A 70,035-nucleotide genomic window follows, 5' to 3' on the forward strand; every position below is an offset into this window, starting at 1 on the left:
TGTTACCCCCTTTCGAATGCTCCCAAGGATGTTGTCAACAGGGTGATCCCGTTGTATAGTTTGACGTAGCCTTAGATGCTCAACACCTCCTTGTTCTTCTTCTGGACCTTCAGCCTCTTCTTGTTCAAAGATAGGCTCCAGGTTGAGTCCTTGAGGTGGTGGAGCAGGAGTTGAAGGAGCTACTGCTGAGGTGGATGGGGCGGCACTGCCGCCCTGCTAATGTTCAGTAGGTGAGTGTTGCCCTTGTCGATGGAGTACGTCAGCGGAAATTTATGCAGCAACATCCTAGGGATCCTCATCATCAGTGGCTTGATCTTCTTGTGGCCTAATGTCGCCTATAGCCATTTGCTTGATTGCCTCACATGGTGGATCCTCCTTCCCTACAATACTTGAATCAACTTGCTTCAATTGAGAGCCATTAGATTCATCAAATGTCACATCTACCGTGACTTCAACTCTACCCATGGTTTTGTTGAAGACACGATAGGTATGCTTATTTGATCCATAACCAAGAAGAATGCCTTCATCAACTTTAGGTGCAAATTTAGAGGTTTTGGGTCTTTTGTTAAGTATAAAACACTTGCACCCAAATACTCTAAAGTATGACACCTTTGGTTTGTTACCGGTTAGAAGCTCATATGAAGTCTTCTTGAGTTTCTTGTGTAAGTAGAGACGGTTGATGGCATGGCAAGCGGTGTTGACGGTGTCACTCCAAAAGAGGTCCGACATCTTGTATTCATCTAGCATTGTCCTTGCCATATCAAGAAGTGTACAGTTTTTCCTCTCTATCACACCATTTTGTTGAGGGGTGTAAGGAGTTGAAAACTCATGTTTGATGCCCTCATCATCAAGAAACTCTTCAACTAGAGTGTTCTTGAATTCGGTCCTATTGTCACTTCTTATCTTTTTTATAGGAAGACCGAACTCTCTTTGTGCCCTTCTCACAAATATCTTGACTTTCTCTTGTACCTGGGACTTATCATAAACAAAGAACACCCAAGTAAAATGGGAATAATCATCAACAATAACTAGACCATATTTGTTACCTCCGATGCTTATGTAGGCGACCGGTCCAAAGAGATCCATGTGAATCAACTCCAACGGTTGTGTGGTGGTCATGATGCTCTTTGGTGGGTGAGGTACACCTACTTGCTTTCTGGCTTGGCAAGCACTACAAATCCTATCTTTCTCAAATTGAATATTGGTTAGTCCAAGTATGTGGTTGTCTTTTAGGAGTTTGGCCAAGTTCCTCATCCCAACATGAGCTAGTCGGCGATGCCATAGCCAACTCATGCTAGATTTTGCCACTAAATAGGTCTCAAGCTTAGCTTTACTTTTGCTGAAATCAACTAAGTAAAGCTTGTTCTTGAGGTGATCCGTAAAGACAATAGAGGAATCCTCCCTCTTAGAGACTTCCACACCCTTATCCATGAAGAGACAATTATAGCCCATCTCACATAATTGAGAAACGGACAACAGATTGTACTTCAAGGAATCAACATATAAGACATTTGTAATTGAATGATCAAGTGTAATAGCTACTTTACCAAGTCCAATCACACCCCCTTTTGAATTGTCACCAAATATAATATTCTCATCTAAATTTATAGTTGGGGAGTATGATGAAAACATACTCCTTTCTCTGGTCATATGATTTGTACAGCCGCTGTCAAGCACCCAACTTGACCCATCGGAGGAGTATGCCTGCAACACAAGTTTAGTTCCTAGTCTTAGGTCCCCAAATATTCTTGGGGCCTTGCATGTTAGTCACAAGAACTTTAGGAACCCAAATGAAAGTATTATGATAAACATTTTGACCATTTCCAACAAACTTGGCAAACACCTCCCCCTTGCTGTTGTGCTGCAAAACAAAGTTAGAATCCAAACATTGAGGATGTGTTTTTGCCTTTGGTTGATAAGCATGTCTATTTAGAGTGACCCAGATAGATTTCTTTGGTTTATGAACAACCTGCTCTAGAAGTGACACCTTCTTCTTGGGCTTGACATGAGCAGAGGAGTAGGAGGTGGTCTTCCCTTTTCTGTGGGGGCAGCACTGCCGTCCTTCACAGCGGCACTGCCACCCATAGGCCGCGGTGCTGCTTTGGGCTGGCCTTGTGCCACCTTCTGTGCAGACCTATCTGTACCTTCCTGCCCTTTGCTCATGAACTAAACACACTCATATTCATTTATTACTTTTCTCCCATTGGTTTTACCTCCATGAGTGTGCCCAAGCCCATCTTTGATGTGTGGATTCCTTCCATCTTTGTATTGTGGCCTCTTTGATTTTTCACCTTTGCCACCAGCAGGTTTCTTACCTTCCATACCCCTTTTTCCTAACATAGCATTGAGCCTAGCAATCTCCTTTTTCATGACCTCCAAGTTTTCAAGGTTAGTGGAATAAACATTTAAGTCAAGATTATAGCATTTTCCACATCCTTAGCTAGTGGAGGGAATAGAAATGTCATTTGTGTTGGAGGGAAGTGGGGTGCTCTCGCATAGAAGGTTATATTGTTTCTCAAGTTTGTTGTGCTTTTCAACTAAGACACAATACTTGTCATTGAGTGCAATATTTGCCTTCTTTGTGAGAGCATGTTCTCTTTGTTCTTCGACCAAGGCCTTGTTCAAAGAGTCCACCTCACTTCTCTCTAACTCAAGAGCTTCCTTGCAGCCAATATATATCTTTTCAGTTTCCTCAAGATAATCATCTCTATCGGCTAGCTCGGCTTTGACACTTTCTAGTTCCTCCATTAGATTCATGATGAAGAGCTTGGTTTTAGAATCTAACTTTTGTCAATTTAGCATATTTCTCAACATCACTAGTATCATCATCACTAGAATCACTAAGTTTACTACTAGAGATGTCACTAGGAGGTGGAGGAGATTTAGCTCTTCGTTTTACCTTCTCACCCTTTGCCATAAGACAAACGTGAGTGGAGCGGTGGTCATCATCATCGGACATGTTGTTGAAGAGCCTTGATGTAGAGGATGACTTTTGAATGGCCACGGATGCAATCTTCACATCCTCTTCACTTGACTCTTTAGTTGAGTCCCACTCATGCCCAATGTGTGCCTCTCCCATTTGCTTGTATCTCTTTTTGTGTTCATGCTTGCCTTCATTGTTGTCCCTCTTGTATTTGTTTTCTTTCTTATCATAGGGACACTTAGCAATAAAGTGCTCTGTGCTGCCACAATTGTAGCATGTCCTCTTCTTCTTGTTTGGAAACCTTCTTTGCACTATTTTATACCCATTCTTTTTCAACCCCTTGTGATAGCTCTTCATGAACAAAGCCATGTCATCGATCTTCATGTAATCAGCCCCATCATCTTCATCTTCACTTGAGGATGAACTTGGATCATCATTTTGTGGAGTTGACTTGATTTCTTTGGGTTGACTTGTTGATGCTTGCTTGCTGCCCTTTGCCTTGTTGGAGGTGCCTTGATTGCTTGATTTATTTGCCTTGAGAGCTACTTCCTTAATTTTCATGCCTTCTAGCTTGGCTTGCAACTCACCAAGTCTTCTCCTCTCATTTGCCTCTTCTCTTTGCATGTCAAATGTCAACAATCTTCCAAGCACATCATTAGGTGTGAAGTGCTCAAACTTCTTATCTCTAATCAAGGTAACTACGGTCTCATTTCTTGGTGAGTAGGCTTCCAACATAACCTTCACCACTTTGTGATCATCAAGCTCACCACATCCATAGCCTCTAATCTTGCCCACCAAGGTCATCAATCTATCAAACATCTCTTGTGGCCCCCTCTCCATCAACAATCACGAACCTATTTAGCTTGGCCATCAACAAATCAATCTTTGCTTTCCTCACTTTATCTACACCTTCATGTGCTAGATGCAAAGTGTCCCAAATCTATTTTGCAACATTGACATTCATCACTCGGTTGTACTCATTTCCATCCAAGGCACTAAGAAGAATACTTGTGGCTTGGCCATTGAGATGGACAGCGGCTAGCTCTTCATTTGTTGGCGCTTTGGGATCTTCCGGTGGCTGCAATCCATTCACCACAATCTTCCAAAGACCAGGGTGAAGACCTACAAGATAGGCACTCATCAAGTGCTTCCACTTGGCAAAGTTTGTCCCATCAAAATGAGGCAACTTTCCTGCGGGTATATTGACAAAGGACCTTTTGTTATGGTTAGACAAAAAAGAATAATTAAAGGATACGGCGGCATATTTGTTCTTGTTGTTGTTGCTGCCCTTGTCCTTGCTATCCTTCTATTTGTCCATGCTCTTCACCTCCTTGCCATCTTTTGAAGCATGGTATGACACATCATCATCTCCATCACTCGAGCTACTAGAGAGCTCACTAGATGATGCATCATACTCATTCTTCTCTTGCTCTTGAGCTCTTCCTGCTCTTCTCTTAGCTCTTGCCTCTCTTGTGATTCTTCTAACTTCTTTTCTCTTTTTCTTGTCTTTGAGCCGCTGCTCTTCTTTCTTCTTTTCTCTAGCTTCTCTTGTTGCAATCTTTGCGGCTTTTCTTTCTTTTTTTGCCTTTCTTCTTTCAGCATCGGTGGTCTTGGGTTCTTTGATGGTGGCATCACTTGCTATGGACATGGATAGCTTGCTGTTGCTGCCGACATCCTCAACGTGCACACCACTTGCGTCCGCAACGCAAACATTCTTCGAACCTTCTCCTTCTTCCATACTTCACGCGGTGAAGCATATACGAAGCAACCTTGCTTTGATACCACTTGTAGGATCTACAGGAAGATAAAAAAGGCCTAGAGGGGGGTGAATAGGCCTGTAAAAATTCAACTCAAAACTTTGTTAGAACAGAGGGCGGCCCTGCTAGCCTTATAGGGCGGCACTGCCGTTCTATGAAAAATGATCTAACATAGTTGAGATTTAACAGATATAAACCTGACCCCACTAGTTGCTTAATCCTGCAATATAAAGCCAAGATCTAGTTCGAAGACTCGATACCACAAAAACTTCACACAACAATGAATCGAGCAACTAAACCCTAGCAACCGCTAGCACTAAGATGAACTGCAAGTATAGTAAAGATGAAGCACATGAGACACAAGATTTATCCCGTGGTTCAGCTCACCACTAAGGTTTGCCTAAGTCCACATTGTTGAGGAAGCCACAAAAGGCTTGAGCTTGCCACCAAGGCTTGCCTTACCCTCATTCTCAAATCAAGAGAATGAACTCTTGAAGTGAGGGATGATTTCTTAGCTTTTGAATGAGGTTACAAACCTCCCAAGGCTGCCACATAAGTTGGCAAGCACAAAGGGCGACGCCTAGCCGGCTAGGAGCAAGCTCCAAGAGTAACAAACCCTAGAACCGCCAACCAAATGTGAGCCAAATGCTCTTAGACTTTGGGAATCAGTGGATCTTCTCTTCAATCGAGTTTTGCTGTCTTTTCTCTCAAGTTTTGATGGTTGGAATCAAGGATTAGCTTGAGGGATGGAGGAGCAACAATGTAGGAGAGAGGTGAGTTTTGGTTCTGTCTTGTTTCGAGCTGAATGACTCAGTGGAGAAGATGACCGTTGTGGGTCGGGCCTAAAGGGTATAAATACCCTCCGAGCCCAACGGTCAGTTAAGGGCGGTACTGCCGCTCTTAACAGGGCGGCACTGCCGCCCTAGCCAAAACAGGTAATATGATATCAAATTTGGCTGGCTGTTTTGACTAGGTGGGAGGATGTAGATCTGTGAATTTGAGCATCTGATTTAACAGTTGACCAACTGTCCTAAAATCCCTCTTAATAGTACGGCTTTCCCTAAACTCAAATTCAAAACACAAAAGAATTTAAACCTCCTTTGAGCTAGGTCTGGCCACCTTTTGTAATTAGGACACCTGCAACCTGTACATCATCCTCATTCTTTGATTCCCTGCTTGTCATTTTGATAAATCTTATTAGTCCTCTAATTTGGTGGTCATCAATACCAAAACCCACAATAGGACTTGATTGCACTTACATTTTTTTATGTGGGGCCACATAAAAGGAAGGTACATCAAACTAAGTTTAAAGTTTAGGGAGGTTAATTGGACTAAAAAATTGTTTAAAAAATATAAAAATAAAATAAAATAATTTTTTAAAATCTATATGAATACTTTTACATGAAAAATAATGTAATTAAAAATCCTAAAATACGGTTTAATCTTATAAAATTGGTTTTACCTCAAAAAATTGTGAAACTAGTTTCAGAATTTGTTTTCTAAAATAATGCTCTATTTTACTGTGTTTAGCTTGAAATTGCTTGAATCCTAGACTCATTTTGGTGCTTATTTGCTAGTAGAAGCTCTCATTCTCCATTATAATTAGTCAATGTTGATCAACATCAACAAGTAAACATTAGGGCCTGCGGAGGTCATAGAGCTGCGCATGTGCGCTAGATTGGCTCAACCAAGAGACATTGAAGAAGACGAAGAAGTAATAAATGATGAAGAAATAAAGTTTGAGTCTCATCAAGATGAAGTTGTCATAGTTGGTTATAAGCAGGAGCAAGAAACAGAGATTGATGATTGATCTTGATGCCTTGAGGCACTCCATTCTCATGATATCAATTTATCATTTATTAGTTTATCGATTTATTGTGCACGCAACATGCTTAAGAACTTTAGCCTTTCACATTTTGTTGTTAGGATGTGACCTTTGACTCTTTGAGCCTTTGACTTTGAGAACCATTTATTTGTGCTATGTTGACGGTGATATGTGTATATGACTCTTATTTGTGTTGGGCTTGTTTGGATGTACTCAAATCCATGTTAATCCACATGTGTATTAGAGTAGATTGGGGTACAACTTAAAACTATTTTCCACCTCGAACTACTCCAATACACATAGACTGAGGTGGATACGAGTACATCTAAACAACGCCTAAAGTGTGAACTAAAACACTGAATTATGATGTGCTTGTGGTATGTCTTGTGAGAATTATGTGTCAAGTGTGAACTATGCATGGTCTAGTTATCTACTTATTATCGATATTTGTTATTTTATTTGGACTAGCAAATTTGCCCATGCATTGCTACGGGTCAAAGAAATCCATGATATGTTTTTTTTTATCTGGAGTCGTACCCATACGTTACAACGAAAACCGATACATCTTGGAGTCGGACTCTGCGCCATTGCTCCTAGACACGATTTATTTTAATTTTTATTAGCACACGTCTTGAGTAAGAGTCATGTCGAGGATTGCATTTATATAGATATACAATTTCAGTTTATATTTGATTCGATAACAAACTGCTCACGTTTTCTGTTTTTGCAATGGTCATTTAGCACTTTTGCTAGTCAAGTTTGAACTGTAGCTATTTTTCGAATTAAACAAGTACAAAAATGAAAATGGTATATATAAACATTTTGACATAGTACAAAAATAGTCTAGCTTCTTCCAATTGTCGGTTCAATCAAATTGATGGCTACTTGACTTGACAATAATGACCCTATTCGACTTATCTCATATCTGGCTTGTTCGGTTTTTTAGCTAGAACAGTATTTTTCTCTCACAACATTTTAGTTAGAACAACGGAGCCCACGGTATTTCAGCTTTCTTGGCTTTGCCGCAACTTCTATTTTGCACGTCTCTTCTGCAGTTCCGTTTCCGTGCATAAACCCAAAACTATCGTTTCAGCCAGATACGACTCTTTTCGTTCTCCAGTTATCCAGGTCATAAATGATAAATATCCGTGTCTTGAGAAACAGTTGAGATGTACGTACACGTCATCGTGCAAATCCAATCCTCCCCGACCCGAGCAATCGAGCCACCAGCGTCCAAGAAATCGAGAATCCTCGTTTCCAGTTCCATTTTGTGGCTGGCGCGAGCGGCGAGCGTGCAGCGTCAGACATTTCCGGACGGACGCTTTTCTACCCCAAGGCCCAAGCCTATCTATCTATCGACTCGACCGCCGCACTACGCTTCCACTCCACCGCTGCGCTGTGATAGCTGCTGCTACTAGCCTACTACTACTGCAGCTCGCCTCTCTTTACTCCCGCCGCCGCCCCCGATCCGAGAGCGAGCATGGCGCACTCCCTCGCCGCCTCCTTCTCGCCGGCCGCCGCCCGGCGCCAGGTCCGCACTTCTTGGACTTCTTCTTGGCTTGACCTCGTAGCTCGTAGCTTGGCCTATAAGGCTGTGTCACTGTTTCTTGAATCTTGATGCGAGGAGCGTACGGCGCCTTCAGTCCATTCGTGCCGTCTGGTTTGTGATTTGTGGGGTTCTTGGGTTGGTTCGCTTAGATGGATGGGTGGATTGATGCCGTAGCCGTAGTTTCCGGTGATGCTGGGGGTGCTTTGTTGGTTTCGATTCGGTTGCATGGTTGCGATTAGATTCGAGCTTAACGAACAAAGTTCCCTTGATCTTTAATGGCAAATTTGCCTCTGAATAGTACTTGTTGAGCGCACAATGCTATGGATGCATGACTCACTCTGGTTTTCCTTCAAATCGCTGCAGTAACTTAGAATCATAGTAGTAATTTTGTGACAGATTGACTTTATTAAAGCTTAGATTAGTGTAGAAAACTTGCATGTATTAACTTCTGGGGTAGCACTGAGAGTTTATTACCATCTGTCACGATGGATGATGAACAGATGGTGACAATTTTGCATATTTTAGTGCAACCTGCAAAGATTCCAAAATTGTTGTGACTAAAGAAACCAGCACCGTGCCAGCTCGGTGGTTCATATGGCTTATTTTAAAATGAACCTCTGCTAGTGAAATGTTGCAGGATCCCACAAGGTGCAGGAAAGGTCCAGGGGTGACCCTAGCACAGCAAGTGACAACACATGCCTCAGATCTTGCTCAAGTTAATTAAGGAGCATTTCTTTACCAGTGCTTTACTTCTGCACATCGATGTTGCTGTGCTAGGCCAATAGAAAATGCCAGCTTTCTTGATAAAGTGTATGCTGCCATGTGTTTTCTTGCTTGATCTGAAGTGTCCTGCATCATGGTCATGGGATCTCAAAACATATAGTTGGGTTCCACACATTTATATCTGGATTTAGACATGGCTTGAAAAACTTTGTTACATCTTGATCCTTGTCTATTACTGGACTGATCTCCTAGTTTAGGCATTTCAAAATCCCTGGACCAGATCAGTTCCTCAAAAGTTCTGGTCCTAGTTCCTTGCCAGGAAGCAAGGCAGTTGACTTTTTAGAAGTTCCCCCCCCCCCCCCCCCCCCCCCCCCCCCCGCTCTATATCTTGTCTACATATATCTATATTTTTCTGAAAAAAAAACTGGTACAGGCATGTGCAAATAAATATAAAAAACATAATGTTTGAATACCTGAAATAGCAACCAGCTGTCTCTCAGTTTAGGTGAACATACTTCATAGACATCACAGGCTTAAATCATGCTACTAATATAATATGTGTGATGTGTTAGCTTCACTATATTCTCTTGATGTACACATTTTAGTATTTATTTCCGATTTCTAAGGACTTCCCATTCCAAATCTGCTGTTTGGTTTTAATTTCATTGAACATCCAGTACGAGAGTAGGAGCAGGTTGTAACTTTTTTAGAAAAGGGTATTTGCACTACATGCACTATGTCAATCTTGTTTCAGTGTCAATTGCCATTCTCTCATTATTGTACTCTATGCTGTTCTGTGCATATGAACAATCCACTTATGGGGACAATTCTTGGTCCATTTCAGGTGACAAATGTGATTTCCAGCCGGAGCTCGGTTTCCTTCCAGAGCTACAGGATGACTTCTGTATCCATCCGTTCAAGACCAAGTTCTCTTCGGTTTAAGATTTGCTGTTCGGTATGCATCATTTTATTCTTTGTTGCTAGCAACACTTGTTCTGGTTCTAAAAGTGTTTGGTGGATAAAGAAACAACCTATTTGTAGTAGCTGTTCATATTTCTCATGGTTACCTTCATTCACTAACATCATACAAGATACTATAAGTAAATTAAATTCTTTGTATAGTTAGCAAAAAAAAAAGGAATTATTTAGTTATTTGTTATAGAAAGTACAAGAAGGGCGGGCCTGGTGCAAGCAGTAGAGTCTTACCGTCTGTGACCGGAAGGTCCCGGGTTCGAGTCACGGTCTCCTTGCATTGCATAGGCGAGGGTAAGGCTTGCCACTGGCACCCTTCCCCAGACCCCGCATAGAGCGGGAGCTCTCTGCACTGGGTACGCCCTTTTATAGAAAGTACAAACTACTAGATAGTGTGAAGAGTGTGACCTGGTTCTTGACAGCTATATGCCTGTTTCTGAGATTGTCGGCATGCGCTTACTGTACTGTCGTACGGTTGTGAAGTAGTAACATCTTTTTGAAGAGCGATCTGAAATATCATCATTCTCTGGTTTATTGATTAGGCTAAGAAAGAGACAGTTGACAAGGTTTGTAGTATAGTGAAGCAGCAGCTGGCTCTTCCCGATGGGACTGCTCTCACTGGCGAATCAAAATTCGCTGAACTTGGTGCTGATTCACTGGATACGGTAATCCCTCTGTATCAAAATTGACTGTAGCTCCCAAAAAAAATAGCAGCATTTTAACATCGCCAACTTTCTCCTGCAGGTTGAGATTGTGATGGGCCTGGAGGAGGCATTCAACATAACTGTCGACGAAACAAGTGCACAGGACATTGCAACGGTGCAGGATGCCGCGGACCTTATTGAGAAGCTTATGCTGGAGGCACCTCCGAAGGTCGTCTAGATCCGTCAACCTTGTGATCGACGACTTTGCATTCGATCTCTGTTCTATGTTAAATTGTTCATGTTACCTTCTTTCTTGTTGATTCAAGATGAGATTTTGTATTGATGTTGCTGAGGTAAATTAGATGCTCCGTCAACATGATGCAGATGAAGACAAATGTATTCCACTTTCCATTTGTATGTTGTACTATTATAGAGAAACCAATGAACTGTTATGAAGAGTCACTGCTACTATTGCTTTTGATTTTTGGGAAGTCACACACATGAAAGTCTGTATCAGATGCAGTAATTGTTGAGCTTGGGATGCAGATTTGCAAATACCAGGTTGTCAGGTGCTTCCCCATGATATTGTTAACTGCAACCACAAGCTTTAATGAATTTTCAGCTTTGTGGTTGCTCGATAACAACTTGAGTTATAAATCAGATTAAAGACAGGATTAAGAACAAAGTTTCCAATGAGAGAAAACTAGGGCTAATGGAATACATTAAAAATAATTTAACCCATCTGGGAAATTTTACTGTTACCTATAAAATCATCATGATATCATTACAAAATTTCAACTTCCAGCGAAGAACTGTAGCATCGGGCGCAAATTGTCACGGGAGAACAGTGTCACTCAACTTCCGAAGGATCCAGCACGGAAGGAAGCTTGGAAGGTGACAGTCTGGATTTGAAACAAATGAAATCCACAATTTTCCCCTGAAGAACGCAAACCACTGAAAAGTATAGACAATATTTTAAAAAAAAAAGAAAAAGAAAAGAGAGAAAAATGTCATCTTCTACCTCCTTGGCTGCCCTTCTCCTCCATGGCCGCCCCCATTCCCCTTCCCCTCCAAAAGCGCAACTTTTCGTAGCTCTCCCCAACAACCCTACCCGATTCCCGGCCTCCGCCTCCGTCCGGGCCGCCTATCCTCCCCGGTGGCCTCTCCGAGCCGCCGGCGGGGAGCAGGACAGACGCGTGCAGGAGCTGAGGGTGCCCGATTCTTGGCTGACGCCTGCAGGAGCAGCGCAGGTTCGGTCCCAATTTGGTCTTTTCTCTGAATTTTTCCACCGATTCTTTTCGCAGCCTCGTGGTGGTTGCTATAGCTCCCCCTCCAGTTCTTAGGTACTGGTATTCTGGTAAACAATCTAGGGTAGTAGTGTTGAACAGACTACGCTCAAGGGGCAGATTGATGCCTCTCACTTCAAATGAAATTTGCAGGGGTTATGTTGTAGGATGATAGTATACCGTCACATCAAACCATCGTGCACGGCTCAGTTCGTGCTGTTCATGTGTCTAGACTCCAGACTTCATATACCTGTGTGTATGTGTCACTGTGTCTTGGGTTTCTGGCTGCTCACATTTGCCCCCTTATCAGGCCATGTCAATGTCTCTTGGGATGTCTCAATTCACGGTGTGGATGGGGAAAGTCGAAGCTAGAAACCATATGGCCACATTGCATTAGAATCAGTTGACAGAACTTACTATTTCATTGCACATGCACAATATAACTTTCAGTAACTGAACTCAAGTAGAATGTTGCAGTGCTCATAAGTGAAGGCGTTTATGTGCTTTTCTTTGAATGATGATGCTTCAAAGTTCAAATCCTTGTTCTGGAGAGGCGCTTATACAACAAAACTCGATTTTTTCTTAACTAAAAGCCTATCGTGCAGTCATGAAACTAACATCCTTTGTGTTTTTTTCTCAAACACACGGAACTAACATGCTTTGTAATAGCACACAAAGGAGAAAAAAAAGGACTATGAATTCCTGTCTGCCTGATCATGGATTATATGGAACTTAAGCAGCAAAACTTGGACTTTTTTTTCTGAACTAAAAGCCTACCGTGCAGTACCGAAACTAACATGCTTTGTTTTTTTACTCGAACACACAGAACTGACGTGCTTTGTAATAGCACACAAAGGAAAAAAGGAAACAAAAAAAAAAAAGATTACCTATTCCCGTCTGCCTGGTCATCATGGGTTATATGGAACTTAGGCACTGCTACGAATTCAGAATCCCTGAGGAACTTACCTCCATTTTGTGATGATCATCACCAGGAATCTGAATGGCTGAGGGAGACACTACACAAGTGGCTCGACGACGAGTACTGCCCAGAGCCGTCCAACGTGAACATCAGCAGCACCGCCGCAGGGTCGTACCGTGAGTCCCTGATAGCGGGGCAGTCTGACCTGGGAGAGATCTTGCTGAAGATGGTGGGCGACCTGGATAAGCTGTCGTACAAGGAGAGCTTCCATGGCCCCTTCTCGGCCGCCAACGCTGCAGTTCGTTTGATCACTCAGAGGATGGAGGAGTCACTGCCTGATGAATGATGGTGGTGTGTGAGCTGCAGTTTTATATGACACGACTGATCCAGTGCGACTGTTCATGGGTGTTGTCGACAGGAAATGGTGAAAATAGGCTCGAGACTTCGTTTTTTCTCTGTTGAAATTCAACAATGTACCATTCTGCTATCAGCTTGTGTATTTGCAGATGAAACGAGCGATGAAACGTGAACGAGATGGGTGGACAGTGGACTTAAGGGAGTGTGTAGCCTGTTCTGAAGTTGTTTTGGGTGTGAATTGGCAGTTGATGCGCAATTCTGGTCTAAAATAAAAAAGGGTTCAAATCTCTGGTTCTTTTCTTTATGGTGGGGCGATATTTACTAATTTCCATGGGTTCTAACAATTCTTCAGTCTGTGATGGATCTATGCCATAGTCACATAAAAGGGGTTGAAGTTTTATAGTATTATGCGTTGCATCTCCAAAACAACTCAAATATTTAAAACTACAATTTTTTTTGCAAAAATAAGTCTATGAACCCATATTAAGGGTGTGTTTGGGACTGCTCCACGAACTCTGTTTCACAAACTCCACCGTGGAGCGGCTTCACAAAAACCTGAAGTTTGTGAAGCATCATTTAGGTGCTCTCATAACTCTACTTTTTTTTTTCTTGGAGCGGAGCTGCATGGAGTTGGACCTGTTTGGCTAAAATGTGTAGCGAAACTGAAAAACATAGAGTGGAACAGTCCCAAACATTATCTTAAAAACTACAAGAATTATCTCCCCCAAGAGAGCCGCTGGCGTTGGTGGCCATTGGTGGTGTCCATGCTAGTAAAAATTGTTTGGCTCCATCCGATCCCTATCGTCTGGCTAGAAATGTCATGCGGCCTGTTCGTTTCGTCGTAAACGATAGTGGATTATTTACTGCTGGCTGGTTTGGTGTGAAAGAAAAATACCGTTTTAGCTTATAATCTACGATCGTATACGAACAAACGAACATACTGATGGAGTGGGTACAACTCATGTTATCGACTGGCTCCATCCGATCTCTATCGTGTGTCTAGGAATGCCATGAAGTGGGTACAACTCATGTTATCGACCAGTAGTTGGCTAGGAGCTTCCAGGGTACTTTCGTACATCCACGCATCAAAACAGTACGGATATTTTCCGACCGTATTCGAAACCGAATCCGTTTAGAGGGGTTGAGATCTGTCCGTATCCGAGTCCGGATATCCAACATCCGATACCGTATCCGTATCCGTATCCGAATACTCAAATCGCATATTTATGATGTCGATATCCAATCGTATTCTATCCGACATAGTTGACACTATTCGTATTCGAATCCGAATTCGGACAGAAATATAAAAACAAATGTAATATCGGTGATATCCGTCCGTATCCGATTCGTTTTCATCCCTACAATTTAGCATGCCCCAGTGGCAAGAATGGCTACGCTAGGAGCTTTCAGGGTACATCTGCGTGCCACCGTCCTAGCAATTTAGCATGGTCCAATGGCAAGAGTGGCCATCTCCTTGGTGAAGTGTCCATGTGCCACTATCTCATTGGCGCGGGCTCTATACCATGCTAGGAGTGTGCTGTGTGCAGCCTCTTGGTAAAAGGGTGGATTTTGCCTTTCCACTGCTATCTGTTCTGTTTTACTGCTCTAATCACATTGGCCTCGTTTGCTTCGCTGAAAAAACAAGTCAAAATACTGTTTCGACTGATTTATTATGAGAAAAACACTATTTCAACTAAAAAAACAAGCTGAAAAATACGGATTATAACAAGCGAACAGAGCCATTATGTTTTCTTTTCCTCCTCTCCTGGGTTTCAGATTTGGCTGAGGCCCTGTTTAGTTGTACCCCAAAATGCCAAATTTTTCAAGATTCTCCGTCACATCGAATCTTTGGACGCATGCATGAAGCATTAAATATAAATAAAAAATAAAACTAATTACACAGTTTAGACGAAATTCACGAAACAAATCTTTTAAGCCTAATTAGACTATGATTAAACACTAATTGCCAAATAACAACGAAAACGCTACAGTAGCATTTTGCCAAAAAATTTTGGCATCCAAACTGACCCTGAGCTTTCTTTTGTTTTTTATGTGCCTAAACTTTCTTTTGATTTTGATGGGCAACCTCCATTCTACGGGCCTGTTTGGTTCCTTCCCTTACTCTAAAATTTTTGTCACATCGAATGTTTGGATACATGTATAAAATATTAAATATAGACTAATTACAAAACTAATTGTACAATTTGCAACTAATTTGCGAGACAAATCTTTTAAACCTAATTAGTTCATGATTTGACAACGTGGTGCTACAGTAACCATGTGCTAATGATAGATTAATTAGGCTTAAAAAATTCGTCTCGAAAATTATTCTCCATCTATGTAATTGGTTTTATAATTAATTTATATTTAATATTCCTTATTAGCTTCTAAACATTTAATATAACATAAATTTTAGGAGCAACTAAAAAACCAAACGCCCCCTACTTCCTTTTGATGAGCAACAATCTCGTTGCCCGTCTAGTCGTGACAGTCCCACTTCAGCACGTCAGTCCTCTTAAAAACAAAAATGAGGTCCCACCTCCAGCCAAAAGAGCCGGCGGGGGCCGGCAGCCAAAACCCACGTCGGACTTCGCCGCCGCCGCCAGGCGCTAGGGGAAAAGGCAACGCCGGCCGGCACATTTATATATGGTGTACCAGGCAGCCCAGCCCGCCACGTGTACTCTTCTGCCGCAGAGCTAAGCGCGCTCCTCCGCGGCAAGCTGCTCCTACCAGCCACCGCTCCGGGTGCCAATGGCGACTGCAGCAACCTCGACGCCGGCGGCGTGGCAGCCGACGCTGGTCTGCGCGTCACTGACCGCGGCGGCCGCGCTCGGTGCCGACGTGGCGGAGCTCCAGGTTGGCTGCCTCGACGGCTTCGAGCCGCGCAGGGACCTGCCCGTGCTTCTCGTCCAGCCCCGTCCGCTCCCCGTCATCGTCTCCTACAGGTTCTTGCATCGCATCTTCTTTCCTGAGACACACCTCCTTGGCGCATTCTGTGAGAACTGGCTGGTTTCAGTAGAATTGAATGGGGGGAAATGTTTGTTCTTTGTAAATTTCAGATTGTGTTTCTATTGTACCATCAGAGGAACAATATGTGTTTGCCCAGTTAATCTCGTATGAAAGTAATGTATATTTCTTGGTTTTGGTTGCGCAGGCCGAAATGGGAGGGCGGTCAGTACGCAGGCGAAGATGAACCACGGTTTGAGGCGCTTCTACTGGCAATGGAGCTGGGAGCTGAATATGTTGATATCGAGTTCAAGGTTGGCTCCTGGGAGCTGAATATGTTGATATCGAGTTCAAGGTTGGCTCCGTCCTCACTCCTTTTAATTTCATTTCAGACTATCACAATTCACAAGACTAGCTTGCAGGGCAAAGAATTTCTCCTTATCCAGTTGATTTCAGAACCATTTTGTGAGGCTTGGTGAATTCATAGCTTTATGTGTGCAGTACTACTGAATTGGATATCTGAGAGTTCAGAGTTGGATTACATTTCGATGCAGTTTGCTTCTTGTGCTTAAATACATGTCTTCAGGACAAGTGAATCTGTTCCCTTTTGGTCACTATTACGATGCTGCTCTGCAGGTTGCCGACAAATTTATGAATTTTTTGTCAGGGAAGAAACCTCAAAACTGTAAGCTCATCGTTTCAACATACGACTACGAGAGCACTCCATCGGTACATGAACTTCTGAATTTGGTGACTCAGATACAAGCAACATTGTGAAAATTGCAACCACTGCTGTTGACATTGTAGACACATCAGGAATGTTTCAAGTACTTGCACATTGCCAAGTGAGTTTCAGTGTATCCAAGTTTTTTTCCATAGCATGCCATCTAGTGCTGACCCTTAGCTTAGGTTCATAAAGATTATGTGTCCTTAAAAATCTGCTTGACTCAGATATGAACTTTTGCTAAATTATCCGTGGCACTCCCAGGTTTGTGCTAATTCTAAAACAATCTAGTGCACTTCCAATCTCCAGCAAGTACGTTGTTGTAAATATAGCTGGTTTGCTGGTGACTAAACACGGATTATAATTGGAGAGCTAGGGGCTAGGCTGCTACACTTTCGGATTTCCTCAGATCCAATGCTCACATTTCAAGACTGCAGTAATGAAATCTCTGACCTGTTATGACTAAGACCAAAAAAGATTATGTTTTAGGAGAAACCATTCAGGGAGGCCCCTAGTGTGGTATACATGAATAAGATAAAAAATATGAAGTCATATACAAAATGGACAAATAAAGCCATAAAGGATATACATTTAGCAATTCACATGATGACTGTAGGCCTGTAGCCATTGAACTATTTATTTTCTGAGGGAATATTTCACCCGAGGGAAATTTCTTTTTCAAAGCCTCCTTCCATGAATCATATATCTGATGTTAAGATTGCACTAGGGATATGCACAAATGATGGTGTAGTGGTTTCCACACAAAAAGATATTATCCTATGTGTTAGTTTCAATGCTTCATTTTTCAGTTTCTATGATTCCCAGTTCACATTATCTTTTTATTTGAATAATGAGCAGGAAAAGCAGGTGCCTATCATTGGGCTGGTGATGAAAGAACGGGGTTTTATTTCTCGGATTCTTTGCGCAAAATATGGCGGATACCTTACTTTTGCATCTCTTGAGAAAGGAAAAGAATCTGCCCCCGGGCAGCCGACGGTATCAGACTTGATAAATAAGTACAAAATTACGCAGATAGGCCCAGATACTAAGGTCTCTGGTATTATTGGAAATCCAGTTAGCCATAGTAAAAGCCCAATTGTGCAAAATCAAGCTTTCAGATCAGTGGGTTTCGATGCTGTATTTTTGCCATTTTTGTCAGATGACTTGGTTAAGTTTCTTTCTACCTTCTCAGCACCAGATTATGCCGGCTTCAGGTAAAATCATAATTTGTTGCAATGATTTTTTGCTATATCCTTATTTACTCAATTTTATAGTCTATCCCCTATGTCTGATCATCCAATACTTTCTTCGATCCAGTTAATTGAACTGTAGTTGCACAATGCCCCATAAGGAAACAGCACTTAGGTGCTGTGACGATGTCGACCCTATTGCCAGGGTAATTTCATTCCCATTTCTTCCCCTATGAATTCTATGAGAAAAATACACACACCAAGAGTAACATTTGTAAGATGGCCTGATGGAAAACTTGTAGGATACAATACGGACTATTCTGGTGCTATTTCTGCTATTGAGGATGGAATAAGAGGTTTCCACATGCCACCACTTACAATATTGTATTTTGCTGATCTATATATGGTTCGTGTAACTGCCTTTTAACCCCATTTGCAGCATCACAGCCAACAGATTCGACCACTTCGCTACTGGCTGGAAGGCTTTTTGTTGTTATTGGGGCTGGTGGTGCAGGGAAAGCACTAGCATATGGTGCAAAAGAGAAGGGAGCAAGAGTTGTGATTGCAAACCATACATTTGGTATTTACTTCTTCAGGATGATTCTACTCAACAAATTTAAAGCTAAGCATTCACATTAGATATAACTCCTCTATGACTATGACAACTTGTGCATTTGATTTTTAAAATGAGGCCACGATTTGTAAGTTAGGCCTTGCAGACCTTAACCTATTTTGGGTCCAAAATCCAAACTCCAAAGTTAGCGATTATTCCCAGTTTATAGACTAGATGCTTATTCAATGTGCACTTATTAGCCTTTGGAATTTCCATTATGTTCTAGTCATGTTTTCTAGCATTTTATTTGCTCTGAAACTTTTCTTGGCCGCCTAATATCCTTTTGTAAGATAAAAATGTGATTGATTGCATTGAGATTTCAAACTTTTCAGCACGAGCTCAAGAACTTGCCAACATAATTGGTGGGACTGCATTGACCCTGTCAGAGTTGGAAAACTACCATCCCGAGGAAGGGATGATTCTTGCAAACGCAACATCTGTGGGGATGCATCCAAATGTCGATGAAAATTTTCTATCTAAGGTCTCAGACTCGCTTGCCTAATTGAACCGTCAACTGTTACCAGTATATTCTGGCTTTTTCTAATTTCGTGTAACAACGTATGATAATCCTGCAGGAAGCACTAAAATCCTATGCCGTTGTCTTTGATGCGGTCTTCGTGCCAAGAGAGACTAGACTTCTCCGAGAAGCTGTAGCGTGTGGAGCCACGGTTATTGACGGCCTGGAGATGCTAATCAGGCTAGTGATGGTTCAGTTTAAGCTTTTCACAGGGGGCATGACAGGTACTTCTCACTCCACTTATCGTTGTCCAGAAAGATAATATTAGTTCATCTTATGAAAATTTCCCAATTAACTCACCCTACAGCTCCAGAAAGGTTGATGCGTGAGGCTATCCTGACAAAGACACATTGAGGTTTGTCCAAATAACAAGGTCTCTGCAGCTATCATGGTTTCTGCAAAAATGGTTCCAGTTGGACATATGTCCTCCTTCCTGCTTCTTCCTCGACGTTTGGGAAGCACCGTATTTGATTGATGATTCTTCAACACAAGCGGAGGAGATGCAGGTTTCGGTCTCATCGACGTTTTTCTCCTACTGCCTGCAATGGTGCAGTGTCGTTTTCATCACATCACATTCCTCCAGGGTTTTGGACTCGCCTGTTGTTCAGTAAACAATATGCTCTAGTTGAACAATGTAAAGATGTTTTGGTTTTCAGGTTGATGAATTGGTCGAGAAAATTGCTATTATAGGATGCGAAACAATGGGCTTCGCTATTATAGGACTCCAATCGTCGACTTCGCTAAAATAACACTTGAAACGTTGGCACTTTGTTTTATATGACATTTGGTGTATTTCTTGACTTTGGTAATCAAAATACATGTATTTTGCTTCTTAATTGACTCTTTTACCCTTCTGGCCTTACGTATCCTTTTGCATGAGTCCGACGTTTCGTCTAACTGCCGCCGCCCGCCCAATCCTCCTCGACGCGCCGCCCATGGAGGAGATGAACTCGCCCCCACCGGATCCAGAAGGGCCGCCGGCCGCCTCTGCCCTTACCGCGCTGCCCTCAGGCGTGGCCACGTTGGCCGGCCCTGGCCTGGCCGCCTGTGCCTCGGTCTGTCCGCCGTTGCGTGCGTTTGCACTTGGCTCCGCGATTCAGTCGTTCCCTTCTCTCTCTTATGTCTTACGTGCAAAGATTCCTTGATCTCATCGCCTAAACATTTTGTTGCAGATACAAATCCGTTAGGACAAGCTGCTGGGGATCTGTTGGATTACAGAGCTGATGTGGATATTCCTAACCACACGTGTACAGGTATGTGTCTTCCGTTATGTTTTTGTTTTCACACTGAGCATTGGTACCCCCAACATCATGTACAAAAGTAAGCATCGAGTAAACAGTTTTGACTTTGATCTGATTGAGCCATGTTTGCAATTGCAGCCCTCCATGATTTTGGGAGAACAATTAATTTGTTAATAAATCAGTTACATCTAAATGGCTTCTCATTGTAATACAAGGTAATAGTACTCGTCGCCTTTTGCCAATCAGGTGTTAGAACTTTATTCTTTTAGCAAACATCACTCACAGTGGAGCATTACCAACGGTAATAAATTAGAACTATGAGGGAATGATAAATTCATGTTCTGAAAAGATTCTTGATGACATCATTTTGCATATTCAGTTGATACACAGGTAGAGATGATGTCTTATGTTGCACGCTCTCCAAATTAAGTCTGTGATTTTTGCATGCACTGTTTTCTTCATATTTCTATCTGGTGGGTTATATTAATGTTGTTTCCAAGTTGGAATAAAAAGTTGTTAGCTATGTGGATGCATTACTCTAGGATGGTTTGCTACAATTGCTCAAAACACCTGCGTTTGGTGCTTCTGCATTTGCCTCCTGATAAATAAAAATATGCACATGCTGCTACTATCTAGTTAATTTATGCCTCATTTTTGCAAGTAGAAGGTCCAGCAAAAGGTCTGGACGAGCCGGTAAAAGGCATGCCCACTGCTCTAGCCCTAGCGAGATCGCTGCTTCCAATTGCTCCTCTTCCGACAGTAGAGTGCAACCTTCCTATTCTTGAAGTGCAAAGGTATATATGCTTGTATGCTTTCTGTTTGTTTTTTACCACGATAGTAGTACACATTAGTTACAGTTGATTTCACTTGTTTAGGTCCCAAGTAGATCATATGGAAAATATGGAAAGAGTTGATTGGGATACGATACAAATAGTGGAGACACATGATGACGAAGGTCGTATTGCACTTATGAGTGAGTCGTAGATTTGTGAGCTTTTAGGCTTGACAGAGAAGGGCACAACAAATATACCTGCACAAGGCTTTGATTGCCGAATGGATGAAGAGGGGAATGATAATGAGATTGGGCAAGATACTGATGGTGCTGCCATTCCTACTAGTGATGCCATACCAGGTGAGATGGTCATTTCATATGATAAGAACAACCCATCCATGGAGGTAGGAACACTGTACCCAACAATGGAGGAGTTCAAGCTGGCAGTGCGGCAATTTGCCATCAATAAGGAGTTCAATTTAGGAGTAGAGAAGTCATGTAAGACGAGATATAGGGCTTTTTGCAAGTCCGGTGATGAAGATTGCCCTTGCAAGTGGGTAGCTAGCAAGGTTGTAAGTATCTTTAGAGTTGATCCAAATATTGGTGCTAAGGAATTGCAAAAGAAGTTGGAGACAGATCACAAGTGTCAAATTGCATATGACACTGTATGGCGGGGTAAACAAAGAGCTCTTGAAGAGGTTTATGGCAAATGGGAAGAGAGTTTTGAGCTGTTAAATGGGAAGAGAGTTTTGAGCTGTTAAATGGGAAGAGAGTTTTGAGCTGTTATTTAGGTGGAAGGCCGAGGTAATGAAGCGGTGCTCCGGGAGTGTCGTTGAGATTGAGGTACTTGAGGTGGATGGTCAAATATATTTCCACCGTTTTTCTGTGCTCTTAAACCATGCATTGATGGATTTTTAGAAGGTTGCAGGCTTCATTTGAGCATAGATGCTACAACACTTAATGGAAGGTGGAATGGTCACTTGGCCGCAGCTGTAGCAGTTGATGGTCACAATTGGATGTATCCAGTCGCTTATGGCTTCATAGCTTCTAAAAACACAGACAACTGGACTTGGTTCATGGAACAATTAAAGAAGGCAATAGGTGATCCTCCACTGCTTGCTGTTTGTTCTGATGCTTGCAAGGGCTTGGAGAATGCAGTGAAGAATGTATTCCTAAATGCAGATCAAAGAGAATGCTTTTATCATATTGTCAGAAATTTCAAGAAGAGATTTAGAGGGTTTGGCCAGATATATCCTGCGGCAAGGGCTTACAGAGAGGACATAGTCTATGACAATATAGCAAAAATGGTAAGTGAATCAGCACAAGCAGTGAAATGGTTACAGACCAATCATAAGTTATTATGATATAAGTGTGGTTTTAATCCAGAAATTAAGTGTGACTACATAACTAGTAATATTGTTGAGTCATTTAATAACTGGATTAGAGACCATAAAGACTTACCTGTTGCTGATATTGCTGATAAGATCAGAGAAATGATCATGGTACTTTGAAACAAGAGAAAAAATATTGCATACAGGCTACCTGAAGGTAGGATACTTCCAGCTATTATGGTTCAGCTAAAGGCAAATACTAGAGGCTTGGGACACTTGAAAATTGTACCATGTTCTAATTAGAGTGCAGAGGTGTGGGACCATAGCAGCCGAGCTGAGAGGCATATTATCAAGTTACACCAAAGGACCTATATTTGTTTTGAATGGCAGCACACTGGTAAGCCATGTCAACATACATTGACCTATGTAACCCACCATCGGGGAGTTGACCTAGAACAGTTTGTGCATGACTACTACTCGGTCAATAGATTAAGGGCTGCTTATGGATACCTACAGCGGCAGCACAAAAAAGATGACTTCAAAGAGAAAACTACACATTGGATGAATTATTTTAGCTGTGACGAGATGTAAACTCATGTTTTATTTGATATGACTTTAATCTTGTTTGGAATAATATTATGATGTGAGATGAATTCATGTGTATTTAATATTGTGTTATATGTCCAGAATTTTACTCTAATTTTCTTAGAATTTTTACTGTATTTTTGTGAATTTTAATAATGTGTGACATACCTCGGCGACGGCGGCAAGCGTGCCGCCGTCTGTGGCAAGCCAGCCAGCCCAGGCGGCGGCGGCTGCCGCCAGGCAGCCCACGCACCGATCAGACGAAACGTCGGAAGATGACAATGAAACGAAACGTGGTGACGAGCATTGGCCGTGGTGGCGAGTATGAGTAAAGGTATTTATGTATTTTTGGTTTTATATTTCAAGAGGAAAAATGAAGTATATGACATAGGCATGATGTCATGATGCCGTCATTAAGCGAACAGTAGGGCAGGGCACGAAGCACGCGGCGGCCGCGGCTCAGCCGCGCTCAGGCTCTCAGCCAGAGCTTGTCGGCGCTGTGCGGCGAGCTGCACCGCCACCTCCTCATCGGAGTCACCATCTAAAGCATCGTCGTCAGAGTCAAGCGAGATGAGCTTGTGGCCACGGCGAGGAGGAAGAGTGGCAGCGAGCGCGTACCGCCGCGAGTGCTCGTTGCGCTCTCCAGCATGGCGCGTTCGGCGCCACTCGCTAGCGCACAGGGCGCCGCGGGTGCTCGTCGCGCGCTGGGCAGCAGCCAGGCAGCCCACGCACAAGGGCAATACGGTCCTCCATGGCAAAATATATGTATTTGAAATGAGAAAAGTGATTAAAAGGATCAAATGTCATATAAAACAAAGTGCCAACGTTTCAAATGTCGTTTTAGTGAAGTCAACGCTTGAAGTCCTATAATAACAAAGCCCATTGTTTCACGTTCTATAATAGTAATTTTCTCGAACTGGTCATGTTCAATAAGGAATGTGTTTTGAATCGACATTGCTAAGAATTTATCTGTCATATCCACGGGTTGGAGATAAAATTGGTTGGCAACCCAACATGTGCAGACGTGCACCAGTTCTATATTGGCCCCGTTCGCTTCGCTGAAAAAATAAATTGAAATACTGTTCGACTGATTTGTTGTGAGAGAAAAACACTATTTTAACTAAAAAAACAAATTGAAAAAAACGAATTATAAGAAAAGCGAACAAGCCGTTCCCTTCCAGATTTGGATTCAGAGAATCGTTTCCTGAATAAACATTTTTTTTTACTTTTGATTTGAGTATAATTTGATCGCGCACTTCGACGGGCGTGCCCATGTGTTCCATGCACCTACAATTCAAACCAAGGCCTTGTTTAGATTGCAAACTTTTGCAATCTGGATACTGTAGCACGTTTTGTTTGTATTTGACAAACTTTGTTCGATCATGGACTATCTAGGCTCAAAAGATTCGTCTCGTGATTTACAACAAAACTGTGTAATTAATTATTTTTTTACCTACATTTAATGCTCTATGCATGCGTCCAAAAATTAATGTGACGAAGAGAGAGTGAAAAAACTTGAAATTTTGAGGCAATCTAAACAAGGCCCAATCGTGACGCGCCACGCCTGATTCCGCCGGCCCCACGACGCCAACGAAGCGGCGCCGGCGGTTCCCACAAGTCCTGCTAGACCATCCAGTCCACCTCCGGCACCAACCAAACGTGCAGCTAAACCCCCCTATTCCTCCCTTCCTCCTCGCACCAACCCCGACGCAAAGCCGCCTGCTTCCCCCGATGGCGACGGCGATGTCGGTTTCGGCAGTGACCCCGGCCGCCGCGGCGGTCGCGGGGCCGCGGACGATGGTCTGCGTGCCGGCGACGGCGCGGGCGCCGCGGGAGATGGCGGAGGAGCTGGCCGCCGCCGCCGCGCTCGGCGCCGACGTGGCGGAGCTCCGCCTCGACTGCCTCATCGGGTTCGCGCCGCGGAGGGACCTGCCCGTCATCCTCGCCAAACCCCGCCCGCTCCCCGCCCTCGTCACCTACAGGTGGGTTCATTGGCGGATCCAGAAACGGACCAAGGGGGGGGCTAAACAACATAGGCCAAAAAAAATTTGCTCGTTGGACACAGTACACTAATAAGCATAGAATTAGATAATTGATTCAAAGTGCTCAAAGTCAAAGATACATAGAATTATGATAATAAGCATAGAAAAGTACCAAATACAAGGAGTCTTCCATCTTCAAGAATTCACACCACTTGAACCGCCACGCTCAATGCTACATAATTTTTAAATGTCAAACACTTCTTCAATAACCAAGATAACAAATACAAAGAAAAGCTCTAAAACAATACGCACCTTGGGACCTTAGGTGGCAAGTTTATCTTACGGTTTCTTAAGCCTTGAAAGCGCTTTAAAATTTTATCATCTTCAATGGATGCAAACAAATCCCGCTCAATATAGCATATCATGCTATTATTCATCCAATCATCATTCATTTTATTCCTCCTGTCGGTCTTGATAATATTCATAGCAGAGAAGGCTCTTTCAACTGTTGCTGTTGCCACGGGCAATATCAATGCAAGCTCAATGAGGCGATACACCAAAGGAAAATATGTATGTCTATCAGTTTTAACCATCTTCTCAGCAAGGCCACCAAGATCAATACAAGAGCAAAATTCTTCATCATGTTTGACTTCATCCATGAAATTTTCAAGCTCAGTTCTTAGCTTTTCACATTCATAATCACTAAAGTCAGCATAATAAATCTTAGCAAGCTCAACTAATTTCTCTATCTCAAAGTTGGCAAACTCATTTGTCGGATCAAGACAAGCAACACATCTCAATAGTTGAGTTGATCTTTCTGGAAATCGATTGTTCAACTCACAAATTATTTGATCAAGGACAACATTGAAAATCCCATGATGAATATGATGGTAGTAGGTCACATATTTGGCTCCACGACATTTTGAACGACCTCTCATTGGTATCATATCTTCCATATTAGGAATGTCTATATTGTGTTTGGCAGCAAAGGCTTTTGTCTTCTCTAAAAGATCATCCCAACCATTTTCCCTCATGGCATTTATATTTCTCATCACAGAACCAATCAATCCTATTGCACGAACAATGTTTTGATTTTTCTTTTGCAAACATTGTGATAGGTCTTGAGTTATCCCCAATACTCTAATCATCAGATGCAATATGAACATAAATTGAAATGACTCCATTTTTTCTATCAATCCAGATGCTATAGTTTTTTTTCCCCATCAGTACCATCATCACTAATATTCTCTAACACCTCAAGCACAGGTTCCCACATGAGCATAAGACGTACTAATGTTTTGTGATGTGTACCCCATCGTGTATCACCAGGCCTAGCAAGACTAGTTTCTTGGTTTTTTCCCTCTCCCAGGAGATATTTCACCACTATCTAATTGCTGAACAAGAGTATCATGGTGTTTTTGGAGAAGTTGATCTTTTCTCTTGCAAGAAGCACTAACAGTATTGACAACTGAAGTGACATAATTGAAGAAATCATCAGTTGAAGCACAACATCTGGCTACAGCAACTACCACAAGCTGCAATTGATGAGCAAAACAGTGGATGTAAAAAGCAAAAGGGTTTTCATTCAATACCAGCCTTTGTAACCCATGAAACTGCCCTCTCATGTTTGAAGCTCCATCGTATCCCTGTCCTCTAACCTTGGCTATAGATAACCCGTATCTTGCAAGCATAGAAACCAATGCTTCCTTCAGTGAAGATGATGTGGTGTCAGAAACATGTTGTAGGCCAAGGAACCTCTCAATCACACTTCCTTTATCATTGACAAACCTATAAAACAAAAGGAAACATAGTGTTAATTGGAAGCCACAAAACAAAAGAAATGAAATACACGAATAGATGATATATACCTCACAACCACGGCCATTTGTTCCTTAATTGATGCATCACGAGCCTCATCAACAAGCACCGCAAACCAACGATCTCCAATTTCACTCTTAATTAATTCACTTGTCTCCTCTGCACAAGCCCTTACCAAATCTTTTTGAATTGTTGGACAATTCATTTGATTATTCCCTGGAGCATTCTCAGCTATCACAAGTGCAGCCTTAGAATCCTTCTTTCTATACCAATCAAGCATCTCCAAAAAGTTCCCTTTATTTTTAGATGTTTTAGACTCATCATGCCCACGAAATGCCAGAGCTTGCAAAAGAAGAAATCTAGCAATGCCTAACATTATAGTTAAACGAGCTTTATATGCCTCCTCTTCTGCTGCAGTTGTTACTGTCCACACATGTTCTACACTTTGCCTTTGATTTTTGAAATCATTTGCTCGTTTTCTTGCTGCACTATGGTAGCCATCAATTGATTGAGTATGCTTCAGCAAAGAAGCCTTTCCCTTTTTCCAATTTTTGAACCCTACTCTGGTGAATGTCTCATTATCAACAAAATTGCTTGCTGGTGGTGGCTTAAAGAGGTAGCAATAAAAGCAATAGGCTGCATCCTTGGCAGGACTGTACTCTAACCAATCAAATTGAGTAAACCATGATTTAACAAAACCTCTAGTTTGAGTTTTACCCGCTGTTCTTTCATACTCACAATTTGGTTGATATGGACTCATCTGTAAATATGCTCTCCTAGCATCATCCCTAATATCATGGTGGAATTCATCAATTGGCTTTCTAAGACCTGGATCAGCAACTATATCATTCATATCAAGCTCAATGCGGGGTCTTTTTTGCACAACCCGACTCTCTTGAGTAGAAGTAGAAGCATCTTTCTTAGCAAAAATTTTTTCCATTCTACAACTGCAAAGTAAAACCAATCGGATCACTGACTGAAAAAAATTCTCAACCTGTCAGCCTGTCTACCACAAGCTGCAATCGGATCCTGCGTCAGTCTACCACAACATCTGGCTACGAAGCAGTAGTTGAGCTTATTACCTGAAGCGAGCTGGGAGCCGCCACCCAACTGTGTCGTCCCCGTGAGACGGCTGACGATGAAGCAGACTAGCAGAGGGAGACGACGAGGGCAACCACCACCACTGCGACGCCGACGCCCGTCCTCGCTGGCTGCAGGCTGCCGGCTGCACGCTGCTGGCTCCGGCCGCCCGGCGCGGCGGTGCCCGTCCTCGCTGTCGCTGGGCGCTGGGCCGCTGGCCGATGCGCAGAGCAGAGGGGGCGGGAGGGGGGCGAGGCCGCGAGGGGGCGAGGAGCGAGGGGAGGCGCGACGCGCGAGCAGGCGAGCCGCGATCCCGCGAGGAGGCGCGGCGGGCGGCGGCGGGGCGCGATGCTGCGCCTGCGCGAGGAGAAGCCAGAAGCGGTCTGCTCTGCGCCTCTGCTGGCCGTGAGCTTTGGGCTGGGCTAAAGCCTGTTAAAAAAATTTTGCAGCCCACGGGGGGGGCTGCAGCCCCCCCAGCCCCCCCCGTACGTCCGCCAATGGGTGGGTTCGTCAGGGCCTGGCCTCCCTTTCTCACGGTTGGTGGGCGCGCGGGGGTTAGGTTCCGCCTTCTCCTCGAAGACAGCTTTTTGGCGCATTCCGATTCCGGATTCGATTGGGGAATCGTAGGCAGTTACAGAGGTTTCAGCTGGTTTAGTTTAGACGTTTAGTGTAATTGAGTGGAGCAAAATGGGGGTTAATTTTGTATCAACATTTCAATTATTGCAGTGTTACTAAGCAAAGTGAGTGTGTTGCTTGATTTTGCTTGCACAGGCCCAAGTGGGAAGGAGGTGAATACGAAGGCGATGACGAATCACGCTTCGAGGCTCTGCTATTGGCAATGGAGCTGGGCGCTGAATATGTGGATGTTGAGCTTAAGGTTGGCTCCTCCCCTATTTTTCTTTCACTTCATGAAGTCAATAAAAAATTTTATTTCTATATTTTACTGCACTGGTGCAAGCAGTAGAGTCTTACCGTCTGTGACCGGAAGGTCCCGGGTTTGAGTCGCGGTCTCCTCGCATTGCACAGGCGAGGGTAAGGCTTGCCACTAACACCCTTCCCCCAGACCCCGCACAGAGCGGGAGCTCTCTGCACTGGATACGTCCTTTTTTTTTACTGCACTGTTTTTTTCTTGGTGGCTCAGTGCCGACAAATATAATCTTGTAACTTGGGTGTAGTGCAATTCTAGTTGATTATTAGGTATTTGAGATTTCGATATTCTCATGACTTTCAACCCTATGAGACAGGCACTGATCTGAATCCCTGTCCACAGCTGGTCAGTTGTTAAGCTTGTTTGGTTATCATGTGTCATTAAAAATACTTGTCATTAAAAATAATAGTCTTCTGATAACCAAGTTAGCGTAGGCTAGAGATGAAAGCCAACAAGAGCCACTTGAAAAAAAAAAGATAGTAATGATATGAAACAGGTACTAAAATATTAGTAACAGATGCTCGATATTCATGTACTGATAATGTCAATTAGCCCTGCTATCCTTTAAACCAGTGAGGGTGAGTCTGGAGTTGATCATTACATTGTGTTGTGCAGGTGGCTGACAAATTTATGAAACTTATTTCTGGGAGGAAACCTGATAACTGTAAACTTATAGTTTCATCCCACAACTATGAGAGCACTCCATCATCTGAAGAACTTGCAAATTTGGTGGCTCAGATTCAAGCAACGGGGGCTGATATCGTGAAAATAGCTACAACTGCTACTGAAATTGTTGATGTGGCAAAAATGTTTCAAATACTTGTTCATTGCCAGGTGATTTAGCATCTGACTATTTTTCACTTCTGCATATATGAATTTTGTTCATGGAATTTCAGTTTGCATTTCCTAGGAGTTTAGTCTATCTCACTATTGTTTATTGCTCTGTGACGTGCAATTTGCTGCTGATACTTTGTTGTCATATTATAGTGTTGTGTCAACAAATACGTACTGTTCGTAGCCTCCCAGCAATCTGCTACTTTGAGAAAAAGCTTCTTAGCTACCATTTTATCAAGTGAGTTGTACTATGATAAAACCATTGTTACTGCTGCCCAATGAACTTGAATTTCAATGGGAACTAGACTGAAATTACACTCTGTATTTAACTTAGCTAAAATTTCAATTTCTACCCTTTGGTGCAAATATCTGATTTGTCACCTAAAAAATTAAAGATATCTGCTTGGTGCTTTGTTTCTACTGTAACGGCTGTTAAAAGCAATTGCATATTTTGATATCATAATCTTTAGCACAGCAGCACAAGACGATTGGTGAACTTCTTAATTAAGAACACACTTATGATGCACAAATATCGGTTTAGAGCTTTTCTCTTGACAAAGGTTTTGTGCTGTGTGTTGATTTCCATGCTTCTTTTCTCAGTTGCCTTTACATAACTCATAGCTCATGTTATCTTGTATCTGAATAATGAATTAGGAAAAGCAGGTGCCAATCATTGGGCTGGTGATGAATGACAGAGGTTTTATTTCTCGGGTTCTTTGCCCAAAATATGGTGGATTGCTTACTTTTGGGTCTCTCAAGAAAGGAAAAGAGTCTGCACCTGCACAGCCAACGGCTGCAGAATTGATAAATCTGTACAATATTAGGCAGATAGGCCCAGACACTAAGGTCTTTGGTATCATTGGGAAGCCAGTTGGTCATAGCAAAAGCCCAATTTTGCATAATGAAGCTTTCAGATCAGTGGGTTTCAACGCTGTGTATGTGCCGTTTTTGGTGGATGACTTGGCTAAATTTCTTAATACATACTCTTCACCAGATTTTGCTGGCTTCAGGTAGTTAATTTTTTGGTGAGCCAAATCATATGTTGCAATGATGTTTGTTTTAGCCAAATGTACCTCATATCTGATCAGACCTTTTTCTTTTCTTTCCGTCCAATCAACTGGACCACAGTTGCACAATTCCCCACAAAGAAGCTGCTGTTAGGTGCTGTGATGAGGTTGATCCCATTGCCAGGGTAATTTTCTTTTGCTTGTCACATAAAGAATTGCTGAACATTTTAGCACACCTAGGGTTACATTCAAAAGTATGATGCTTTATCCAGGCCATCGGAGCTGTTAACACAATCATTAGAAGACCTGATGGAAAGCTTGTTGGTTATAATACTGACTATGTTGGAGCTATATCTGCTATCGAGGATGGAATAAGAGGTTTCTACACGTGACTATAGTATTGGTAAATTATTGCTGGTCGATGTTGAGTTCTAATTGGCCGATTTGCAGCATCTGAACAAACGGATCCAGACACATCACCACTGGCTGGAAGGCTTTTTGTTGTCATCGGGGCTGGCGGTGCGGGAAAAGCACTGGCATATGGAGCAAAGGAGAAGGGAGCAAGAGTTGTAATCGCAAACCGTACTTTTGGTATGGGACTCTTGTGGACACTTCTGCTTCATCGATGTTTATCATTAATTTGTACATACTTATTGCTGTGTTGTGAAAATGTGATTTGTGAAAATGTGATTGAGAAACATGTATACATTGAGAACTGAGTCAACTCTTCCACTTTCCAGCACGTGCACAAGAACTTGCCAACTTAATTGGTGGGCCTGCGTTGACTCTGGCGGATTTGGAAAACTACCATCCAGAGGAAGGGATGATTCTTGCAAATACAACAGCCATTGGAATGCATCCAAATGTGAATGAAACTCCTTTATCTAAGGTCTTAATCTAGGTTACCTGTTTTTCTTTTGCCAATTTTAATCGAGATATTCTGTCTTTTTTCTGCTAGTCTAATGACTAAATATTATCTTGCAGCAAGCACTCAAATCTTATGCTGTTGTGTTTGATGCGGTCTACACACCAAAAGAGACCAGACTTCTCCGAGAAGCTGCAGAATGTGGAGCTACAGTTGTTAGTGGTCTGGAGATGTTTATACGGCAAGCTATGGGTCAGTTTGAGCATTTCACGGGCATGCCAGGTACTTTGATTGGCCTTTTCATATTTCATTTCATTATTAAGCAATTAATAGTAGTTAGTACATCTTACACCATTTCTCACGTGGCTCGCCATACAGCTCCAGATAGCTTGATGCGTGATATTGTTCTGACAAAGACATAGTAAGGTTTGTCCAAAGAGCAAGCTTCCCTTCAATCGTAGTTTCTGCACAATTGATTCCAGTTGCGTCCCCTCGTCCTTCCAGCTTCTTCCTCAACCTGTAGAAACCACCCCTTTTTATCTCAGGTGTGGACATAGGTTTCATCTTATGACATTTTTCTTATTACTTACCAAGATTCAGTTCCATTATCTTTGAAAGTTTGAAGTATTTCAGTTCTGTTGTTTATTCAACAAACAATAAACTGTTTTAACATTTTTAAGAGTTGTTCCTCGGTTCCTCCTCTCATCAAGGCTGCAAGCACTGTTAGATCTTTGATTTGTGCAAGAACTGTGACACAATCAATTTGATATATGCTGAGATCAGTTTTATCTGGGCCGCGTTTAGTTCGGCCACCGAATGGGCGCTGCCGGATTCGGGTGGCACTGTAGCTACTGTAGCGTTTTGTTTTTATTTGGTAATAATTGTCCAATCGTTGACTAATTAGGCTCAAAACGTCCGTCTTGTAAAGTACAACTAAACTGTGCAATTAGTTTTTGATTTTTTTGATTTCGTCAACATATAGTATTCCATGCATGTACCGCAAGTTTGATGTGACGGGGAATTTTTTTTTGCATAGTGCCAAATTCTGGAATTTGGGGCAACTAAACATGGCCCTGGCCACAGTATGCGCATCCACTGACTGACCATAATGAATGACAGCTACTTAATAGTTCCTTCTTCCCTTACTTTCAGTGGATGATTACAAATTCCGAGCAATTGCAAGTTCGTTGGACAACCGTAACACCATGAAGCCTCGTCTGTGAGAGATTCATCCATGCCCAAGAATGTCCTTATTTTTTTTCTTTTTTAGATTTGGATTCTGTGACTAGTTTGCCTCTCAGCCATTGTAAATTAGATGTCCCTAGCTGAAACATTTTGGTGTGCGTTACTTGTATGAGCATAAATTTTGCGTTCCCCTAGACCCCTACTGTGCACATCAAAGAACAGCAAGGAAGCTTTGCTTGAGATTCTGTAGTAGGAAATATGTGGTTATTTGGTATCGGTTTGCAGAAATATGGCCGGACCCCTACTGTGCAGAAATATCGGTTTGCATGTACCAGAAATAAATGCAGGAACCTTAGCCTCATATTTTTTTTGAGGAGAACCTTAGCCTCATTTTTTCTTGAGGAGACCCTTAGCCTCTGTTGAGCAAGTGAAATGTACAGTTTTATTCAGCTGGATCAATTGTAGTATTCCGTTAGATTTACAGTTCGAACAGTTGCAATCATGAAATGCGATGTCGCTGTAGGAAATTGTGAGGCAGGCTATCATTCTTACACTTTCCAAGAATGGGTCAAGTTAGGAATAATAAAAAACGGGGGCGTTACGAGAATTGAACTCGGGACCTCTCGCACCCAAAGCGAGAATCGTACCACTAGACCAAATGCCCTTGGGTACACCACGTTTGTTACATGTCCATAGATAACTAATAGATCTTAGCCCTTGGATGCTTCACATTTACTTGTCACTTTAGTACTTTACTAGATCGATAACCAACAAATCTTATCGCCACATCTTGAGTATGATGAAAAGGAAGACGATGCTTTGGTCATTCAGTTCTCGCATAGCGATCAACGGCCATCCCTAAAAGAGGGGGCAACTTTAATTTAATCCACAACATTGCTGCCGAAAGGATTCACATTCACTTCGCCTTTCAGCAACCTAGCTAGTACAGTAACAAACGCATGCAGTCTAAACCCTGAATATGGCAAAAACCAATGATGATAATTGATAATGGATAATGGGGAGAAGCCAAGATGGCGACGGCTATGGATTGAGCCTGTGCGGATCGCGGGGGAACAGCGATGTCATCGTGATGTTGTTGAGGCCACAGAGGAGCATCACCACCCTCTCCAGCCCCACCCCGAAGCCTCCATGAGGGAACGACCCGGCATAGCTGGTAGCTGCAATGCAATGAATTCAGTCAGATATAGTTGGCTGTCCTCGTATCACGAGCCAAAGAGGCCGGACAAATCTAAGGGGTTGTTCCGTATTTGGTAGATGAGGGACTTTCGGTCCTTCAGTACGCAGATGACATTATCATCTTTATGGATAATGATTTAGAGAAAGCAAAAAACATACTTTTGAGCAGCTGTCAGGACTCAAGATCAATTTCCATAAAAGCGAAATGTTTTGTTATGGAGCAGCCAAAGCCGGACAAAATGAGTATGTACACATTTTTGGGTGTGATATGTGGGCCTTTTCTTTTAGATATCTAGGAATTACTATGCATCATAGAAAACTCATGAATAAGGATTGGAAACATATTGAACAACGATTTAAAAAAAGACTGAATTGTTGGAGAAGTAAGATGTTGTTGGTAGGAGGGAGGCTTGTTTTGATTAATTCTGTTTTGAGTAGCCTCCTCATGTTCATGTTTTCCTTTTTTGAGGTACCTTGAGGGATTATGAAAAAACTAGATTACTTCAGCTCTCGGCAAGAAGAAATATAGATTGACTAAATGGGAGATATTACGTACGTCGAAAGACCGAGGAGGGTTGGGAGTCTTAAATTTATATGTTCATAATAAGTGTCTTCTAAGCAAATGGTTCTTTAAGTTGGTAAATGGAGATGGGGTATTTGGCAACAGATGCTTAAAAATAAATATCTAAGGGACAAAATGTTGACTCAGGTTCAATACATGCCTGGAGATTGTTTTGGGCTGGCCTTATGAAGGTAAAGGCGGGTTTCTTTCACTGGGTAAGTTTGATCTAGGTGACGGGTCTCAAGTGCGATTTTCGGAGGAGGCGTGGATAAGACCGCGTCCACTAAAATTTATCTTTCCAGCACTATATAATATTGTTAGGAAAAAACTGCATCCGTAAGAACGGTGTTATCCACGGTACCGTTGAACGTAGCCTTCAGGAGATCGCTGGTAGGCGTTAATTTACAAGCATGGCACGACGTGGTTGCGATGGTTGCTAATGTACAATTAACAAACCAAAGAGATTGTTTTGTGAGGGGGCTACATCAGAATGGATTGTTTTCAGTTAAATCCATGTACAGAGCATTATTGATAGCAGAAGCTGTCCCTTATAACACCCTAATCTAGAAACTAAAACTACCTCTCAAAATCAAAGTCTTTATGTGGTATTTATATAAGGGAGTATTTTTAACAAAGGATAATCTAGTACGACGGCAATGGCAAGGAGATAAGAAGTGTTGTTTCTGTTCTTCAGATGAGTCTATACAACATTTACTCTTTGACTACCATTTTGCTAAATTTATGTGGAGAATTGTCCATGTTTCCTTTAATTTAATAACTCCAACTAGCATACATAATATGTTTACAGGTTGGTTGCAAGGGTTAAATAGAAAACTGAAATCTCAAATACTTGTGGGAGCTAGTGCATTATTGTCGGTGTTTCGAACAAACACCGACTAGTAAATTTATAATTGTTGTGCGTTAGGCTCGAATGGTGTACTAAAGAACACAAGGTTTATACTGGTTTGGACAGAATGTCCCTACGTCTAATTTGCTGTTGCTCGTGTTATTAGTACCGAAAAAGGTTCGTAGTAGGGGTACAAACGATCAAGAGAGGGACAGGTCCAAGTCTCTGATGGAAAGATTGAAAGGATGCTAAGAGCTCGGTTCCTGCTTGGCTGTGTGTTGTGTGTCAAAACGATTGGTCAAAGGTCCGTCCCCTTAGTGGGGCACCCTGCCCTCCCTTTTATAGACCAAGGGGGAGCAGGGGTTATAGATGGAAGAAAGAGGAAAAAACAAAGGTAGAGAAGGTCCTTCGAGGGAGCTGGGTCTTCCTTTTCCTGTGTGCCTACCTTGCTAACATGGCAGACCGTGTCAGAGATGGCGTGTTCACTGATCCTTATAGGGCTGTGCCCTGGCCTCTGTCAGCAAGTGGGTGCGTCCCATCCTATGCCGGCGGACGGTGCGGCGTGTCAAAGGGCCAAGCTGCGACCCTTCAAGGTGTAGACGGGGAAGTGACCATACGTCCGTCACTGTAGGTGATGTGAATTTTATCTTGGATTGTAGTGGTTGTCGCATGCTTGTATTAGTATCCACGTCTGAGGGCTGATGACGGCGCCTACAACACTATGGGAAAAAGTCGGCGCCTACAACACTGTTCGGGCACTGTTAGGTAGGAAAGGGCTTAAAGCGCCCGTCCCATCGTATCCTGACAGTGCCTTCCTGTAGGCGTACAGGGCATGGCCCTCGATACTGCGGTTGACTCGAATGTCTTATCGTACCCTGCGCTCGTATTTATGAGGGAACAGGGTATAGCCATTGGGCGAGGTGGAGCCAGCCCTCAGGCGTCGGTCGAGGTGGAGCCAGCCCTAAGCCGTCGGGCGAGGTGGAGCCTACCCTCTACCGTAGGGCGAGATGGAGCCTGCCCTTAGCCGTCGAGCGAGGCGGAGCCAGCCCTCAGGCGTTGGGTGAGATGTAGCTTGCCCTCAGCCGTCGAGCGAGGCAGAGCTTGCCCTCAAGCATCGGGCGAGGTGGAGCCAGCCCTAAGCCGTTAGGCGAGGCGTAGCCTGCCCTCAGCCATCGGGCGAGGCGGAGCCTACCCTCGGGCGTCGGGCAAGGCAGAGTCAGCCCTAAGCTATCAGGCAAGGCGGAGCTAGTCCTCAGACGTCGGACGAGGCAGAGTCTTAGCCCTCGGGGGTCGGGTGAGGCGGAACCAATCTTTCATTGTTCGGGCAAGAAATGTAGTAGTGTTCTTGTTTGACCGGAAGCGTCAACATTCGATGGTTTATTAATTTCACCTTATTGGGTACCCTGGTATTAGGTCCCTGATAGTAGCCCCGAGCCCTCGGGTGATTCAGATAGAATCCCCCAGGGGTATTTTGACTTGCCAGAGGGTATTCAGGCCGAATCGCTCAGGGGGTATTTTGATTCGCCAGAGGGTGCGCGTGAGCGCACCTGTCGAGTGTAGCCCTCGAGCCCTCGGGTGATTCAGATAGAATCGCCCGGGGGGTAATTTCATACCCTTTGTAGGTATGGCTGTGAGGTTTGGTTTTTTTATCAATCTAGACAGTTTAAAGGAAATCTTGGTATCCCGTTCACGGGGATTCATCCAGGATTCGCCTGGTTGGGACTTGATTGTGCATCGAGGCTCCCTTGAGGCTTGTGTTCCTAAGTTCTGGCCACTTGTGGGCCCATCCCTTGTTGGGACAGCCGTCGATACTGTTGGGCCAGCCCTTGAACTCCTAGGCCTAGGCGAGCCAGAGAAAAAGCTTTTTGACCCGTATCCCCTCTATGGGAAAAGAGTCCGGTCTACTTGGGAAGGCGAACCGTCCGGTGCAATTTTGATGGGAAAGGATAGGGATCACAGGCGCATATCCCACGACGTGATGCGGTGGTGTGTCGTGGCAGGCTCAGAGACCAAGGCGGATGGTTGATCTTCTCGCATCCATCACCCCTATAAAACCATGGGGTTCGCACCCAAGGTTCCATACTTCGCCTCCTCGCCTTCGTATCTACAACCTTCGTCGCCAGTCGCCTGAGCCTACCGCACCCGTATTGCTGCCGCCATCAAGCTCGCATCTGCATCGCAGCTGCCATCGAGCTCGCATCCACCCCCTTTCTCGTCATTTCAATGGAACCATGGTGCAGATCCAACATCACCCCTCAGCGCCTAGAGGGCCTTGTCCACCGTGGCCTCCTTTGCCCATTGTCTACCATCGAGGAGTGGTGGCTACCCGGTGATGAGGACAAGCCGTCACTGCCCAAAGGATATGTCGTGTCCTTTGCTCTCTTCCACGAGCGGGGATTCACCGTACCTGCTCATAAGTTCCTTTGGGGGCTGTTGGATTACTACTAGGTGGCGTTGCAGCGCCTTACTCCCAATGGGGTCCAACATATTGCGGTGTTCGTCACCCTGTGTGAGGGGTTCCTGGGGATTAGTCCCCACTTTGATCTGTGGTGGTATTTTTTTGCCATCAACTTGTCGAAGAAGCGGGTTGGGAAGCAAGAGCTGAGCATGCCGATGGGATGTGCCAGCATTCATCCGTGCAACAACCGGGCGAATGACTACCCATTGATGCGTTTGTCGACCTCCAACAAGGGGTGGCATTCAAAGTGGTTTTACGTCAAGGACGACATGGCCGCCCCTTGCCGATGTTCTCCGAGCGCATCATCGAAGAGGTCCCGAGGTCATGGAAGTGGGGTGTCCCGGACAAAGATAAGAAGAGGATCAAGGATCATCTCGCCACCCTCCAAATTCTGAAGGAGAGGGGCGTGAGGGACCTACACGAGTATCACAATTTTTTGTTTCCATCTCTCGGTGGTGATTCGAGCCATTCGATTGACTTTAAGCGACCTGACAGCTTCTCCTTGAAGGAGATTCTGTCGATGGACCCCTCTGAACCCTTCTCGAGAAGGCAGATGCAAAAACTTGGGGTATGAGGAACTGTGAATTCGATTATGCTGGTGAACAAAAACACCATAGCCGCCGGGCGTAGGGTCAAGCGGTTTGTTCAGTTTTACTCAAAGTTTTACACCTGCACCCCGCGTCTTTGGTTTTTTAAACATAAGGAGGGGTCAGGCAATGAGGATGTCTAAACAAGTAGACACTCTCGGCAATCCTCGAGCAATGTCTGTGCCCCTGCCATTGCTGGGGTCGGACGCTTGGTAATGAAATTAACACACAAAGTAAGTAAATAGATGTGCTTATCTTTCAGTGGTTGTTCGTTCGTTGTTTTACCCGAGCCATCCGATCGACCTAGGAGGCCTGTTGCCCCCCCTAGATGGGGGTTCCATCGTCGAGTCATTCCATGGTCCTGCCTGGGGAAGCAGGGAGTCGCATGCATGTGGGTGCGCCCTAATTCTTGCGCCCAGTGTGTGGTGGTGGTGGGCCATGCCCAGGAAACGTCCTGTTTGACCAGGCGGTGTCTCATCAACCAAGGCACGTCTCGTCGGTCCAGGCATGTCGCCTCGGATTCCCGTCAATATTGATTTCCCATCTGCATTGAATAGGGGAAGGAAGAGAGTTTTTTGTCCCAACCTTTCACCTTTCCTCAGCTGATGCACATCTTCCTTAAATAGGGAGGGGAAGGGAGTTCTCGTCCCATTCCTTCACATGCTTCTGAGCCGCTACCTATTCTCCTTCCTTTCCACCGAATGTGTTCATGCGTCGTAGCGGTTCCTAAGTGAGAGAGGGTAGTGCTAGGGAGAGAAAAACTCATAGATCTGCTCATGAATCCGAAGCATCATGTCGGGCTAGAGGTCATCGGATGTAGATGAGATCTTGTCGGCCGCCTTTGCTGAGAAGGGGCCACCTCCGCCGAAGGAGGAGGTGCACTGGAGGGTGCTGAGCGTTGTCGGTTTTGCCATCATTCGTGGCAGCCTTTCTTTGGTGGGAAATGCCCCCCGCGTAGACGTTGTTGTCAGGGTTGTGGCTAATCATGATGGCGTAGTCCCTGGACACTCCGACGGAGGTTCCATTGTCGGGGTTGCGGCTGATCATGATGGCATAGTCCCTGGATGCCCCGGCAGAGCTGCCATTGTCGGGGTTGCAGCTGATCATGATGGCACAGTCCCTGGATGCCCCGGCAGAGCTGTCGTTGTTGGGTTGCGGCTAATCACAATGGCACAATCCCTAGACGCCCTGACGGAGCTGTCGTTGTTAGGGTTGTGGCTGATGACGATGGCGTAGTCCCTAGACGCCTCGACGGAGGTGCCACAATCATCAATGTGGTGCTTGATGTTGCAGATGACAGTGCCCTCAAGGATCCTGCAAATCGGTAGGACGTCGCCGATGGAGAGCGTGGCGCAGCGACTGTAGTTGTACCCATAGTAGAGCTGGTCAGAAACTGTAATCAAATAAGTTTCTAGGGGAGCCCTCGGGTGAACAGTCTTTTGTATTTATGAATACATTAGTTCTTTTTGTGATGAAATCATTTTGTAAGCGATGAATTTGTACGAAAAATGAATAAGTTTTCAACTTTTGTTATGACAAACAACTTTTTGGCTTTTCTCCCTCTTTTTGTAAAAGGGGTTTGGTGCCATCCGACCCTTCCCATAGTTAAGGTCGTGAAAACTCAGATTGTGGGCGAGCCAATTCTGATCATGTTGGTGAGCAAGGAGGTCATAGCCGCTAGGGCGTGGGTTTTCCGCAGTCCTACCAGTTATACTCAGATTTTGTTCCCAAAATCCTAGCCCTCAAGACTCGCTATGAGAAAAGAGGGAAAACTCAGAGAATGTTTGCAAAGATAACACAAAGAGTGTTTGCAAGATAAACGTACTTATACCAGCCCTCGTGTGAGGTTTGAGCCCTCGCACTTTGCAGGGGTCAGATGTGACTAAAGATTGGGGATTTTGGAGACAAAAACTGATAAGAAAGGGTATGCGTTTATTTAAGGATAAAAATGATGTAGCTACTCAATGTTCCAGGCATTGGTGAAGACCTCGCCGTTGATGGTTTTCAACTTGTAGGCGCCTGGCCGGAGTACTTCCGCGATGACGTATGGCCCCTCCCAGGGCGAGGAGAGCTTGTGATGGTCCTTGTTGCTCTACACGAGACGGAGGACCAGGTCCCCGATGTTGAAGGCTTGGTCCCGCACCCGTCGATTGTGGTACTGATGCAACGCCTGCTGGTACTTGGCCGATCAGAGGAGGGCGATGTCGCGAGCTTCATCTAGCTAGTCCATGGCATCTTCGTGGGATGCCTTGGCTCCCTGTTTGTCATATGCTCTGATTCTTGGCGCTCCATAGTCGAGGTCCGTCAGGAGGACGGCCTCGGAACCGTAGACCATGAAGAAAGGTGTGTAGCCGGTGGCCTAGCTAGGAGTTGTCCTTAGGCTCCAGAGCACCATAGGGAGCTCGACGACCCAGCGTGCACTGAACTTGTTCAACCGGTTGAAGATCCTAGGCTTGAGGCCCTGTAGGAGCATGCTGTTTGCGCGCTCGACCTACCCGTTTGTTCGGGGGTGCACGACGGCAACCCAGTCGACTCAGATGTGTTGTTCATCATAGAATTAGATGAATTTTTTGCTAGTGAACTGTGTGCCATTATTTGTGATGATGGAGTTTGGTACTCCAAAGCGATGGATGATGTCGAGGAAGAATAGCATAGCTTGCTCGGACTTGATGACGGTGATCGGCCAAGCTTTGATCCATTTTATGAACTTGTCTACGGTGACAAGTAAGTGGGTGTAGCCCCTAGGTGCCTTTTTGAGAGGCCCAACCAGATCGAGCCCCTAGACCACGAAGGGCCATGTGATGGGGATCATCTGGAGTGCCTGGGCCAGGAGGTGATTTTGCCGAGCGTAGTACTGGCACCCTTCATAGGTGCGTACGATTTGGTCGGCGTCGGCTACTGCAGTGGGCTAGTAGAAGCCCTGTTGGAATGCGTTCCCAACCAAGGTTCTAGGCGCAGCGTGGTGACCGCATACCCCATCGTGGATATCGCTCAGCAGAAGCTTCCCCTATTCGATGGGGATACAGAGCTGTAGGATCTCGGTGTGGCTCCATTTGTAGAGTTCGCCTTCTACAAGAATGAAGGACTTGGCGCGACGTGTGAGCCATCAAGCCTCCATCTTGTCCATCATCAGCGTGTCATGGAGGAGGTAGTTAAGGTAGAGTGTTATTCAGTCATCCAGAGGGTCGGGCTCTATCGCTAGTTCCTCTTCAAGCTCCATGACCTCAGGGTCGGAGGGAGCCGTCGGTTGGTCAGCCCCCAGGGCTGGATTAGACGGGCCATCGTCGGCCCGTTTTGACCTTTCGTAGTGTACCGAGGGCTTATGTTGGTCGCTGATGAAGACACCAGTTAGCACCGACTCTCGACTGGATGCTGCTTTAGCAAGTGCATTGGCCGCCTCGTTGAGGCGCCTTGGGATGTGATTGAGTTTGAGGCCATCGAATTTGTCCTCCAGCTGTCGGACCTCCTGGTAGTATGCAACCATCTTGGCGTTGTGGCAGCTAGACTCCTTCATGACTTGTTTAACGACCAGCTAGGAGTCGCCTCGGATGTCAAGGTGTTGGATGCCCAACTCGATGGTGATTCGTAGGCCATTGATGAGCGCGTCATACTCAGACACATTATTTGATGAGGGGAAATGGAGCCAAACTATGTACCTCATGCAGACCCTGAGGGGTGATACAAAGACCAGCCCCACATCGGCGCTTGTCTTCATCAGTGATCCATCGAAGTACATCATCCAATACTCTTGATCGATGACTGCCGGTGGTGTCTGGACCTCAATCCATTCCACAATGAAGTTAGCCAACACCTGGGACTTGATCACCATTCAGGAGGCATATGTGATGCCTTGATCCATCAACTCGAGTGCCCACTTCGTGGTTCTTCCCATGGCGTCCTGGCTCTGGACGACCTCACCGAGGGTGAACGACATCACGACCATCACGGGGTGTGACTCGAAGTAGTGACGTAGCTTCCTCTTGGTGATGAGGATAGTGTATAGGAGCTTCTGGATCTAGGAGTAGTATGTCTTGGAGTCAGATAGTATCTCGTTGATGAAGTACACAGGGCGCTGCACCTTGAATGTGTGCCCCTCTTCCTCCTGCTCTACTACTAGGGCGGCACTGACCACTTACATGGTGGCCGCTATGTATAGCAGGAGGGATTCTCCATTGCTCGGAGGAACTAGGATCGAGGGCTTTGTCAGAAGCAGTTTGACCTTATCAAGTGCCTCCTAGGCCTCGGATGTCCACTCGAAGCGGTTGGCTTTCTTCAGGAGTCGATAAAGGGGGAGACCTCATTCGCCGAGGCGCGAGATGAATCGGCTGAGGGCGATGAGGCACCCTATGATCTGCTAAACCCCCTTTATGTTCTGAATTGGGCCCATCCTTGTGATGGCTGAAATCTTTTCTGGGTTGGCTTCGATGCCACGCTCGGAGACGATGAAGCCGAGCAACATGCCCCTTGGGACCCTAAAAACGCACTTCTCGAGATTGAGTTTGATGCCATTCGCTCGGAGTTTCACAAAGGTTTGCTCAAGATTAGTGATGAGGTGGTCAGCCCATTTGGACTTAACTATAATGTCATCGATGTAGGCCTCAACGGTCCGCCTGATGAGGTCCTTGAAGCATTTGAGCATATAGCGCTGGTACGTGGCCCCGACGTTCTTTAGACCGAACGACATTGAGACATAGCAGAACAATCCAAAGGGGGTGATGAAAGATGTTGTGAGCTGGTCGGACTCCATCACGATTTGATGGTAGCCGGAGTAGGCATCAAGGAAGTAGAGGGTTTCGTACCCTAAGGTAGAGTCGACTATTTGGTCTATGCGTAGCAAAGGAAACGGATCCTTTGAGCACGCTTTGTTGAGGCCCATATACTCAACACTCATCCTCCATTTCCTGTTCTTCTTTCGTACAAGAATGGGATTAGCTAACCACTCTGGGTGGTGTACTTCCCTGATGAATCTGGCGGCCGACAATTTTGCTATCTCTTCACCGATGGCCCTGCGCTTTTCCTCGTCGAAGCGACGTAGGCATCGCTTCACCGGCTTGGAGCCTAGATGGATTTTCAAGGTATGCTCAATGACCTCCCTCAAAATGCCTGGCATATCCGAGGGTTTCCACATAAAGATGTCTTTGTTGCCATGGAGGAAGTCGACGAGCGCGCTATCCTATTCGAAGGAAAGCGTGGTACCAATACGTACTGTTTTACCCTCGGAGCTACTAGGATCTATGAGGACCCCCTTGGAGCCCTCTACCGATTCGAATGACCCAGTTGATTTCTTCGCATTGGGCGCTTCTTCAGAGACCTCCTCCCTGAGAGTGGCGAGCTCCTCGAAGGCGACAATTGCCATGGCGTGGCCACAACACTCGACCTCGTACTCGTAGGCGCGCTAGAAGGAGCTCGACATCTTCAGCTTGAGGTATGTATAGTTGGGGATGGCCATGAACTTCGCGTAGCATGGTCGTCCCAAGATCGCGTGGAAGGTTCTGGGGAACCCAACCACCTCAAAGGTGAGAGTCTTAGTCCTATAATTGAACTAATCCCTAAAGGTAATGGGTAGATTGATCTGCCCGAGTGGCATGGCTTGCTTCCTGAGCATGATGCCGTGAAAAAGGCGCTCGGGTTGGGCAGAGGCATGTTTGGTCGATGCCCATCACGTTGAGCGTCTTGGCATACATGATGTTGAGGTCGCTGCCTCCGTCCATCAGTACTTTGGTGGGTCGCTTTGGGCCGATGATCAAGTTGACCACAAGCAGATACCTTCCTGGGTGTGGGACATCATCCGGATGGTTGGTTCGATCAAAGGTTATGGCGGACTCCGACCACCGGAGGAAGGGAGGTGTGGCCAGTAGGGCCGTGTAGACTTGGCGGCGTGCGACCTTCTAGCGATGTTTAGAGTCATAGGCTGCTGATCCTCCAAAGATCATGAGGCAGCCATCTAGCATTGGAAAGCCATCGTCCTTCTCCTTAGCATCGTCCATAGTGGGGGCAGGTTCCTTCCCCTGCTCCCCTTTGTTGGAGCTTTCGGACAAGAACTTCCATATGGGGCTGCAGTCCTTGAACAGATGCTTTATGAGAAAGGTGTGGTTCAAGCATGGCCCCTCAAGCATTTTTTTGAAGTGGTTCAGAGCACCCTCCATGGGCTTCTAACCACCCTTACGGTCAGTAGCGGCCACAAGCGAGTCCTCACGCCGTTGCTTCTTATTCTTTCTTTTAGCGGAACGATTGGAGGTGCCTTCACCGACACCCTCATCTCGCCTTGCCTTGCCCTCGAGGTGATCGAAGATCGCTCCGACCACCTCCTCTCCTAAGGCATGGCTAGTGGCAAAGTCTAGGAGTTCCTTGGTGGTTCGCGGGCCCTTGCGTCCCAGCTTATGAACCAAGGGCTCATAGGTCATCCCGGACAGGAAGGCTCCTATCACGTCGGCATTGGTGACATTAGGGAGCTCATTGCACTATCAGGAGAAGCACTGGATGTACCCGTAGAGGGTCTCATCGGCCTTCTGACGGTAGTTCTTGAGGTCCCATGGGTTCCTAGGGCATTTGTACGTGCCCTGGAAGTTTCCCACAAAGATCTCCTTTAGATCCGCCCAACTCTGGATTGCGTTGGACGGTAGGTGTTCCAACCACGCTCGTGCCAAATTGGCCAAGAACAGTGGGAGGTTGCGGATAATGAAGTCATCATTATCCGCACCATCGGCTTGACAGGCAAGTCAATAGTCTTCAAGCCAAAGTTCGGGGTTTGTCTCTCTAGAGTATTTAGGGATATTGGTAGGTGGTTGATACCTTGGTAGGAATGCAGCGTTAAGGATGTGCTGGCTAAAAGCCAGAGGCCCTAGTAGGCCAGGGCTCACGCACCGGTCCTCGCCACTATCATAGCGTCCGCCACGTCGAGGATGATAGCTGCGGCGGGCTCCTTCCCTTGGTTCGCTGTAGGCGCGTCTACGGGTGTCGATGGTGCTGCGTGCATCACGGTTGTGGCCGAGACATTGATGTATTGGGATCACAGCGCGCTACTCGGCGCCTTGTGGTGCTTGGTGGACTAATGCATCCTTAGCGGGGCACACCGAGGGCATACACTGGCTGGTGTCGAGCTCGCATCGTTGAGACAATGAGCTCTCCACCAGTTGCGCTGCCGCACGCTCAAGTGGCGTGCGAATTTCACGGTGGGCCCGATGATCCTAGGGTGTTGCGGCCTCTAGAAGGCCATGGAGCAAAGCCCTTGTGGTGGCGATGTTCTGGCTTGCCTAAGCAAAGTGAGGAAGGGTTTCATCATCTGTGATGATCCTTTGGTTCACGTCACGGGCCACGGCGCGTGCGCGCCCACCATCTCCGTGGCGTTCGATCTCTCGATCGACCTCTGCGTACTCCCAAACAGTCTATTGTCCGACTTCATCTATCTTCTGCTTTCAGGCTTTCAGCTACTCCACCCCTACGTGAGGTGGGGCCACTGTCCCTCCTTCGGTTCCATCGTCGAGGTTGCCTGCTAGGGTAGCGTCATCCGCAGAGACGCTCTCGACGTGTCCCTCGGGGGTACCCGCCATGAAACATTCCCGGGAGGGGTGATGGCTCCCTTGCTGGAGTCAGAGCCAGAGTCAGACCCCAGCCCCTCTGTGAGGAGGCTATGGAGGGATTCCATGATGCTTTCAATCATCCCCATGAACTCATTGTTCGCGGGGGATAGGATCGTGCGCTGTGCCACAAGGTGGCTAACGGTCGCCGCGGCGTTGTGGAGACCAAACGGAAGCACCATCGGGGTGCTCCGCGCAGAGTGTTCTAGAGAGAGGGTGTGGCGGCGTAGGTCCTCCCTAGACGGCTGGGGTCCAGGGGAGACGCCGGGCTGGCACTCAAGCCTCTCGTAGTTGAAGCTGACGGAGGGGAGATACTGGATGGCGGCGTGGGCCAACGCCAACTCTCCTCCCACCGTGACAATGAAGTCCAGGTCACCGAAACACACGTGTGCGCCTAGGACCCAACTGATTGCGTGGCTAGCCATCTGAGGCTTGATTTGGAATGCACAAAGACCCCTACCCAGCGCGCCAACTGTCGGTGTTTCGAACAACCATCGACTAGTAAATTTATAATTATTGCGTGTTGGACTCGGATGGTATACTAAAGGACACAAGGTTTATACTGGTTCAGGAAGAATGTCCCTACGTCCAGTTTGCTGCTGCTCGTGTTATTAGTACCAAAAAAGGTTCGTAGTAGGGGGTACAAACAATCGAGAGAGGGACAGGTCCCAAGTCTCTGATGGAAAGGTCAAAAGGATGCCAAGAGCTTGGTTGCTGCTTGGCTGTGTGTTGTGTGTCAAAACAATCGGTCAAAGGTACATCCCCTTAGTGGGGCGCCCTGCCCTCCCTTTTATAGACCAAAGGGGAGCAGGGGTTACAGATGGGAGAAAGTGGAAAAACCAAAGGTAGAGATGATCCTTCGAGGGAGCCGGGTCTTCCTTTTCCTGTGTGCCTGCCCTGCTAACATGGCAGGCCGTGTTAGGGATGGCATGTTCGCTGATCCTTATAGGGCCATGCCCTGGCCTATGTCAGCAAGTGGGTGCGTCCCATCCTACGCTGGCGGACGGTGTGGCATGTTAAAGGGCCAAGCTGCGACCCTTCGGGGAGTAGACAGGGAAGTGACCATACATCCGTCACCGTAGGTGATGTGAATTCTGTCATGGATCATAGTGGTTGTCGCATGCTTGTGTTAGTATCCATGTCCGAGGGCTGATGGTGGCACCTACAACACTGTGGGACAAAAGTCGGCTCCTACAACACTGTTGGGCCACTGTTAGGTCGAAAAGGGCTTAAAGCACCCGTCCCATCGTATCCTAACAGTGCCTTCCTTCAGGCGTAGAGGGCATGGCCCTTGATACTGCGGTTGAGTCGAATGTCTTGTCATACCCTACGCTCGTATTTATGAGGGAACAGGGTGTAGCTGTCGGGCGAGGCAGAGCCAGCCCTCAGGCGTCGGTCGAGGCGGAGCCAGCCCTAAGACGTTGGGCGAGGTGGAGCTAGCCCTCAGCCATCGTATGAGGCAGAGCCTGCCCTTAGCCATCGGGCGAGGCGAAGCCAGCCCTCAGGTGTTGGGCGAGATGTAGCCTGCCCTCAGCCGTCGGGCTAGGCAGAGCCTGCCCTTGGGCGTTGGGCGAGGCGGAGCCAGCCCTAAGCCGTCGGACGAGGTGGAGCTAGTCCTTAGACATCGGGCGAGGCGGAGTCTTAGCCCTCGGGGGTTGGACGAGGCGGAACCAATCTTTCGTTGTTCGGGCAAGAAATGTAGTAGCGTTCTTGTCTGACCAGAAGCGTCAACGTTCAATGGTTTATTAATTCCACCTCATTGGGTACCCCGGTATTAGGTCCCCGATAATTATGTTGGGCGTTATGGCTAACTAGGAATAATATTGTGTTTGACAAGGTCCTAGCACCATTTTATCTGCAGGTTATCTTCAGGGTGACCTACTGGATTAGGTCCTGGTTCCTATTGCAGGAGGAGGAGGATCGCCAGATGATGAAGATGGGTTGCAGGAAAATTGAAACAACCGCGATGGAGGTGTTTTCAAGACATGGTTGGAGATTCAACAATAGAATTGGTTTTTAGATATGTCTTTTAGAAACTTTAATTGTGTTCTATTTGCCTCGAAACTTCATTTTTGAGATTCCTTGGACAAAAGTACTCTTGTGTGTAATAAGGAACAACTATATGCATTGGTCGATGCAGAAGCTGAGATATTAAATATATTCTCTTTTCTAAAAATGCTTTGACTCTCTAAAAAAATTAAAATAACTTATAATTTAGGATGAATGGAGTAATCGTAAAGCTCCAATTTTTAACTGCAAGGAACATCAAAGGACTTTGAACTCCCTCTATTTATCCAAGAGATGGAAGAGCAGAGCTTTTAATTCACTAAAAGGTTCTTCTAACGTAATGAAATAACCTAAAAAAGTGAAGCCACTAAGCCAGCCCTCACCCCTTTTAATGCTTAGAATGAGAAGTTCACATTCAAATATTTTATACATTCTAATTTTCATGTCACCGCAAGAGAACTATTCTATTTGATTTGCGGCCGTATCTGAAATTAAGAACATGCAAACCAATCAATGGTTGATCATAATATAGTGGATTTATCACATAATGGAAAAAGTGGATAGGGTCTTTCTGAAACGCTTCGCGCCTCGCATTTAATGGATGGAGTTCAGATCATCGGTCCTACAATCTCTGTCGACCACTCATCTTGCTCGGATTAAGGCCTTGTTTAGATTGGGGTTAGGAATCAGTATCTGGCACTGTAGCACTTTCGTTTGTATTTGACAATTATTGTCTAATCATGGCCTAACTAGGCTCAAAAGATTCGTCTCGTAATTTACAATCAAACTGTATAATTAGTTATTTTTTATCTACATTTAATACTCCATGCATGTGTCCAAAGATTTGATGTGATGGAGAGAGAGTGAAAAAACTTGCAATCTAAACAAGACCTAACTCACCAAAGTCTGCTTTTGCCCACCTGGTTAGATAGCCGAGCGCCTATACAAGTTAGAAATATATGCGGTGTCTATAATACTCTTTTTTCTTTTTCCCCTTCAATACACTCCTAGGGACTTTATAGAAAGAGAGCATAAATATAGATAGACAAATGCTTTTCTTTCCATCCACTAAGTTATTTATCAATCCTCACTTCAATTTCTTTCTAGTCTGTTTTATTTAACTTATGCTAAATTATTGGTAGACCCAACGAAAAGGATAACTGCCTAACTTGTATCCAACCAATTGCGAATAATTGTATCCAAAGGAATCACCTTTCAAGACAAGCGTTGAAATATATATTTTTTTTTAGAAAAAGAAAGGAGAGTTTTCATATTGAAGTAATTGCCGATGCGACTGAAAAGAATAGCAATAAATAGTCTGTTCGGCTGGAGCTAAAACGATCGTATACGATTGTGAATTATTACTGCTGTCTGGTTTGGTGCGAGAGAAAAATAGTAACTGAAAATTTAAGACCGTTTACGACGAAACGAGAAGACTGAAAACGTTGCCATTGCAACTGAGGCAATCGATACGTAGCACGCGAAAATTCTCTCTTTGTCTCTCTTTGGCAATTTTTTTTCGCTCCTCCCATCGAATTAGCAATCCAAGAGTCGCTGGCCGCCGTCTCCATTAGCGCCAAGATTCTCGCCGGCGTTCTCTTTCAAAGGGGATCTGACCTGAGGAGGGCGCCGTGATGCGGCCGGGGTACGGAGACGCACGACAGCCGCTGCCGGGGCGGTACGGGTTGTACCACTTCGGCACCAGCGGCGCCGCCGTCGCCGCCGCCACCGCCGTCACCCATCCGCTCGGTCAGCTACCTCCTCTTCCTCTCATCTGTTGCTTGTTATTTTGGGTAATTTGCTATTCTTGAGCTGCCACTGGTTTCTATTGGGAAAGGACAGCAAGGAAATAGGCATGTATGATTCGGGTGCTAATTCTGGATTTCGTTTTAGTTCATCCAGTCAGAAGTTCTCGCCTCAACTCTCTGCTTAGGGAATTCCTTGCTAGTTAATATGAGGCCGGCTAGATAGTGTAGCAGCATATACTAATTGGGAAAATGTGCCTAATAAAAGGTTTTCAAAAATGTGCCTAATAAGTGCAACTAGGTATTTTCCTTCAGGAAATGAAATGGTTTTAGGTTTCAGTTGTAGTTCAGGTATAACTTTAGCTCATGGGTATGGAATGGTTTTTGCTTTATGGTGAAGCATATATATGATTATGATCATTCTTGGCAGGTTGATGCCTTTCTTCTTCCATTAGAAAAAGATTTAATATGCCACTGGATTCAGCTACTCAAAACATTTAATATGGGTTGATCCCCCCTTTTCAAGAAGGCGACAAATAGTCACGTTATCTGGACTGGAGTATATAACAGTCGTATGAAAAAACAACAACAACCACATATGGATGAGGAGAATGTTATACTAAATGTACAATGTTTGAGTAATGTGATAATGTCAAGGATGGCGTACAGGAAAAATTGCACAATCTTCATCCTAAAAGAAGGGCGGGCCTGGTGCAAGCGGTAGAGTCTTACCGCCTGTGACCGGAAGGTCCCGGGTTCGAGTCGCGGTCTCCTCGCATTGCACAGGCGAGGGTAAGGCTTGCCACTGACACCCTTCCCCAGACCCCGCACAGAGCGGGAGCTCTCTGCACTGGGTACGCCCTTTTTTTTCATCCTAAAAGAGTTGGTTATTAAATTCGAATTGCACATTCTTTGATTTTAAAGGGTATTTGGTAACTGGTACCAGGACCAAGAATTGAGTACATAGGTCTAAATTGACTTGTATAACAATTATTAACTCTACATTTCTGTGCTTCTAATTTTATTACAAAATACAATATATATTGTTTGTCCAGAAAATAAGTTACTCTTTATATAGGTCTACCACCATTTTCGTCCTGCAGATGTTATCAAAGTCAGGCTTCAAATGCAGCTTGCTGGGCAAAGAGGAAACTTAGTTGGAATGGTACTCACAGCACCTACAGGTTTCATATTTTTCACTTATTCTGATGTTAAATTCATTTCCTAGTTATATGTGTATTACGAAATATGTTAGGGAACAATATTTACACAAATGGTTGAAGCGGAAGGGACTCGATCACTCTACCTGGGACTTGCACCAGCGTTGACAAGATCTGTCGTGTATGGTGGCCTTCGGTTAGGATTGTATGAGCCCTGCAAGCATGTCTGCAGTTATGCATTTGGTTCAACAAACTTTGCTTTTAAATTTGCATCTGGAGTCATTGCTGGGGGCCTTGCAACTGCTTTAACAAATCCCATGGAGGTTTTGAAGGTACTCTATCTTGATATGAACTCACTTCAGAAGTGTGACTTGCTTTATGTACTGGATCTGAACTGAACACATACTGTAGGTGAGGTTGCAGATGAGTAAAAGCAGTACCAGTACAACAGGAGAGATGAGGAAAGTTTTAGCGCATGAAGGGTTCAAAGCACTTTGGAAAGGAGTTGGCCCAGCAGTGGCAAGAGCAGGTTGCCTCACCGCATCACAAATGGCAACTTACGACGAGGCCAAGCAGGTCTTTATTATCTATGTTATATATTTGTTATAAAGGAATAAATTTGTTGTTTACTTCAATATGTCAGTTCTAAGATCTTTCTTCATCTGTATTCATTATAGGCCTTAATGAAGTGGACACCACTTGAAGAAGGTTTCCAATTACATCTCATGTACAGTGAATTCTCTATTTCTATATTATGATATCTATCCTTTAATGAGATGAATGGATGGCTAATCTTTATCTGCTTGGAAGCTCGAGTTGCATAGCTGGAACAGCTGGTACTCTTGTGACCGCACCTGTAGACATGATCAAAACACGGTTAATGCTGCAACGGGAGTCCAAAGGTGCCAGAGTATACAGGAATGGATTCCATTGTGCTTACCAGGTGTTGATCTTAATCTTTCGTTTTGATGTTTGTGGTATTAGGAATTGCTCCTGGTAAAACATTGCTAAAATTACTTTCTATAAGTGCCTGAAAGCACTGCCAAATTGTTAGGGCCTGTTTGTTTGGGCTTCTTGGGAGCTTTTGGACCTTTCAAAAGCCAAAAAAAAACTCCTGGATGCCAAAAGCCATGAGCTCCTGGGCTTTTGGCTTGTGGGAGCTGTTTTGCTTTTGGAAAGTCCAAAAGCTAATTGTCTAAAAATGGCCAAAAGCTCAAACAAACAGGGCCTTAAGCTACTACTTAGTAGTGAACTATTGTCACAAGATGAGAAAAGGAATGTTACAACTGAGGAGATTGGAAATACAATACCTTGAGCACCAACAACATAAAGGTATTCTTCTAATATTTATTTCCATTCTCTTGGCTTGCAGGTTGTGGTGACAGAGGGTGTGAAGTCACTTTATAAAGGGTGAGAACTGCATGTACCACATTTATAAGTTTTATATTGTTATGACAATGGTTATTTACTCATCAGCTTGATTTGTTAAACATGCTATCTTTATTTGTACTTAGTTTTAGCTTTTTAAACAAAAAATGAACATGCTAGCTTTACCAGCATATCTTGGAAAATGAGCTAATGAAAGACCAGCAAAGTATAATTCTTCACAGATTATCAGCCACAGTTTGCATCAGAATTATTTAAAGCATTATATTGGAAGTGCTTTAGTACATGATTCGTCATGGCACTTGCTATTTCAGCTAATACAAATCTTGACTTACTCAACTTGCATTAATTTTATAGCTTCCCCTCCTAACAAGCTCATATATTTTCAGCGGATTTGCCACATTTGCGAGATTAGGCCCTCAGACAACGATCACCTTCGTCGTGTGCGAGAAACTGCGTGAACTTGCAGGAATGACTGCTATCTAGTACCACCCAAAATTGCATAATGTTGGGAGTCCAACAGTTGAACGGCATACTCTAGCCGAATTTCCACATCATTTTTCATTCATCATTCGTGATGAGAAGGGAGAAGATAAGCACCCACTGGGATGTTTAAGGATTGGGAAGCCGAACTACAGATTTGCCATACCACATTCTAAATTTTGAAATGACGTGATTGTAATTATTATCGGTACAATTTATACTTGGCTCTCTCATAGGAAAAATTTTGTTTCACAAAACGTAGCATATGAATGGTAATAATTTATACTTTGGCGCTGCGCTATTCTCAGGAAAAAATGGTTTCACAAACATAGCATATGAACGGATAGTTTTTTATGTACTCATCTGATGTGGCACCTAAAACAGTTCTCAATACATGTGACCTTGTGTGCAATCAGATCATAGTCTTGCATTATTCTTCAGAGACCAACATTTTGCATTCAGATCATCTGCGTACCGTGTGGCATTGTCAATGAAAGTAACATGAACGCTCACTGTGGATTCGCACTGTGACACGTTTTTTCCTTACTGTGTTGTATCAGCATACATTCAATATCATTTTCTCCATATTGAGGATTGAAGGATAACCTGAAACTGATCTAATATGAAATCATTTGGAACACTGAGTATCGAGATCTGGACAACATGTAAACCTGTACAAGGAACATCAAATTCTCTTGCTTCATAGATGGATTCAGAATTTTAGTGATATATGAACAACCCAAGCCCCTGAAACTAGCTCAATTCTCAGATGTAGTTTTTGGGAGTATTTGGAAATTAGAACAGAATTAAGACTCAGCATAGCCTTAGAGGATCATATCATCTTATTGTACCAAAACACAAACACCATAGAAAACACTATAATGCTTGGATCATCTGATGAAATATGTACATGGACAGTGCAAAGTGTGAACAATGGCACAAACTGACTACTGCAAACACAAGAGTCATCATATTCTATGCTACCAGCAAAAACTTAGGGGTCTCATAAAGTGATTCTGATTCATCACCCAAAACGTTTCTTGCAAGAATCTGGATCCGAAATGTTTCTACGAGAACATGGATCCATACCAAACGGGCCCTTAGTGAGCAGCATACAACACATAATCTTTATGAATTACAAGATATGGTTGTACCAATTGGAACGGGGACTTTTTTCTCCCCCCCTAAACAGAATGGAAAACATGATCAATACAGAAACAAATGGTGCATTTTCTAGATAAAAACCTTTTTAATGGATTTTACATATAAAGAGGCAAAATTTAGTTCATGGTATAACAGGAACTAGCTGCTTCTATCTCAACCCTACTTTCAATTTATCTTTCACAGCTTCCCTGACATTCAATTGCAATTGAATGTCAAAGATGATCAGATTCCGAATCAAGATAGCATTAAAAAAATCACTCCATGAGAGTTGTTGCATGTATCTGAAGATTGTTAATCTCCTCATCTGTGAGCGTGAACGTTCCATTGACCTATAGGCTATTCTGTAGCAATGACTTGTAATGCTTTTCTTGTTGATGAAATTATCATTAAGTTTTACCTGCAAACAAAAAAAGTTAATCTCAAAATACTCTGAAGAGCTTTTAAATTCCATTATATGACCAAACTACAAATTCTAGATTGGATGCACAGATTAGGATCCTCATATTAACCAAACGGATGTTGGTTTTTGAAGGTAACGAGATCAGAAGTCCTTATCATGTCTGAAAAATGTGATACCTCCTTTGTTTTATGGTGGAAAAAGGTAGATGAAGCAGCCAGCGGCTTAATCAAGGACGGGGTTAATTCCACTATAATTCTTGGTGCTTGTACTCTATGGAATCATCGGAATCGCTATATGTTTGATGGAGCAGCACCTAATCTTGCTGGTAGATTGATGAGTTTTGCTGACGAAAGGCGTCTCTGGGTGATGGTAGGAACTCGAGGATTATCCCTCTTGACTGCCCCCCTCCCTGGAGATTAGGGTTACACTAGTAGAAGGTCAGATTTTTCTTTTGTCCAAGGCGCGAGTGTAAAAAATTTATATGGTGGGTGTGTGGTGTGAGTTGTATAAGGGCGCTTGCCCTACTTTTTTCTTCTTAACACAATGAAGCACAACTCTTCTACGTTTTAGAGAAAATATCACGCCTGAAAAAGAGTTACCCTATACACATGTATATATGTGGGCTCTAGGAATCGGCTAATCATTTAGAGCATCTCATGGAGTTTTGAAAAACAACTCCCTGTTTCGATTTTTTAGCAAAATGGAAAAACTCCTCCAACAGTTTGGTAAAAGAGCTCCTTAAAAATAAAACTTGTCAAATATCCTCTCCAACTTGTAAGTTTCCACGGTCGAGAAAAACTCCATATCCGCTCCCTATCTGGCGTTTTTCTCAGGAGATCGGAGTAAATTGGACGCATGAGTAAATGAAAATAAAGAGTTCCGAGTGACAAAAATGTAAGAGACAAAGAAACTATTAAAAGATGTTGGGTTCCCGTAGGGGATATACCCTGGGTACTACAAGATGATAGAAGATATAATTTATTAGGACTCTTATAGATGTTGGAATCCAAATAGTATAACCCTACCCCTCTAAAGTATATAAGGAGGGGCACGGGTCTCCTAGTCGACATCCAGATCTAGATACAAATCCTGAGCTTTGCCTAGGGTTATCTCATCAATATAAACGAACAGAGTACATGACGTAGGGTTTTACGTTATCTCGACGGCATGAACCTATATAAATCTTGTGTCGTGTGTCTCTATTACCATCTAGTTCTTATCACGCACACCTCTACCAAACAGTATACCATCGTGGGTATACCTCTCAGTTACTATAGATGATATTCCGTCGACACGTGACACGTAAGGTAGAGGTGTGCATGCTGACCCCGTAGCGAACCAGATGATGATGTAGAGGTGTGCATGCTGACCCCGTAGCGAACCAGATGATGATTTTCTTCGTCAAATCTCGCGGTGGTGTCCTTCGTCGGCGACGTCCGGCGACGGCAATCTTTGGCAGCCTGTGATGAAGCCAGTGTCCCAAGGTCTTTGCAGATCGACACGTCCCCGCACATCTCATGGGTGGCCGAGTCGTAGCGCCGCAATCGCCACAACTACCGATCACGAAGACCGTGTAGGGCAGCTAGCGGCGGCCCAACGCCCGGCAAGATCGAATCGGTGTTTCTGGCGGCGGGTGTCAGGCGCACTACCTGGGTGACCTCAAACGCATCTGGATTACTCGTCATCAGCCACCGCGACAACGCTGCGTCGGCAGCTTCCCGGCGCGGCACTGAGACTGGAACCGACGACAAACGCTGCAGCTGCTGTTACCTCCCCGACAGCACCTGCACCGCATGCCCCAGGAATAATTTTTCTGGCCAGCGTACATGCCCAGGCCATCAACATCAGCAGCATCACGTGATGTCACATGCACGCATTGTTGGCCTCAAGCAGATAAAGGAAGATGCAAGCCACGCAAGCTATTAGGATGTGATTTGCACGTACACATCTACTGCTCGTGAACTGACTCCAACACGAAGTGAGCCGCCCAGACCGCTAGCCGTCCGAGCTCCGTCCATCTACTTGAATATTACGGCTCGCCGATTACTGCACCACCATCCCGATCTAAGCTCAAAGTTCCACCGCAAGTCGCCACGGGACGATCGGCGAGACGCTACAGATGCCAATCAATACGTCAACGCAGAAGAGGCTGACCAGCAGCATAAGGACAACGTCGCCCAGACTTCTTGGTCCGATCGCCTGCCGCGTCGCAATGATAACCGCCGCGAAGAACGACGCTATAATGATCATGACCGTCGCCATGACGACATGCTGGAAAGCTAGAGAGCTAGGTAATTTCGTCGACGCCGACCAGATAACGTCGTACACCGCCCAGATTAAAGATAGTTACCCTTCCTATTTTTGTATTTAATATAATTTTCTCCTCGGTGTTTCTCCAATCATTTTTCTCCATTTATTCTCCATGTTTAATATATTTAAGATACTCTATTTGTTCTCCATGCGTAATATCTTTAAGATACTCCATTTGTTCTCCATCGGCCACATCCTCATTTGTGTTATCCAAAAGCAGCCTATTCTCAATCTCGCACCTACATGTGCATGTGTAGTAGCACTCTGTGTCATGGGCAGTCGGCAGTGGCTCCTTGGCGACGCCTGTACTCTTACGCGTAAGTGGGTGATAACCACTCTACGCTATGGGGTATGGGATAGCTAGGGCTAGTGTTGCGATAAAGGACCAACCGGAAGGAAATTACTCATATTTAAAATATGAACAAACTTAAAATAAACATAATGTTTATCTACAGCTGATCAGCGAGCTATAGGATCCTTTCATAAATTTATCCTAATTTACTCCATCTTGTTTTCTTCTTCGCCGAACAGGTCTAGGTCATTGCCCAGCTTGATCGTCGACTCCGTCACCTCTTCTTCAAGCGTCGCGGTCTCCTCGGTGGTTGTCCCTCAAACAAAATCTTCGATCACCTCCAGCTGACCAGTTAAACAGGTCGGATATCTATTTTTCATTGGTTGACTTTGAGTTAAACTGCTCGGACAGAATCAAGACGGCGTCGCTCAATAGGTACAAGAATTTCGGGGTGCTTAGCAAGTCTAGGTCGTCGAGCAGCTTGATCGTCAACTCTGACTACTCTTGCGAAGCTGAAATTCTCAGAAGGAAAATTCACCTGCTGACTTACTACGTTTCGGCGACGTTGCATGCCATATGTGCTATCAAGCTGCTCCATGCTGTTCGGATCAGGGTGCTGATCCTGGGCGGCACGTTAGGGGCCATGATAAGTACATGGCAGATGACGCTGCTATTTCACGCATCAACACTGGAATATCCTACTTGAGCAAGTTTGAGGCCTGTTGACCGGTTAAACTGGTCGGCTGTTTATTTTCTCTGGTGGACTACTAGTTAAACTGGTCGGATTACCAATTAACCTGGTCGGATGCAAGTTAAAATGCCTTGACAGCATCAAGACGATGCTGCTTACTCCTTTGATCTTGTAAAATATTTTGACTTAATTTCTTTCTTTATCTTCTAGCAGGCTTGGGGACTAAGTGTGTACACTTTACCTTGCAGTGAGTGTACTATTTTTTTCTTTCCTAGTGTTTCTCAGCTAAGCTGGGGACTAGCTGTGTGAAGCATCTGGAGTCTTCTATTTTTTGACCCTGCACTAGGTGTATTCTTCACCTACTGTCAGGCTCAGGGATTACAATGTGTACACTGCACCTTTCGGTGCATGTACTGGTTTTGATTAAAGTGGTAAGCACTTGTATTGACTAAGTCATGGATGATTGTCATCTGCCTCTGCTTTTCTCAGATGACTAAGCCATAATCATCTGACATCAACAACGACACCTAAGTGTGTACACTTCATCAAAGGTGGAAGAATTTTTAAAATTTAATTTTGAGTTCCTGAGACTATCTCCAGCAACATCACCCAAAATACAAGACCCATTTCACGTTTAGGTAGTGCTATAGGCAAAGGGTTCAATACCCATTTTTGACCTTCTCTAACAATAGGACCTAAAAGAGAACCCTTTCTCCAAATGAGTCTTTAGGAGAGAGAATACTCATATTTGAGTTGTGAGTCTGCTGCAACCCAAAATGCGTCTCGCATATAGGTACTCTGTTGGAGGCCAAAACAGTACCATTCAATACCCATTTTGGGTTTGGGTACCCATATGGGTAAGTTGTTGGAGACAGTCTTACATCCTTTTGGCAAACCTTACTTGAGTAAGTCTGAGGTCAACCACCAGTTTAATTGGTCGGATTACCAGTTATATTGGACGACATCTAGTTAAATTGGTTGGATTACCACTTATACTGGTCGGCATCCAGTTAAACTGGTCGGATTATCAGTTAAACTGGTTGGCTTCAAGCTAACCGCTCGAACATGATCAAGACGGCGTTGCTCTATGGACACAAGGCACTCGGGGACTAGCTGTGGGGGATATACCCTTGGGTACCATAAGATTGTAAAAGATATGATTTATTAGGACTCTTATAGATGTTGTAATCCAAATAGAATACCTACCATATAGCCGACTAGGATACTTTCCTTGTAACCTTACCCCTCTAGAGTATATAAGGAGGAGCAGGGGTCCCCTAGTCCACATCCAGATCCAGATACGAATCCTGGGCTTAGCCTAGGGTTTTACGTCATCTTGACAGCCTGGACCTGTATAAATCTTGTGTATTGTGTCTCTATTACCATCTAGTTCTTGATCACACGCACCTCTACCAAATAATCTACCATCATGGGTATACCCCTCGGTAGACTATCGATGTAATTCTACCGATAGTTCCCAATGCAAAATCATTTATGAAGCTAAAAAGGATCAGGCAAGCCTAGAGGGGGTTAAATAGGCCTATATAAAAATTAAACTCAATACAACGGTTAGCAACAGGCGTGGCACTACCGTAGTTGTGCGCGGAACTACCGAACACGGAAGTTTTGGGTACAACTGTGGCACTTTCACGTATTAGAGCAACTCAAAATCTTAATTCATTATTGGTTGAGGGAAAAACAGATCGAGTGAAATACTTTTGTTCCTGGTAGTAGATAGGTCCTATTCCACCACTTCTCTAAGGTAGTGAGCTCGTGTACAAGTAGGTTGGGAGCAAACTCTAATATCACAACCAACACAAAGAAGAGCACAAAAATAGCGGCAAGAACACAAGGACAAGGTATTTATCCCGTGGTTCAGCTCGCTAGAAACACTTGCTTACTCCACATTGTTGGGGAAGCCACCAAGGCTTGGGTTTCACCAAACCCTATTGTCACGGGGTCGGAACCGCGACAAGCATAGTTGTTCAAGTCGGTGTCAGAGTATGGGTCTCCGATGGCTCGAGTGGACTCAAGAACACAAGAATCATGCAGAGAGGACGCAACAATTTATCCTGGTTCAGGCCAATTCAGTCCCTACGTCCAATAGTTGATGATCCTTATACTCAAAAGCACTAAAAATTGGGGTTACAACAGAGTGTCGAGATAGATTTGGTAGTGGTTATCTCAGAGCTAATCCTAAGGCTGCCTCGCCATCGGTGGAGCCTTCCCCCTCGTCGGAGAGGAGAAAGACGATGAGGTGCGGTGGAGGAGCTCTCGGTGCCCCTCTTTGGGTTGCCTTGCTCCCGGTGCGGAGCGGAGGCGGATGGAATCGAATGGAGTGTCTGGTGATCGATCTTGGATCCCTCCCCCTCCTAGGTCTGACCTTATCCCTTATATAATGAGATAGGTTAGGTACATGGCAGTTGGGGATCTAGTCTATAGTCTATGTGCGCTAGAGTCCAGGAGGGTCTTGCAGCGGTGCGCCGTGGACCGTGGCGGTGACTTGGTGCCAAAAAAGCCTTGGGCGTCGTCCGGCTGCTCTATTCTGACACTCTACGTGTCAGGCTATGTTAGCTTGGACTGGCCTCCCTTGGGTGGACCTTCTAGAGTTTTCTTGGTGGCAAAGGAGGTCGGCTCCAGGGGCTAACATGCAGGCTTGGAAGCCCTCAAGCCCCTAGAGGCTGAGGGAAAGCTTTGGCTTCTTGTGTCACGCCTCGAACGTGACCCTATCGGTGGAGCAGTTGGCAGGGCCGCGCCTAGGGAGAGGTGCTAGGGAGCCACCGAGCATCGGTAGCTTGGGGCTTATCTTCTTGCACCCGGGCCTTGGCTAGCGTCGTTAGCTAGAGAGGAGCCAAGGACCGGGCCTGAATGTGCCATAGATCGGGTGCCTGGGGATCGAGCGAGCCCCCGAGCCCCAAGCGGAGGTCATTGTCAAGTTAGGTTTGGCCGGGTCTCTTGGCCAGAGGGTGCGTTGTAAGGTCGAGATGGCAGACTAGAGGGTGGGGGTTGAATAGTCCTTTCTAAAATTAATCGTGTCGGCTTATTAAAACAAATGCAGAATTAAAACTATCGGTCTAGCTAAGACTACACCCCTCTATCTATATTCTCTAGCACCTTGCAAAGATCCTAATTAAGCAATTAAGGTGCCAGGATAGCTAGAGCTCACCTAATCAATTCTAGGATCAAGGTCACACAAACCTATGCCACTAGTACTTCAAGCAATGAGGGAGCTCCTACACATGCTAGTAAGCAAAAGCACAAAGCCAACTAAGCTCACTAGCAATGCTCAATAATAAGGCAACCAATGGCAAATTAGAGAGCGCAAATACTTAGCTACACAAACTAAGCAATGTGACTAACAAGGTTACACAAACCAAATTAGCCACGCAAGGGAGCTACTTCTATGCTACACAAGCAAGAAGGTAACTAGTGAGCTACACAAGCTAACTAATTACAAGAGCAACTACACAAGCACAATGTATATAAAAGTAATCACAAGCTTGTGTAAAGGGATTGCAAACCAACGGGAAGAACAAGGTTGACACGGTGATTTTCTCCCGAGGTTCACGTGCTTGCCAACACGCTACGTCCCCATTGTGTCGACCGCTCACTTGGTGGTTTGGTGGCTAATTGGCATCACCTGCCAAGCCCACACGTTGGGCACCACAAGAACCTACCCCGAAAGTGCGGGTAGCTCAATGACACGCTCAACTAGAGTTGCTCTTCATGGCTCCCGCGGGGCGAGCACAATGCCCCTCACAAAGCTCTTCTCCGGAGCACCGCACAAGCTTCTTACGGGCTTCGACGGAGACCACCACCAAGCCATCTAGGAGGTGGCAACCTCCAAGAGTAACAAGCACCACCAGCTTGCAACTTGATCACCTAGTGCCACTCGATGCAACCTCATGATGCAATCGCACTAGAATCGCTCTCTCACACAATCGAATGATCACTATCAAGCATATGTGAGATGGAGGGCTCCCAAGCACTCTCAAGCATGGACACAAAGTCCCCCAAGGTCCTCAACCCTAGCCATGGCCAAGACACCCTTCTATTTATAGCCCATGGGCTAAACTAGCCATTACCCCTTCACTGGGCAAAACTCAGGGTGATCGGACGCTCCGATCAGATCGACTGGACGTAGGACACCAGCGTTTGGTTGCCCAATACCTGCCATGTGTCATCGGCTTCAAATGCTATTCACTTGATCTCAATGGTCAAGAGATGACCAGACATAGCGGCTCAAAGTGGCCAGACGCAGGACCCCAGCGTCCGGTTGTTTCCAGTAAGGTTCCAGTCACGACCGGACGCGTCCGGTTGGTCACGATCGGATGCAGCATCAGCGTCCGGTCCTTCTCCAACTTCTCTGCGTCGCCTACGTCACCGTATGTCAGCCTAACCGGATGCACCCTGCTAATGTCCGATCACTTTCAGCGCTAGCGTCCGGTCGAAGACCGATGCCTGCACGCTCTCTGCTGCCACTGACCGGACGTAGGACCCCAGCGTCCGGTCACCACATGACCAGCGTCTGGTCCACTCTATGAGACCCTGTCTTTTCTATATAGGGTGCTGGTGGCACCGTCGAACTATCTGCACTCTACGGGCGGACACTCCGCTGGTGGAGTTTCAAACCCTTACCTCCGTTCCTTCACCGAGTTGATCCATATCAACTCCAACTTCTTCTCCTTTGCAAATGTGCTAACACCACCAAGTGTACACCACCATGTGTATGTGTGTTAGTATTTTCACAATCATTTTCCAAAGGATTAGCCACTCAACTTGCCACACCACTCAATCCTAGCGACGATGCAATGTTAGATCACTCGAGTGGCACTAGATGATCGATATGCAAACAAGTTTGCCCCTCTTGATAGTACGGCCATCTATTCTAAACCCGGTCATCAACTTTTCTACACACCTATGACTGGTGAAATGAAATACCCTAGGTTATACCTTTGCCTTGCGTATTCCATTCCATCTCCTCCAATGTTGATGCAACACATGCACCAACATGATCAATAATGATATGATCCACTTCATATCATCACGTGATCATATTGGTTCATCGATCTTGACTTCACTTGCTTTTCACTGTTGCCTTCATCCATCGGTGCCAAGTCTTGCTTAAGCTTCACCGCCACGCGGTCCATCACTCCAAAGCCTCCAACTTGCCCTTCACGCTTGCAACTGGTCCATCAAGCCAAGTCATGTCTTAATCTTCTCCACCTTGATCACATGACTCAATGTCATGTCTCATTTGCAATGAGCTCCTTCATCATCACATGTGTGAGCTTTGCAACATCTCCAAGCCATTTTCACCTTCACGGCGTATGTTGCTCACACACATGTACCTGTGTACTAATCACCTGTGTATCTCACATAAACACAATTAGTCCACCTAGGTTGTCACTCAATTACCAAAATCACACAAGGACCTTTCATGCGTGCAAGCGTGCCTGATGGGCATAGCCCCCGAGCCCCCGGGCGGTCCTGAAGGGGTTGATCGGGGGGTCTTCTTTAGTTGGGAACCATTGGACCCGAGGCTTAATATACCCATATGTTAGGATCTCATCTGTAGCCCTGAGCCCTTCGTGGCCTTGCTTGGCATGATGGCGGTGAAGGGCTGAATTTTATCTTATGGTGACCAAACCCTCCTTAGCGCAGCCATGTCGTAACCCACATCACAGTCCAATTTTGGCCTCAGCAGTAAGTGGTCGATAATGATGGTCATAGCCTTCACTGTCGCCATCTAAGAACGACTGTGGTGTACACTAACACTGCCGATTGGCTTATGATCCGTCCATGATTAGGTCCTTACTTCAGTCGCATTAGAGCATGACCCAGCTGTGGATGTACACTAACACCGCCACGTGGGAACATCAACTGCCAGCTATGGATGTACACTAACCTAGCTGCAAATGAACTGACTATGTCGAGGCTATAAAAACCATCATGTGGCAACATCAATGGCCTGTGTAGTGGTCACCGGTACTGTCGCCTTGTACTTCGACTCAACTATCAGCGGTGTGGGTTTACTGTGGGTTCAATGGCTGAGACACCTATGTAGAGGTTAACACCACCATCGCTTCAGCATATGATCCACTAGTGCAAAGTCATGGTCACCATTGCCTTGCACCACGATCCACCTTTGATGATCATTTAGTCAGTGTTGGGTTACTAAACGATTCGATGGTGATACACTTTGATCCCTGCCGCATAGTACGTATAGCGACGGTGTTGGACGTTTGCACCACCAATGGCAGTGGTGATAACAAAACAATAAACATCCCTTAATAGCTTACTAAACACAAAGCATACACATATAATCATGACATCCATAAACCATGTTCTTACAATAACAATGGACACCATAATATCTTTCTCAACTGATGTCCTAACACAAGCTGTACATAGATTGCAAACTAAAGGTACTAATCTCTATAGGATTACATAACGAAATGATGTAGCTATGCTCCTCCTATGTGGCACTCCTGCTTGCTAGGCAAAAATGAATATAATTAGTGCATCCTTCGAATTGGTAGGCAATGCACCATGGAACCCTTTCTTCCTCCTAGCCAATGCAGGAAAATTGTTCAAAAGCACTATAAGGAAAATGGACCCTAGGCCCATTTACTTTGGATTTTGGTGTTTGATGACCAACACAACCAAATCGGACTAATGAATTTGCAAGTGATTGGTTTTAGTTCAATAGGGTGCAAGAGGTGACTTGGATTAAGGCGACGTGATGATACGATGATAAACACCACAAGCAAGACCTTAGGAGCACAAGAGAAGACCCAAGATATCAAGCAAAGTCCAAGCACAAAGATAGGAACCAAGCCGTATACAAGATCGCGAAGAAACGAGCTCACAGAGGTGGCCGGACGCTGGACCGGACACTGGAAGAAAGCGACCGGACGCTCCGATTAGTGGCTCGACAACAACAGGCATCAGCAACAGCGACTGGACGCTAAACAAGTGGATCGACCGGACACATCGATGGCACTGTTCATCAGCCCGACAACACATTTAGCAAGTGATCGGACGCTGGCGACAAATCGATCGGACGCAGGACAACAACGTCCGATCGAGTATAGAGAGGTTCCAGAGCAGCAAAATTGTGACTGGACACGTCTGATGGCAAGTGACCGGACACTGGCAACGTCCGATCAGTTGTTTGTGGCTTCAACGGTCGGGACGACTAGACGTGTCCGATCGGCGTCCGGTCAGTAGCAGAAAAGCGAGATTTTGTCCCCAACGGCTACTTTCTCAGTGGGGCTTATAAATACAACCCTCAACCGGCCAAATAAGTAGAGTGGAGCCAAGGAAACATACCAAAGGTGTTGATACACCATTTTAGTAATCTCCACTTGCATAGTGCTTAGTGTTTTATTATGTGATTAGCGTAGGTGCTTTGCGAAGTGCTTAGGTTGATTAGACCACCTCTTATGCGCTTGCTCTAGGTTTAGGGTTAGTGTTTAGTGAGGTTTGCATACCTCTTACCACTCGGTGCGTGCAAGCACCATTGTTGTACATTAGAGGGGCTTGTAGTCTTGCGAGATCACACCAACCGCATTTGGGGTGTGGCCGCCACCGTGTACCAGAGGGAACAAGGCCCGTGGTGTTTTAGCCGGAAGCTTGATAGTGAGGATGGCGGGGAGCATCTGGGAGAGGATTGTCGGGAGGCATGTCGGAGACCCACTTGTGCATGGGGAAGGCCCAAGGCTATCCATGGAGTTACCCAACCGGAAGCTTGGCCCTTGCGAGGGATTCCTTGCGAGGGGCTCCAACGAGGACTAGGGGGAAGCTTGCGCGCTTCTCGATACCTCGGTAAAAATACCGGAGTCGTCGATGGGAGTTTGCATATCTCTACCTTGCTCTTTAGCTTCCACATTTACATTGATTGCATTACTCCTTTTGCGGTAGAGATAGCAACACACTAGCAAAACCATAGTTGCACATTTAGATAGTTTATCTATTACATAGGTTTTGCTAGGGTTAGAAAAGGAGGCTATAGTTTAGAGTTATAATTTTTAAGTTGCCTAATTCACCCCCTCTTAGGCGTCACGGTCCCCTTCAATTGGTATCAGAGCCGGTTGGCTCAATTTGGACCTTTGGCTTAACCGCCGTTGAGCCGACGCTATTTAGAGTAGTTGGGATGGATACTTCTAGGCCTCCGCAGTTTGACGGCACTAACTTCTGCTATTATAGAGCTAGAATGACTTGCTACCCTGAGGCGGTTGATTTGGGAGTTTGGAGAGTCACTTGTGATGGGATGAAACCCATTAAGAATCCCAATAAACCCATGAAGAATGAAGAAAAGGAAATTCATTTCAATGCTAGAGTTAAGAATTGCTTGTTTGAATCTTTTAGCATGGATGTGTTTAACCAAGTATTCACTTTAAATACGGCACATGAAATATGGTTAAAACTCCAAGAGCCTCATGATGGCACATCTAATGTCCGTGAGCAAAAACATTTTCTAGCCAAACAAAATTATGATTCCTTTACAATGATTGATGATGAGCTTGTTCGTGATATGTATTCACGTTTGAATCTAATTATCAATGAGCTCCATTCAATAGGACTAATAAAGCTAGATGATGCGGACATCGTGAGGAAGATCATCTCCATGCTACCACAAAAAAATATGCAAGCATCATCACCATCCTTCACAACATGGAGGACTTGAGTACCATGACCCCAGCCATAGTCATTAGCAAGATAGTGGCATTTGAAATGTCACGCAAGATGGGTCAAGAAGAAGCCTCTTCATCAAGCAAAGGCAAAGCTCTCGCATGTAGTGAGAAAAATAAGATGAAGGGCAAGCAAGTTGAGACAAGCTCAAGCTCAAGCTCCTCAAGTGAAGAAGAAGAAGAAGATGAGGATGATGATGATGATGATGAAGATTCAAGTGATGATGATCAATCTTCCTCCTCCACCTCCGACCTTGATGAAGAATCAATCAAACTAATCAACAAGGTGGAGAAGATGATCCAAAAGCTCAATGTCAAGGGTGTGCCCATCCAAATCCAAGATCTCATTTTCACCAATCAAAGAAATGAGCAAAGAAAGAGAGGATGCTATGGATGCGGCGAGTTGGGGCACTTTGTGGAAGTTTTTTCAATTAAGCCCACACCCAAGACAAAGAAGAACACATGCAAGAAACAAGCCCTCACATCAATAAGGACATGGGATGATTCTTCAAGTGAAGAAGAAGATCATCACAAGAGGCAAGGGCGCAAGCACTCATCTTCAAGCTCTTCTCGTATGTGCCTTATGGCATGAGGTAACGAAAGCTCATCCTCTAGTGAGAGTGATAGTGATGATGAAATGCCTTCTTATGAAGAAGTTGTGCAACAAAATCTTAATTATGCTAAAGTTTGCACTAGTCAACAAAAGAAGCTCGGAAAAATAAAAGAAAAGCTTGATAGTTCACAAGAAGCATACAAAAATTTGCTTGAACAATATGAGAACTTGGCTAATATTAATGTTGAACTATCTACTAAAATTGAGAGACTTGAGGCTAGTGCAACAACAAATGCATGCACAATCAATGATGAGCAACTTGTAAAGAAAAATAAAAAATTAAAAGAAAAGTTAGCTAGCTCTCAAGATGCTTATAAAAGTTTGCTTGCTAAAATGGAAACCATGTGCAAACATTGTGATGAGCTAACTAATAAAGTTGCTAATCTTGAAGCCATTAGTACAACCCCCACCAAGGCATCTATAAGGAAAAGTTCTACCTTTAACATGTCTAAAAAGGATGCCTCTACTTCTTGTAATGATTTATGTTTAGACTCATCCTTGTGCAACCAAGTTTGTGTTGAGAAAGTTGTTGTAGATACATGCACACAAGAGGTTGCAAAGGAGAATGAGCAACTAAAGCAAGAAGTATATCACCTCACCAAGGACTTGACTCAAGTGAAAGGCAAGGCAAAGTAAGCCCAACTTCATCAAGATAACACCATCAAGGGAGTGAAGAAGCTTGATGAAGGACAAACAGTGGTTTGCTATGTGTGCCACAAGGAAGGTCACAAGTCCTATGAGTGCAAGGTGAAGAATGGGGGAAGAGCAAAGAAGAAAGAAAAGAAGCAAACAAGCAAGCTCTCCAACACCTACACCAACAAGGTGGACAAGAAGGCCTCCACACCTTATCTCTTGAAGAAGAAGAAAAATGACAAGGTGGTGGCCATCAAGGTGAACAAGCAAGCCAACAATGGGGAACACTTTTGGGTGCCAAAGGAAATCATCTCCAACATGAAGAGCACCAAGAAGGTTTGGATCCTGAAAGGGAAGTGAGAAGTCCGATGGACTTTGGGGAATTTGGAGACTTGGCAAAGTATTGATGCATTTCATGGGGTGCATCATGATAGACAAAATCATTGCCAAGTGGGTTAGTGAATACTATGGACCCAAATTCCCCTTCCCATGTTAGGTAACTAGATTCAATTTCCTTCAAGTAGTATCAATTTGCATTTCCTACAAGTTGTATTTCTTACAAATTGCTATCTTTAAGCATCTAGTTACTCTTCATGCCTAGGTTTGCATTCGCATGCTTATATCTTTTGTTATGCATACACTAGGTATATCTTATGGTTGGCTTGCTCGGTTTCATTCTTAACCCTTGGAGCAATTCTACATGGTTTAAAATTGTTTAGGAGCACGGCACATACCTTGTCTTTCGATTATTCATCTAATCTGTGCCAAAGTCCAAATTGTAGATAATTTCTCCCGAATATCGCCTTCGAAAATGACTCTCACATTCATGTGGTATTTTTTTATTATTAAATCAATGTGCATGATCCCTACAAGTATTCCATGCTTGTATGCACAAATTTAGGGGGAGGTTACTCTACAAGTTGGATGCTTTGAGACTAACACCTTTTCAAGCTTATCATGTGTGCAGTAGTCTCACTGCAAGGAAAATGGAGTCCTCGGAGTTAAGCACCATACTTTAAATATCCACCACCTATTGCAAGTGATAGAAATCAAATTGGTTTCCACATGTGGTATTTCTAAACCAATATCATCATGTTGATTTCATTTTGATATTTATATGCTTTCTCCATGCATTATATAGATTAAATTCCCTTGTGCAATACTTTGCCAATTATGCATATGCTTTGCCTTCTATCATATGTATACATAAATTTAGGGGGAGCTTAGTCTATATAATGTGAGAGTCAATTTTTGTGATCTATTCCACTTTACACACAAAGGATCACAAAATTTGACCCTCTCTTGTGCTACTAATGTCTTCCTTTTTGGTGTTTGATTCCAAAGGGGGAGAATTTAGAGGACCAAAAGCAAGCATTTATTTGTAGGACCAAAAGTGGTAATGGTCTACAAGTGGTAATGGTCCGAGAAAGAGAGGATAGTGGATTATGGATTAGCCTATGTAATGGGGAGAATTTATAGGAAGCAAGGCTTAAATCCATAATACCACATGGGGACATTTGCAAGGGCAAGATAAGTTTTTATGTAGTCTTACAAGTAGTATCTTTTAGCATAAGATAATCTTGCCCCTTGCATTGCATCCTAGCAAGTAGGTAGTTTTTAAATTTCAAAATTCTATTATTTGCTTGCTTTGGTCGTGTTGTCATAAATCACCAAAAAGGGGGAGATTGTAAGGAAAATGGACCCTAGGCCCATTTACTTTGGATTTTGGTGTTTGATGACCAACACAACCAAATTGGACTAATGAATTTGCAAGTGATTGTTTTGTAGTTCAATAGGGTGCAAGACGTGACTTGGACGAAGGCGACGTGATGATCTGATGATCAACACCACAAGCAAGACCTTAGGAGCACAAGAGAAGACCCAACATATTAAGCAAAGTCCAAGCACAAAGACAAAAACCAAGCCGTATGCAAGATTGTGAAGAAACAAGCTCACAGAGGTGACCGGACGCTGGACCAGACGCTGGAAGAAAGCGACCAGACGCTCCGATCAGTGGCTCGGCATCAGCAGGCGTCAGTAGCAGCGACCGGATGCTGAACAAGTGGATCGTCTGGACGTGCCGATGACACTATTCATCAGCCCGACAACACATTCAGTAAGTGATCGGACGCTGGCGGCAAATCGACCGGACGTAGGACAATAGTGTCTGATCGAGTACAGAGTGGTTCCAAAGCAGCAAAATTGCGACCGAATGCTGGCAACGTTCGATCAGTTGTTCGTGGCTTCAACGGTCGGGACGACCGGACGCGTCTGATTAGGACGACTCCAGCGTCCGGTCAGTAGCAGAAAAGCAGGATTTTGTTCCCAACGGCTACTTTCTCAGTGGGGCTTATAAATATAACCCCAACCGGCCAAATAAGTAGAGTGGAGCTGAGGAAACATACCAAACGTGTTGATACACCATTTTAGTGATCTCCATTTGCATAGTGCTTAGTGTTTTATTAGGTGATTAGCGTAGGTGCTTTGCGAAGTGTTTAGGTTGATTAGACCACCGCTTATGCGCTTGCTCTAGGTTTAGGCCTAGTGTTTAGTGAGCTTTGCATACCTCTTACCACTCGGTACTTGCGAGCACCATTGTTGTACATTGGAGGGGCTTGTCGTCTTGCGAGATCACACCAACCACGTTTGTGGTG

The 70,035-nt window shown here is 44.7% G+C and overlaps 4 protein-coding genes and 2 pseudogenes across 12 annotated transcripts; 5 read left to right on the forward strand and 1 right to left on the reverse strand.

The window, feature by feature from the left end:
* The first annotated feature begins 7,779 nt into the window (after positions 1–7,779).
* LOC136504240 (acyl carrier protein 1, chloroplastic-like) lies at positions 7,780–10,872 on the forward strand. 2 transcript variants are annotated; one of them, XM_066499095.1, is made up of 5 exons: positions 7,780–8,036; positions 8,692–8,769; positions 9,622–9,732; positions 10,292–10,414; positions 10,494–10,872. In XM_066499095.1, the coding sequence occupies exons 1-5, from the start codon at positions 7,986–7,988 to the stop codon at positions 10,629–10,631; spliced, it is 501 nt and encodes a 166-aa protein (XP_066355192.1). In that variant the 5' UTR covers positions 7,780–7,985; the 3' UTR covers positions 10,632–10,872. The 2 variants fall into 2 exon arrangements, with proteins under 2 accessions (XP_066355192.1, XP_066355193.1); XM_066499096.1 differs by lacking the exon at positions 8,692–8,769 and having other exon boundaries at positions 7,791–8,036.
* Positions 10,873–11,369: 497 nt separating this feature from the next.
* On the forward strand, positions 11,370–13,238 carry LOC136504239 (uncharacterized). Its single transcript, XM_066499094.1, has 2 exons — positions 11,370–11,643; positions 12,672–13,238. The coding sequence occupies exons 1-2, from the start codon at positions 11,401–11,403 to the stop codon at positions 12,942–12,944; spliced, it is 516 nt and encodes a 171-aa protein (XP_066355191.1). The 5' UTR covers positions 11,370–11,400; the 3' UTR covers positions 12,945–13,238.
* A 2,270-nt stretch (positions 13,239–15,508) lies between these two features.
* On the forward strand, positions 15,509–20,709 carry LOC136504241 (bifunctional 3-dehydroquinate dehydratase/shikimate dehydrogenase, chloroplastic-like; annotated as a pseudogene).
* Positions 20,710–24,534: 3,825 nt separating this feature from the next.
* Positions 24,535–32,924, forward strand: LOC136504570 (bifunctional 3-dehydroquinate dehydratase/shikimate dehydrogenase, chloroplastic-like). Of its 6 annotated transcripts, XM_066499519.1 has the most exons (12): positions 24,535–24,856; positions 28,526–28,631; positions 29,298–29,516; positions 30,171–30,526; positions 30,645–30,708; positions 30,796–30,901; positions 30,974–31,114; positions 31,264–31,412; positions 31,508–31,670; positions 31,767–31,814; positions 31,893–31,933; positions 32,541–32,924. In XM_066499519.1, the coding sequence occupies exons 1-10, from the start codon at positions 24,606–24,608 to the stop codon at positions 31,808–31,810; spliced, it is 1,599 nt and encodes a 532-aa protein (XP_066355616.1). In that variant the 5' UTR covers positions 24,535–24,605; the 3' UTR covers positions 31,811–31,814; positions 31,893–31,933; positions 32,541–32,924. The 6 variants fall into 6 exon arrangements, 4 of the variants coding, with proteins under 4 accessions (XP_066355616.1, XP_066355615.1, XP_066355613.1 ...); XR_010770924.1 differs by lacking the exon at positions 31,893–31,933 and having other exon boundaries at positions 31,767–31,869; XR_010770925.1 differs by having other exon boundaries at positions 30,180–30,526; positions 31,767–31,933.
* On the reverse strand, positions 25,060–27,142 carry LOC136505585 (uncharacterized; annotated as a pseudogene).
* A 16,332-nt stretch (positions 32,925–49,256) lies between the features above and the next one.
* On the forward strand, positions 49,257–52,867 carry LOC136504871 (uncharacterized). 3 transcript variants are annotated; one of them, XM_066499906.1, is made up of 8 exons: positions 49,257–49,557; positions 50,657–50,718; positions 50,809–51,045; positions 51,125–51,289; positions 51,391–51,440; positions 51,524–51,656; positions 52,086–52,123; positions 52,489–52,867. In XM_066499906.1, exons 1-8 carry the CDS (start codon positions 49,443–49,445, stop codon positions 52,583–52,585), a joined length of 897 nt encoding a protein of 298 aa, XP_066356003.1. In that variant the 5' UTR covers positions 49,257–49,442; the 3' UTR covers positions 52,586–52,867. The 3 variants fall into 3 exon arrangements, with proteins under 3 accessions (XP_066356003.1, XP_066356004.1, XP_066356005.1); XM_066499907.1 differs by having other exon boundaries at positions 49,258–49,557; positions 50,632–50,718; XM_066499908.1 differs by lacking the exon at positions 49,257–49,557 and adding an exon at positions 49,626–50,407 and having other exon boundaries at positions 50,632–50,718.
* Positions 52,868–70,035: the final 17,168 nt, after the last annotated feature.

This window comes from Miscanthus floridulus, chromosome 14 (assembly GCF_019320115.1).
Source record: "Miscanthus floridulus cultivar M001 chromosome 14, ASM1932011v1, whole genome shotgun sequence".
Taxonomy (NCBI): Eukaryota; Viridiplantae; Streptophyta; class Magnoliopsida; order Poales; family Poaceae; genus Miscanthus; species Miscanthus floridulus.

Excerpts from the sequence above, each read along its gene's own strand:
- LOC136504240 (XM_066499095.1), top strand. The coding sequence starts at position 7,986 with ATGGCGCACTCCCTCGCCGCCTCCTTCTCGCCGGCCGCCGCCCGGCGC. Across the intron at positions 8,770-9,621 it reads ATGCCTCAGATCTTGCTCAA|GTGACAAATGTGATTTCCAG; the intron begins GTTAATTAAGGA and ends GGTCCATTTCAG. Across the intron at positions 10,415-10,493 it reads GTGCTGATTCACTGGATACG|GTTGAGATTGTGATGGGCCT; the intron begins GTAATCCCTCTG and ends TTTCTCCTGCAG.
- LOC136504239 (XM_066499094.1), top strand. The coding sequence starts at position 11,401 with ATGTCATCTTCTACCTCCTTGGCTGCCCTTCTCCTCCATGGCCGCCCC. Across the intron at positions 11,644-12,671 it reads CGCCTGCAGGAGCAGCGCAG|GAATCTGAATGGCTGAGGGA; the intron begins GTTCGGTCCCAA and ends GATCATCACCAG.
- LOC136504871 (XM_066499906.1), top strand. The coding sequence starts at position 49,443 with ATGCGGCCGGGGTACGGAGACGCACGACAGCCGCTGCCGGGGCGGTAC. Across the intron at positions 51,046-51,124 it reads ATCCCATGGAGGTTTTGAAG|GTGAGGTTGCAGATGAGTAA; the intron begins GTACTCTATCTT and ends CACATACTGTAG. Across the intron at positions 51,657-52,085 it reads GATTCCATTGTGCTTACCAG|GTTGTGGTGACAGAGGGTGT; the intron begins GTGTTGATCTTA and ends CTTGGCTTGCAG.
- LOC136504570 (XM_066499516.1), top strand. The coding sequence starts at position 24,606 with ATGGCGACGGCGATGTCGGTTTCGGCAGTGACCCCGGCCGCCGCGGCG. Across the intron at positions 24,857-28,525 it reads CCCGCCCTCGTCACCTACAG|GCCCAAGTGGGAAGGAGGTG; the intron begins GTGGGTTCATTG and ends TTGCTTGCACAG. Across the intron at positions 31,115-31,263 it reads AATCGCAAACCGTACTTTTG|CACGTGCACAAGAACTTGCC; the intron begins GTATGGGACTCT and ends TCCACTTTCCAG.